General features: G+C 40.9%; 1 protein-coding gene across 1 annotated transcript; it reads left to right on the top strand.

Annotated features, from left to right (window-relative positions):
* The first annotated feature begins 26,783 nt into the window (after positions 1-26,783).
* On the top strand, positions 26,784-43,644 carry LOC124278078 (protein rogdi-like). The gene is made up of 12 exons (XM_046713829.1): positions 26,784-26,849; positions 28,075-28,123; positions 30,931-30,982; positions 31,243-31,300; positions 35,734-35,740; positions 35,773-35,851; positions 36,590-36,684; positions 37,074-37,195; positions 37,438-37,536; positions 38,180-38,305; positions 40,792-40,878; positions 43,014-43,644. The coding sequence occupies exons 1-12, from the start codon at positions 26,784-26,786 to the stop codon at positions 43,047-43,049; spliced, it is 876 nt and encodes a 291-aa protein (XP_046569785.1). The 3' UTR covers positions 43,050-43,644.
* Positions 43,645-72,089: the final 28,445 nt, after the last annotated feature.

Below are 72,089 nucleotides of genomic sequence, written 5' to 3'. Positions count from 1 at the left end.
AAAGTACTGTTATCTGAAAATTACATCCTGGTCGATGGCACGTTCAACAATAGTTTTAACTCACTACAGCATCAAAGATCACAATTCCTCATTAATAATTACCAGAATTATTTCTTGACAAATGCTTCCTTCATGGCAGATCTCGCGTGTTGCGTGTGCTCATGTCAGTTCACCTGTCAGTTTGACAGCCAGAAAATGCGTGATAGGCCAAGCCTACATAGGCCGGACGTCGCCTTGCCGCCTTTGATCTCAATAAACCGTTATGATACAGGTGACATATCGAGATGTACAGATTAAGAATTGATATCAGGTTATATATAACGCTACAGTTCCCCAGTTGCTACACAAACAAACCCAAGGCTAGGTATGAAATATATATATATCTTCTCTTCTGTTTGGGAGTCTATAGATATCTTGTTTATTTTCCATGGACATATAGCAATATTAAGGAAAATAATTAAAGTTTATAAATAAAATCGACAAAAACGTTTTCTTTATCGTAAGAAATATCTGCTAACGCAGAGGCGGTGGTAAGATCCCAACAGTATCAAGAGCATGTGTTCAGGAATCAGTATCCTGTGAGGCCAACAGGTATTTGTTTCCTGTTTCACCGGTAGCAAGTGTTGCAAACACAATATTTAGACATTTTCATATACTGTAGCTTTCACCATTCCTCGTCCTTCGTCAGCGAGCCATTGAACCGGGGCTTCGAAACTCATACAACCGTGTGGTGGAACTACCACAGCCTGTAGTATATAGAGTAATAATCGTTCTTAACGCCGCACTCAGCAATATTCCAGCTATATGGCGGCGGTTTGTAAATAATCTGGACCAGACAATCCAGTGACCAATAGCATGAGCATGATCTACACATTTGGCATACGATGCCATGTGTCAACCCCATCCCGTTAGTCACCTCTTACGTCATGCATGGGTTGCTGAAGGTGAATTCTAACCCGGATCTTCACGGGTCAATAATCGTTGGTTGTTGTATATATACTGGGTTAAGAAATAGGTGAACACGTTTTCACTGCAGTGTACCTGTTTTTTCACATTTTTCACCCACAGCCCAATACAAATTAAGCTTGTGAAGAAACCTGGAACAGAATAAAGGAACACTTATACTTTCATATGTTCCCTTATTTGTTTCCCTCAGTATATTCCAAGAGACGCGTAGCAGTTTTGAATCTGGACCAGGCAAACCGGTGAGTGGAAGCATGAGCAACCGCCCACGTTTAGCCAGATGAAAGCACCTGACCAAGTCTGCTGTGTTATAATGACATGCCTGCGGCGCTGGAGGTGTATCGATAATATCCTCCCGAGTTTAGGTGAACCATTTGACCATAACAAAAGCAGGTGTTACAATATTTTATATACTATTTAATTGCTATGAAAGTATCCATCCATAGCATGACCACGAATGTCCCACCATGCATCTTTTTCGTACAGTGTAACATTGCTGGGTATAGAACTGGGATATTCAGTGTGATGAGCAAACACTGTTACCGCCCACTTACCCATGCATTCTGCGCCATGTGAGGCTGAGCGTGAATGAATACTCGGTAAAATACAATATCTTATACAATCGATACATACCTGGCTTCGTGGAAGGATGATTATCTGTTGAGCTAAGGTGTGTGTTTTTCGCAAACATTTGCCTGAGATGGTCTTTTTTTACACTTTACATCACATGTATTTTAATCGATATAATTGAAAAACAAACTAGTAAAGCTCAGTTTTAAGAAAATTATAAATCACTTTATTTTTCAAATGTCTGGATATTGATCATTACAATAAGAATGAGATAATAACTCGTTCATCACACGTGTTCATTTTAGATGGAAATGGCGATTGAACCGTCGATGGCGAACCTGCCTGTCATGACCCGTGACCTCTGTTACCTTTGACCTAACACGACGAGCTATCATGGCGGACGTGGACTCAGAGTTGGAAAGTCTGGTAAGATATATGAGTGCTTTCACCAGTAACACGTATTCGTTCCCTTCGAAATTTCATGTATGTACTCATGACATATTCATTTATTTACATGGTGAATATCAGATTCGGATCTTCTACAATGACTGAGTTACCGTGATTTGTTTACACCTCGAAGGGTATATACCATTAAGACCTGACTCGAATACTAACTAACACGACTCACCGGATCTTTCGCTAAAAGAACCTTGTTTGTTTTGAGTCGGAGTGAGATTTGAGAATGTGGACCACTTCTTACCAAACACCGCTGATACAGTATACTAAGTTCGCATGAACGATTTCAATAAGTAGTCAATCGGGCTAATGACTCTTGCCTAAAAATGTGATTTGTCAGTAGCCTGTATCAACACAGTCCTTAACTGTCAAAACAGTTCAACAAAACTAAATCTCAGTGACTGCTCGGTATCTATCACTGTAACAGCTGGCTGTGGGTTTATATGGAATTATTATTCGTGTCATGGTTATCTATCATTACTGTATGTATTTAATCACATTATTACAAACTCGTTTATCTTCCTGCTCCCAACTCTTGCGTGGTCACTCATGTGCTAGGAAGTAACAAATCACTGACTCACAGTTTTGCAGAAAAGTGTGCTTTTTTCACCTTTATAGCCATTTAGTTAGTGTGTTTTCACTGATGTCAATTGCCTAAATACACACTTAGAAAAAGCTGCTAAATTTGATCGTATTTCGGTCTTTGATTTGATGTATATTAATTATTTTTCCTCTTTCCCAATATCAAGAACCATTAATGCAACGCATGAGAAATTAGAAATTGTTAGAAAATTCTCAGATGTGTGCATGTGAACATAATGAGTGAATTATATTCTTTGTTGATCTCTACACTTATCTTATAACTAGGCTTCAATATGTATGTTAATTTCCTGTTGACTTTTGAAAACTCATCCCTTTTTACTTATTTTGACCATGCTTATGTACTTCGAGGGGTGGTGGGGTAGCCTTGTGGTTAAAGCGTTCACTCGTCACACCAAAGACCCGGGTTCGATTCCCCACATGGGTACAATGTGTGAAGCCTATTTCTGGTGTCCCTCACCGTGATATTGCTAAAACTAAACTCACTCACTCATGTTGAAGAACCCGGTTCGATTCCCCGCATGAAATTGTCATGACTCCTCTAGTCCTCGCCAAACTGCCTAGAAGTTAAAGGGTCATAAGGACAAGTTGAAATGGACATATTTCAAGGCTTTGGTGGAAAGATTATTAAATGATTGCCAGCACCATATCCATGACCAGGTTTGTGAACGTCTACAACCAATGCATTCTCTTCCAACATTATATACTGACTGTGGCACTGGAATACTTTCCTCAGCTGATGGCCAGTTGTGGTTTGACAGTTTTAGTTGCATCCACTGGATACACTGGTACTGTAGAAGTCTGGGTTTGAATCCCATCACCCTGTATCTTGGTATGTCAGCCCTGTAGTGGCTGCCGTGCTCGTAGTGCCCGGATTAAACCAGATAAAACACAACACAACACTATGGAAGGTCGACCATGCTGTTGTTTATTCCACACAAATACAGGAAGTCAGAGGGAATGGTTACTGAACCTCTGTATGTTAATGTAGGGAGCAGTCAATGCAACTGATAGACATTACAACCATCTCATAGCTTTAGGCTTAGTTTCTGTAGTGGACAGAGTGACTGCCTAGAGAGTGGAAGTTTGGTTGTTTAATCCACAACGTCTTTCCAAACAACATAAAAGGATTGTACTTGATACCCAGGCCCAGCACTGAGGGAATAAAACTGGGGCTGGAAGACTCGGAGAATCCTGTGTATGTGTGGGGCATCTGTGTTAAAAAGTACCTGTGAAGATCCGGGTTAGAACTGGTCTTCAGTTCCCCATGCTTGCCTCCCTTGAAGATCTGGGTTAGAAATGGGCTTCAGTAACACATGCTTGTCTCCCAGGGCTGGTATGATACATTGAACTATCGATGGATTGCAATTGTTGAGTCTCCGATAGCAATTAATTGATGCTAGAAACGAAAAACTATCGAAGAATTGACAGTATGTGTGACTAATGATAGTTTAATAATTGACTTCCGTTGACAAATATTTATGTTGTTTTGTATTTTCATATTGTTTGGGTGCAGACTTGCAGCTTCATTGAGTTTGTGTCTTAACTGTTTACTTGATTACAAGTTTCTTGTCGGTTATTAAAAGAAACTGGAACTACTTCAACTAGTTTTTATTTCATATAAACTATACATTCATTTGGGAAGACTTCAAGTGAGACAATTCAAGGAAAAAAAAAGTAGACTGTCGCTATCGCAATAGTTGTTTCTAGTGTTGGGAATTGGTTAAAATCTCATATTTGATGATTGGTTCATTACAACCGATCAATCATTGAAAATTATTGGTTAGCATCATTTATCAAATGTTCCTGTTATCTTTGTTAATGCACACACAAAAAATAAAGAAAAAACATGTAGTAATTTGGGTTTTTGCAAATTGCACAAAATCCATTCACAAATTTCGCATATTTAAAGGATGATTAGTATGTAAGGAACACAGATTTCCTGGATTTTTTAAGATAAATTCAATCATGACTTGGAACGAGCTTGTAGTGCTTATGAAATGTAAATTTAATGACACAGAAAAAACAACCTGGTGTAAAGTATTGTTGATGCAAACAAGTGTTCCAAAATTTGTTGTGATCGATTATGAGAAAACACAATCGATTGCTTGGTCGTTTAGGCACTGCGACCAATCTTTGATTATTTCAATTAATCAGACCACCACTAGTTGTTTCCCCCTCAATAGTGATCCCTAGTGTCTCCCATGAAGATCTGGGTTAGAACTGGGCTTCAGTAACCCGTGCTTGTCTCCCATGAAGATCTGGGTTAGAACTGGGCTTCAGTTACCCATGCTTGTCCCCCATGAAGATCTGGGTTAGAACTGGGCTTCAGTAACCCGTGCTTGTCTGCCATGAAGATCTGGGTTAGAACTGGGCTTCAGTAACCCGTGCTTGTCTCCCATGAAGATCCGGGTGAGAACTGGTCACAAGAGGTGACTAATGAAATTGGGTGGTTATGCTTGCTGACATGATGCATGTCATTGGATTGTCTGGTCCAGACTCGTTTTTTTACATAATGCCATCATATAGCTAGAATATTACTGAGTGAGGCATTTACAACATGGCCAAAAATATAAATACATTACACATGTGTGCATGCATGTTGCTTTAAGTGAACTAATATTAAGCCCAACTACACGTTACCTTTATTGCCTCGTAGAGTAGGCAGCATCCAACACCTGACAGATGTCCTAGTCATTTCCCTCCCTCACTTACCAAACTCACAAGCCCTTACTAACACTGACGTTAAGGAGAACTGCAGCTTCGTGAAATATGTCACTGTCATCATTGTCTACCTGTTAACGAGAAACACCTGGTCCACGACACAGTATGCTGCTCAGGTAGCTGACTGCAGTGTGTGGAAATGAATGTAATTATTAACATGATGAATGCATCACGCTGTGCTTGTAAATTATGAATATTGATATTGTGGGTTTTTTACATTTCAAGAGCCTTTGTTTGAATATATGTGATTTCCTTCATTAAATACATGGACTGTGAATAATACTGAGGACATGGTTACATGCAGGATCTCGATTGGAGAAACATGGAGTAGGTTTTTTCTGAAGGATTCTCTCAATTATAAGATTGTTATCTTTGTGGGTTAAAACTAGGGTTAAGAATGTCTTTCAGAAATATACCCATGGGTGTTTATTAGTGGAAGTATGATACTCTCAAGTTAATAACAACCATATTCACATGCTTTCGGAACAGCTGATTGGTTGTCATGGTGAGCCTGGATCAAGGCAATCAACCAGCTGACAGGGGGGGACAGTCTGATCAACCAGCTGACAGGGGGGACAATCTGATCAACCAGCTGACAGAGGAGGACAGTCTGATCAACCAGCTGACAGAGGGGGACAGTCTGATCAACCAGCTGACAGAGGGGGACAGTCTGATCAACCAGCTGACAGAGGGGGACAGTCTGATCAACCAGCTGACAGAGGAGGACAGTCTGATCAACCAGCTGACAGATCAACCAGCTGACAGGGGGACAGTCTGATCAACCAGCTGACAGAGGGGACAGTCTGATCAACCAGCTGACAGAGGGGACAGTCTGATCAACCAGCTGACAGAGGGGGACAGTCCTGATCAACCAGCTGACAGAGGGGGACAGTCTGATCATCTGATCAACCAGCTTACAGAATGTGACAATCTGATCAACCAGCTGACAGAGAGGGGACAGCCTGATCAACCAGCTGACAGAGGACAGTCTGATCAACCAGCTGACAGAGGACAGTCTGATCAACCAGCTGACAGAGGGGGACAGTCCGATCAACAAGCTGACAGAGAGGGGACAGTCTGATCAACCAGCTTACAGAATGTGACAATCAGATCAACCAGCTGACAGAGGGACAGTCTGATCAACCAGCTGACAGAGGGGGACAGTCTGATCAACCAGCTGACAGAGAGGAGGACAGTCTGATCAGCCAGCTGACAGAGGAGGGACAGTCTGATCAACCAGCTGACAGAGGGACAGTCTGATCAACCAGCTGACAGAGAGGGACAATCTGATCAACCAGCTGACAGAGGGGGACAATCTGATCAACCAGCTTACAGAATATGACAATCTGATCAACCAGCTGACAGAGGGTAACAGTCTGATCAACCAGCTGACAGAGATCAACCAGCTGACAGAATATGACAATCTGATCAACCAGCTGACAGAGGGGACAGTCTGATCAACCAGCTGACAGAGGGGGACAGTCTGATCAACCAGCTGACAGAGGAGGACAGTCTGATCAACCAGCTGACAGAGGGGACAGTCTGATCAACCAGCTGACAGAGGGGGGACAAGCTGATCAACCAGCTGACAGAGGGACAGTCTGATCAACCAGCTGACAGAGGGGACAATCTGATCAACCAGCTGACAGAGGGGGACAGTCTGATCAACCAGCTGACAGAGGGGGACAATCTGATCAACCAGCTGACAGAGGGGGACAGTCTGATCAACCAGCTGACAGAGGGGGACAGTCTGATCAACCAGCTGACAGAGGGGGACAATCTGATCAACCAGCTGACAGAGGGGGACAGTCTGATCAACCAGCTGACAGAGGGGGACAGTCTGATCAACCAGCTGACAGAGGGGGACAGTCTGATCAACCAGCTGACAGAGGGGGACAATATGATCCATCTGACTGCTGGGGACCTCACTCAAATTATCAACAGTGTTGATCTGTTTGGAGATACTCATGATGCCTCACTCACTCACTGTCAGCTGCGTGGTGGGTAGCTTATCATCACCATGCCTACCCTCCTGGGTTTCACCACGTCTATCCTCCTGGGTTTCACCATGCCTATCCTCCTGGGTTTCACCATGCCTATCCTCCTGGGTTTCACCATGCCTATCCTCCTGGGTTTCACCATGCCTTCCCTCCTTGGTTTCACCACGTCTATCCTCCTGGGTTTCACCATGCCTATCCTCCTGGGTTTCACCATGTCTATCCTCCTGGGTTTCACCATGCCTATCCTCCTGGGTTTCACCATGCCTTCCCCCCTGGGTTTCACCACGTCTATCCTCTTGGGTTTCACCATGCCTTTCCTCCTGGGTTTCCACTATGCCTATCCTGGGTTTCACCATGTCTATCCTCTTGGGTTTCACCGTGCCTATCCTCCTGGGTTTCACCATGCCTACCCTCCTGGGTTTCACCACGTCTATCCTCCTGGGTTTCACCATGCCTATCCTCCTGGGTTTCACCATGCCTATCCTCCTGGGTTTCACCATGTCTATCCTCCTGGGTTTCACCATGCCTATCCTCCTGGGTTTCACCATGCCTATCCTCCTGGGTTTCACCATGCCTATCCTCCTGGGTTTCACCATGCCTATCCTCCTGGGTTTCACCATGCCTATCCTCCTGGGTTTCACCATGCCTACCCTCCTGGGTTTCACCACGTCTATCCTCCTGGGTTTCACCATGCCTATCCTCCTGGGTTTCACCACGTCTATCCTCCTGGGTTTCACCATGCCTATCCTCCTGGGTTTCACCATGCCTATCCTCCTGGTTTCAGCAAATGGCATATGTGTTAAACCTTCAAAGCTTAGGGCTTTCCTCCCACATTAGGGGTGGTGGCCGGGGGGGTGGCCTGGGGTGCCCTGCCCCGGGTGGGGTGGCCTGGTGGTGCCCGGGTGGGGTAGCCTGGTGGTGCCCGGTGGGGGGTAGCCTGGTGGTGCCCGGGTGGGGCAGTAGCCTGGTGGTGCCCGGTGGGGTAGCCTGTGGTGCCCGGGTGGGGTAGCCTGGTGGTGCCCGGGTGGTGCCCGGTGGGTGGGTAGCCTTGTGGTGCCCGGGTGGGGTAGCCTGGTGGTGCCCGGGTGGGGTAGCCTGGTGGTGCCCGGGTGGGGTAGCCTGGTGGTGCCCGGGTGGGAGTAGCCTGGTGGTGCCCGGGTGGGGTAGCCTGGTGGTGCCCGGGTGGGGTAGCCTGGTGGTGCCCGGGTGGGGTAGCCTGGTGGTGCCCGGGTGGGGTGGCCTGGTGGTGCCGGGTGGGGTAGCCTGGTGGTGCCCGGGTGGGGTAGCCTGGTGGTGCCCGGTGTGGGGCCTGGTGGTGCCCGGGTGGGGTAGCCTGGTGGTGCCCGGGTGGGGTAGCCTGGTGGTGCCCGGGTGGGGGTAGCCTGGTGGTGCCCGGGGGGTAGCCTGGTGGTGCCCGGGTGGGGTAGCCGGGTGGTGCCCGGGTGGGGTAGCCTGGTGGTGCCCGGGGGTGGGGTAGCCTGGTGGTGCCCGGGTGGGGTAGCCTGGTGGTGCCCGGGTGGGGCCCGGTGCCTGGTGGTGCCCGGGTGGGGTAGCCTGGTGGTGCCCGGGTGGGGTAGCCTGGTGGTGCCCGGGTGGGGTAGCCTGGTGGTGCCCGGGTGGGGTAGCCTGGTGGTGCCCGGGTGGGGTAGCCTGGTGGTGCCCGGGTGGGGTAGCCTTGTGGTGCCCGGGTGGGGTAGCCTGGTGGTGCCCGGGTGGGGTAGCCGGGTGGTGTGCCCGGTTGGGGTAGCCTGGTGGTGCCCGGGTGGGGTAGCCGGATGGTTAAAGCGTTCGCCTGTCATGCTGAAGACACTGGTTTGATTCGCCACATAGGTACAATGTCTGAAGACCATTTCTGGTGTTTCCTGCTGTGATCTTGCTGGAATGTTGCTTGAATATTGCTAAAAGCAGTGTAAAACAACTCACTCACTCTACCTCAGCTTAGCACAACCTGTCAACCTGAAACAACCGCTGCAAACTACACTTCTCTGAAAACAACACTTCTCTGAAAACAACACATATTTTGTGGCCTCAGATGAGTAACAAAGAAGTTTGTATTTTCAGGGGCGAATCCAGAGGTGGGTGTGGGGTGCGCACACCCGTCTCTCCCAAAAAATTCTTCACTGGGGGCAATTCCCCCTAGCCTTTGGCCTTCATGATTTATGTGCAAATCGCCCAATTCGTGGATCTGCCCCTGATTTTGATTCCACAATGTCAGTGCCCCCTCTACTGATCTAATTTGCTGCTCAAGATTGTGAAGCTGTGGAGTGATGAAGTGGCAATATTCTGTCTGCAGTGAAGGGTTGTCGTGGATACAGGAGATTGTGCCTGGGAACATGCTGATATACCTTTGAAATTTGTTTAAATAAATAACCCCAAAAGGTTGACTTGTAACAAAACGGATGACAAATTGATACAAGACTGCCTGTCTTACAAGCAAAGAGCCAACTCTCTAAGAACCGTTGTTGTTCGTGTGGAAGCCATGATGTTGATGGGTAACTTCGCATGAGATTTAGCTGTATAGCGTCTTCGAGAACCTTGAGAGGTATAGACCAGCGCCCTCTAGTGGCTGTGCTGTGTATTTGGAGCTCCTAACAGTGATGGCCCATTCATGGAGCTCTCTATACTATCAATGTAAACCATCAAAACTCCCCACAGTGCCAGGTAGGCTGCCACCTTGTGTCTGACCATTATGTTGGCTAAGATACAATGACTGTCAAATATTTTATCTATTGCTATTTTTTTGCCCAGTCTAAGTAAACTCAGTATTATTCGTTACACTGCTATACTGAGTCTAACAAAACCTTGTGGAAGGTCGCGTCAGGTAACCAATCAAACACGAGACGACAGAACGGATTTAACCAATCAGACAACGGCTACTATTTAGGGTTCGACGGGACTTACAAAATGGATTTACTCTTCCCCGGTCGCCAAAACTGATCTCACAACAAATGAAAACCCCACATAAAACACAGATATATTACCTGCAGAATATACGCTTTTGGTTTTCTGCTGACATGGTGATCATTAGCTAATATTTCCGCAAGCTTACATCCTTGAATACTGACAAAACGCTATTTTCAGCGACTGTTTACTCCAGGTTGTGGTGTGCTCCATGTGCATGACTCGGAAGCGATTGTATGGAAAATAGCATTCGGAATCCTTCGGGTACAAAACTTTTTGGAGGTAAAAGTTCAAAGATATGTGCAAATGTCAACTTTCGGGATTTGGTAAGCTGTGTTGTGATTGGTCAATTGATAAGGTTACCTGACGCGACCTTCCACAAGGTTTTGTTAGACTCAGTATATCAGTGTAACGAATAATACTGAGCCTAAGTGTACTTAGACTGTTTTTCTGCCAGGTCACAACGATTATACCAGAAGTTTAACAAAGGTGTCATTCATTGGGAAGGATCTTATGGGTATACGTGAATGTTGGAATACAATATATTTTTCAAAACTGTTCCTCGAGGGACTTGGATTATCTCAGTAAGGTCCAGTCTTTTACTATGATATGACATGTCTCTGTGATCATCAACCAATCACTGCAAGCCTTCAGCTTGAAAACGTATGAACCTACACTGAAATGTTGCTCTGTGTAATAAATAAGAAGTTGTCATCTATAACTTCTTATGCTTCATTATTGACTTACCAACTTCAAGACAACCTGCAAAGGAGGTCTGGCCATGTGAATTTTCTAATCAGCCAGTCAGTATTGAGGCTTCTAAATTATCATTGCAATTAAAGCATTCAGAGCAGCGTATCTGACTTCTGTAGTTTGAAACTGAGCACACATCTGTAGTGCCAAACGGAAATAATAAAAGTGAAACAACTGTCTCAATTTGTGTTCTTTCGTAGTTTTCATTTAAAAGGGTGTAATTTCTGAAAAGCAGCTTAAAACATGTAAACTGATTCATTTCAAAAGTTGACACATGATTGGTTTGTGAACCAATACATCAATTATTTAGACTGAATTGTCAGTGTTCAATTATTATTCACTTTTCACCACCTTCCATGATGGGTTTATTGGATCTTTGAAACATATCGGAGTTGAAGATCTGTTTTTAGTGAGATGAGGAACTCCTTAATCTGTTCAGGTGTGTTGTTGTGAGTTGGAGTTCAGAAACAACCTGAATCCTTCAGATCCATCTTCATCGTCTGTCAATAACATTTCACCAAGAGCAAGCTGATAAACACTTTTATTCTGTTTGCCTTCTAGTTATTCATCAGTGTGATAGCATCCAATTCTTAATGCCCAGGTTTATTTTGGAATCAAATTGTGCATTAAGCATATTTGCTTGTTCATTTCGCATGTTTGTCCGTATCGCTTTAACGAATGAACTTTTATCCCAAACTTTGTGTAGTATCTCTCATGGACATGGACATGAACATAACCTGATTTCTGACACATGCAAGGCAGCTAAGTTGGCACCAAAGGTGCCCTGAATTTGCTTTGGCTGTTTTGAAGACCTTAACCATATGAACAGTGCCACTGATGACCACAGTGTACATTTCCGAGGGCTGCTTTGCTGTTTCCTTCCAGTGATGATAGAAAACTAATGACCCACTTGTAGGAGTCGGGTGCATGGTTGCTAAGATACAGGAATTTCATGCTCCACAACATGCAGATTTCATGGCATTTACATTTGTACGTGAGCCTCATTTGCGGGTGCTCACAAACACCTTCATTACACTCCCATATTGTGTTTTGGAATGAAACAGCAGTGTAAGGAGACTTGTTGCAGGATCTGGGTCATAAACTGGTTAATTGATTGGCTCTTGTCATTTATAAACGATCTTACAATTGACTAATTCCAACATGGGCAGGTATTGCTATCAGCATGTGGTAGAATCAACAGCATAGCAGTGGCGTCAGGTGTTTCAAACTGTGTTACAGATGCAAGCAGAAGGCCAACTGTCCCATTCGTAAAACATTTACCAGTGTTACAGATGCAAGCTGGAGGCCAACTGTCCCATTCTTAAAACATTTATGCAGTGTTACAGATTCAAGTTGAAGGCCAACTGTCCCATTCGTAAAACATTTACCAGTGTTACAGATTGAAGTTGAAGGCCAACTGTCCCATTCGTAAAACATTTACCAGTGTTACAGATTCAAGTGAAAGGCCATCTGTCCCATTCGTAAAACATTTACCAGTGTTACAGATTCAAGTGAAAGGCCATCTGTCCCATTCGTAAAACATTTACGCAGTGTTACAGATGCAAGCTGAAGGCCAACTGTCCCATTCGTAAAACATTTACGCAGTGTTACAGATACAAGTGAAGGCCATCTGTCCCATTCGTAAAACATTTACGCAGTGTTACAGATGCAAGTGAAGGCCAACTGTCCCATTCGTAAAACATTTACGCAGTGTTACAGATGCAAGCTGAAGGCCATCTGTCCCATTCGTAAAACATTTACGCAGTGTTACAGATGCAAGTTGAAGGCCATCTGTCCCATTCGTAAAACATTTACCAGCGTTACCAGATGCATTTAGTTGAAGGCCAACTGTCCCATTCAGTAAAACATTTACCAGCGTTACAGATGCAGATTGAAGGCCATCTGTCCCATTCAATAAAACATTTACGCATTGTTACAGATGCAAATTGTAGGCCATCTGTCCCATTCGTAAAACATTTACCAGTGTTACAGATGCAAGTGAAAGGCCATCTGTCCCATTCGTAAAACATTTACGCATTGTTACAGATGCAAGCTGAAGGCCAACTGTCCCATTCGTAAAACATTTACCAGCGTTACAGATGCAAGTGAAAGGCCATCTGTCCCATTCGTAAAACATTTACGCAGTGTTACAGATGCAAGCTGAAGGCCAACTGTCCCATTCGTAAAACATTTACCAGCGTTACAGATGCAAGTTGAAAGGCCATCTGTCCCATTCGTAAAACATTTACCAGTGTTACAGATGCAAGCTGAAGGCCAACTGTCCCATTCGTCATTTATTTACAGATGCAAGTGAAAGGCCATTGTCCCATTCTGAAACATTTACGAGTGTTACAGATGCAAGAAAGGCCAACTGTCCCATTTGTAAAACATTTACCAGTGTTACAGATGCAAGCTGAAAGGCCAACTGTCCCATTCAGTAAAACATTTCATTAAAGATGCAAGCTGAAGGCCAACTGTCCCATTAACCAGTGTTACAGATGCAAGTGAAAGGCCATCTGTCCCATTCGTAAAACATTTACCAGTGTTACAGATGCAAGCTGAAGGCCAACTGTCCCATTCGTAAAACATTTACGCAGTGTTACAGATGCAAGCTGAAGGCCATCTGTCCCATTCGTAAAACATATAACCAGTGTTACAGATGCAAGTTGAAGGCCATCTATCCCATTCGTAAAACATATAACCAGTGTTACAGATGCAAGTTGAAGGCCAACTGTCCCATTCGTAAAACATATAACCAGTGTTACAGATGCAAGTGAAAGGCCATCTGTTCCATTCGTAAAACATTTACGCAGTGTTACAGATGAAAGCTGAAGGCCATCTGTCCCATTCGTAAAACATATAACCAGTGTTACAGATGCAAGTTGAAGGCCATCTGTCCCATTCGTAAAACATTTACCAGTGTTACAGATGCAAGCTGAAGGCCATCTGTCCCATTCGTAAAACATTTACGCAGTGTTACAGATGCAAGCTGAAGGCCAACTGTCCCATTCGTAAAACATTTACGCAGTGTTACAGATGCAAGCTGAAGGCCATCTGTCCCATTCGTAAAACATTTACGCAGTGTTACAGATGCAAGTTGAAGGCCAACTGTCCCATTCGTAAAACATTTACGCAGTGTTACAGATGATAACACAGTGCCATTTAGAAAGTGGTCAAATGTAACATATCTTATATTTTGGATCACACGAAATTTACAATGCCAACATTGTCCCAGACTGATCACAAAATATAAAACTGCATAATTAGTGAACGTTTCCGACCAAGCAGCCTCAGAGCCATGTTGAGAGTGAGGATCATCGGATGGTTTGTAGCTCTGCTGAAAACTACTCTACCCCAATCTCTTTTTGAAAATGACCCCACTTCTTTTCTCAAGTGGCCCATAAATCCCTTGATTTTATCAGCTTGATTGAAAACTGGACTTTTACAAGGAACTTGAACCCTGGTGTATGTCTGTATATTGATTTTAAGTTCGAGATGTGTTCAGCTTCATCCTCTTCTTCACAAGGAGTCAACTCGTGATGGAATGGTACACCTGCAGACTTTAGGCGCTTGGAGGACCCATCTTCTTCACCATGGGAATTCCTTTGGCATTTTCCCCCATTAGACATAAACAATAGAACATTCTGAGTCATATCATTCATCCATGTCACCAAGACCCTTAAGAAAAAAATGACAAGAGGGTAAATATCTATTACCATTTTTTAAAGAGGCGTTGACACAGATGCTTGCTATTAATTTGAGTGAGTGAGTGAGTTTAGTTTTATGCCACACTCAGCAATATCCCAGCTATATGGCGGCGGTCTGTAAATAATCGAGTCTGGACCAGACAATCCAGTGATCAACAGCATGAGCATCGATCTGCGCAATTGGGAACCGATGACATGTGTCAACCAAGTCAGCGAAACTGACCACCCGATCCTGTTAGTCGCCTCTTACGACAAGCATAGTCGCCTTTTATGGCAAGCACATGGGTTGCTGAAGACCTACTCTACCCCGGATCTTCACGGGTCGCTATTAATTTGAACAAAATGGTAATAGAACCTGTCTGTTGTCAGCGGACAATGGGTGCATTCCTTACTCAACAAGTATTGACTCAGAACTTATCTGCTGTTGGAACCAATGAAACGTTTTAAAAACTAAAAAGCTGTATTAATTTTTAAAAACCCTAAGAAACAAGTAATGGCTTATGGTGCTTGAAATAAAAATATTGTTCACTTTGATGGCCCTTTCCCTAGACTAACGCTGAATCTCTGAATATTACATAACTGTGATTGAAAGAGGAGCCCCAGTGAGATAGGAGGACTTTAGCATTGCAGAAAGGGCAGAGCGGAAGGGTGAATAATGCGGTTCAGGGTCTGTGAGACAGACCAACCCTTTCCCTGTCATTAGTATTTTTAAAAGCATCCTTTTATTTATTATTAATTAAGAACCTAAATTTTGTTTTCTTTTGGTGATTTCTTTATGGAATTGATGTTTACATGAGTAAAATGTAGAAAAATTGATAAACTGGTCATCGTGGCACTTTGAAGTTGGTTTTGATAACACTGAGTTAAACGTCGTACTTGAGAATATTTCGCTCATTTGACGACATGCATGCGTGTGTATGTGTGGCTGCATGTACTAGCCCAGATATAAGCTGGTTTTATAGTGCTAGCTCACTGAGATACCATGCCGCAGTTAAGCATGAATACCCCACTCAGACACATTATACTGACTCCGAGCCGACCAGTCCTTGTACCAATTAATGCCGAACGCCAGGCAGGGACCAACAAGTACCATATTTTAACGTCTTTTGGTATGACGCGGCTGGGGAAGTTAAATGAAGGAGTTGGAAATGTGAGTGTTAGTTTCTAATATGGCTGTTTATAACTGTTCTGCTGGTGTTACATGTTGCAGCGTCGTGAGAGAGAGTGGCTGGTTGGTGTGGAAGTACACAGCGTCCTTGACGACATCCGACACACACTCAGACATCCGGCGGTGAGTATACGTAGAGTAGCACGTAGACAAAACTCAGGGACACTGACGTCTGCAACTGGCAGTCCCCGTTTTTTGAGGATAATATAAACATGAACCCCTCACCCCAGAAGTATTGAGGCCAGGGGACAAAGAGATTCTATGAGCGTAAAAGTCAAAATGGTCATGACAACTACGAGTACTGATTCTGTAAAATTCAGTGAACTCCATGTGTGTCTTGACAAGTGTCAGCATGCCCAGTTGTATTAGTATGCTTGAAAATGGTATAAGAATCTATGCCAAAACGTCGCCTTTGTTAAAATATAGAAGTTGGTCATCCATGAAGTTGTGTAACATCTCTATTGGTAGCCTCCCCACTCCAACAATTTACATAAAACGTAGTATCAATTCTCTGGCTATCATACTGCCTGGTTGTTATCAGCTATGTGTTCTGAGGTAAGTTATGTGCATATCGACCACATACATCGGTATATATACATGCAAATATGGACGCAGGTCAACCAATCAACCAGCTGTAATCTCCGCAGTGTGTGTTCAGGCTGTGAGGCTAGATTACCTGGGTTTTGTTCCCTCACTCAGAATCATACTGAATTTTGTAACTATTAATCTCTTTGGTCGTAAGAAGAATTATAGTAATAATTAAAAATTACCCTAACCCTGGTCACTTATGTAGAGCTGAACTGCACGCCGCAGGGACATGCTCTAAGCACATACAACATGATGGACATTATTACACTGGACAACCCAAGCTGCCTGTGAGGCGCTAGAAGTATAATAGTCATATGAATTATACCACCGGGTACCCATTTTCTGCTTGGTGAACAGAGGCAATTTTGAACAATTGTGGATTAGTTTAAGCTTATGTGAAGATGGTGAATGGTAACTCCTGTGCCACAAGTGAATTTAAGCTTTTCTATTTCACTGTTTGAGGGTGAAATTTGTTGGTGTTGTAAAAAAGTATCATGTATGTTCTCCCTTCTCACTATCCCCCAATAAAAGACTTTAAAAATTGATTTAATTAACTTTAACTTTAATAATTAATCATAACTTTTACCATATTTATTGTGAAAATTTCTAAATATATCAATTGAACATTTGCTGAAAAGGAATACAATTTTTGTATGGTTAACAGTAGGAGGTATGAAATATTTTTGACGTTTCTATTATATGTAAGCTTATACAACATACATGTAATATTTAGCAAAACATAAACAATCAGCTGACTGATGTTGATGGTAGACAATCAATGAGATTTGTGATATGAATTTCTTTGATGTTTTATCCAGCTGTTGCTACAAGGGAACACATAAATATCAATATTAAACAGCAATATATTAGAACCGTGATATTGATCAAGTGGAGCTGTTATATAATGGCTGGTTGTTTATGTAACTGTAAGGAAACAAAGTGGTTCGTTATCCAGTTAACAGGGTTAGGTAATACGAAACGTTGGTCATTGTTAGCAAAGGAAGTTAGGAACTATGTTCAGTATAATAATCTAATCCATCTGTAATGTAGCATATTTCCTTTGTGTTGAAAGTCTAAATTTCAAGGATTTAGTATGAAGTTTGTTTCTTGGGAAGCAAATTATACTTCTAGTGTCTGTTGCAAGTACTTTTTTGAGTATTCTGTTTATTGTCCAGCCTTGTTGAAGAAAATTATCAGATGTATTGAATGTCATATTTCTTCTTGATTCCTGCTAGTATGTCAGACATCTTGTTCCTGGTGGAACAGTCTCGCAGTAAATCAGCCCTGAATCAGCCAGTCAGAATGCAGCAAAAGTTGTAATTATAAAAAAAAAAAAATGGATGGCAAATCATGAAAACATATATCACCAAGGACATACAAGGAAGTAATACTTTTAGTTTGGGACATTTGTCTTTGAAATGACATGTTATGCCAGTTGCTAAGATATCTGAACAGTGTTGCTATGGTGATCAGGTTACAAGACTGATAAAAGAATAACTTTTTAAATTGACTTGTCTTCAAAGAAACACATTTGTTACATTGAACATGTTAAACAATAGCAGTTCACAAAATAATAACTTTAATTTTTTATGGCCAACCAAAAAGCTTTCAGTGGATTTATTATCATTAGATTTGCAAAATTGAACCTGTACATTGTCTGCTGAAGGAAGAAGCATGTTTGTGGATGCTGATGTGATTCTTGTGGAATAGAACTCCAGAAATTTACCCTTCAACCTAGTTAGATATTCCTGACACTTTTACCTGGGGTGATTCTGTGGCAGAGAAGCTTCTCCAGGGTTCGCATGGGTTTAAAAAACATGAAATTTTGACATTTTACCCCCAAAAAACTTAAATTCATTTTGGACTAGAAAAGGCCCCAATTGCCAGTGATTAGTCCTCAAAAGGCTCTATATTTAGCAAAACTTGTCAAGTTACAATTTTATAGGAAGCTAATATGTAATAACAATATCTTGTAATGACAGTGGGTCATGAAGCCAAACTCTCCGATGCAGCGATGTAGCTGAGAGTTATTTCCCTGATGGTCATACCACATTTGACCAGCCGTGTATGTATTCAACTACTAATGTTTTATATGTGTTTCTCACAGTGAAGGTCCGGGTATGAATTGATCTTCAGTAACCCGTGCTTGTCGTAAGAGACGACTAACGGGATCGGGTGGTCAGGCTCGCTGGCTTCATGTCATCGGTTACCAATTGTGCAGATCGATGCTCATGTTGTTGATCACTGGATTGTCTGGTCCAGATTGATTATTTACAGACCGCCTCCATATACCTGGAATATTGCTGGGTGCTGTGTAAAACTAAACTCACTCACTCACTTTATGTGTTTCTATAGTTCCTTAAAAAGGCCTGATAGATCAATGTGCATGCATGTTGTAATGATAGGGGCGGTAGGGTAGCCTAGTGGTTAAAGCGTTCGCTCATCATGGTGAAGGCCCAGGTTCGATTCCCCACATGGGTACAATGTGTGAGGCCCATTTCTGGTGTCATGTCGTCGTGATATTGCTGGAATGTTGCTGAAAGTGGCGTAAAGCCGAACTCAGTCAGTGTTGTAATGATGATGGTTGCACTGCGTTTGTCTGCTCCAGGCTTGATCATGTTCAGACTGGCTTACTATAGCAAGTTCAATATTGACTAAGGTACCTAATCACATTCTACTTAAACCCACATACTTGTATTCTTGTATGAACATCGTGTTCGATTTGTCAAATGTCAGGCGCAGTTCTGTAAATACCCTAAAGATGTGATGCAAGATCGTTGATATCAGTTGAAGGACAAATGAAATACACCACCCTTGGTTATCCAGGATCATTATGATAGAGAATCTAAATATTACAACTCTGCAGGCATGCTGGGTTTGATGTCAACAACACCAAACACAAGGGTGGAATCCAGAATCATTCCCTTTACCTTTTCACTTTGTGAAATATACAATGTTTTAGGAGCACAGTAGTGGTTAGCATGCTGGCCTCTCATGCCAAAGGCAAGGCACTTCGTCGACATTGCACTCAGTCCACCCAGCTGTTTAAAATGGGTACCTGGGAAGTGGATGTAGGGACCTATATGGTCGCGCGAAGTGGTTAGTAGTGGCTTTGAAAGTACAATTCCATCAGGGTAATAAGGTAACGCCAGAGAACAGCATTGGGTTGGATCCTAGGCACAAATGTTAGCATTATTATTACCCAGTAGTCGCCAGTAGGTAACCACCGTTGATCTTTCTTATAAATAATATACAGAATTTCTGTCAAGCTCAACATCACGCAATTGGAACTTTCTTGACTTGAGGATATGGCAGTAAGTATTTCTGGAAGTTTCGTGTGATGGAGATATCACACACTGGGTGATGCAGATAAGGCCAAATTTAAAAAATGTTGTGGTTCCGATTACATCTCTTTACAATTTAGGGTAGGTGGGTAGGATTTTTCTTTTTTACATTGATTTTAGAAGTAAAATACAAACTAATAACTAGAGCTGTGACGATATATCGTAGTGTCGATAATTGTGATACTTTATCTGATGATAAATATATCGATACTTTTTTCGTATCGTGATATGTATAGTTGACGTTAGAATTATTACTTTTCACTCAAAATTGTCGATTATGTCCAAATTTACACTGTTACTTGCTATCAAGTTTTTTTAAAGGAAAGAACTAAAGATAGCATATCGTGATATGCATCGAGTCGAATCGAATCGTATCGTTTTAAAATGTCGTCCCAAGATATTTCTATATCGTCACACCTCTGCTAAAAACGCATTTGTCAATGTGTAATTGTTTATTCAATCAATCTTGCAGCCATCATGTCAACTTTCTCTATCAGAATGACTGATGTCTGTCCGTTCCGCGAAAAAACAATGGTATCTGAATGCTTATTTTATTCATACCACTTAAAAAAAATAGGGTCGGCACCAGAATTCAAATGTTGGTCGGGTTATCGGAACCACAGCATTTTTTTTTCAGGCCTAACTGCTCACCGATATTGCTGGTGTTTAGTTTTTTCTTTCCCTTATAAGTGTCGGTTACATGTACTGTAACTATATATATCTTAGTAAGTAGGCAGTTAGTCATTACTCCTGTTTCCATGGCAACGTGTTCTTGGTGCCTAGCTGGTTGAGGATATATAATCTGACACATTCAGTTATGCCCCTATCATATATAACAGTATAGCTATCATATGTCTCATTTCCTTTTAAGGAATTCTGACCTTATCAAAGATACTTGGCGCCAGGCAAATGGTTGCAAAATGTCTCAAATGGCTATTCTTATATTACATCTATTTATTGCTAGGTTTATCATTATAGTCCACTTCTCAGTGTGATAAGTGATTTTATTACTCTGCTCTTGGTTTTGGTTTTGTTCAACAAACTCAGTTCCAAAAACTCATCTCATTTTTCATGAAAATCAGTTAGTGTTAGTTATACAATCCAGACCTAATTTGTTAGCTTTCAAGTCTCCAAAAACAATTATTAGAATGATAACTTTTATGTGTTGAAGATTTGCTAGTCTGCCCCCACACCATGATTTCAACATGTGCATTATGAATCACTCTCAACTTGTGAAGCAGAAGAAATCAATTTATTGACTGAGGGATGAAGTAGAGAAAGATGTGGTTGGCATAAGTCGTAACAGCAGGTGCTTGGTGGAGGACATGACATATTGCTTTGTGGTCAAGTGAAAGTGATTTTATTTGCATTCCTGATTTTATGTTTAGTTTCTTAAACAGTCTGTAAAAACTGTGTGGAGGCTCTGTTATGGACTCTTGTTCAGGACTCTCCATGTGTTCTTGCAATATGGACTCTTAGTGTGAACTCACCATGTTGCCTTTTGTTCTGGACTTGTTATATGGACTATGGAGTCCACAAGGAGAGTCCAGATCAAGTCCACATTGAGAGTCCTGATCAAGAGTCCACATAGAGAGTCCAGATCAAGGCCACATAGAGAGTCCAGATCAAGTCCACATAGAGAGTCCAGATCAAGTCCACATGAGAGTCCAGATCAAGTCCACATGAGAGTCCAGATCAAGTCCACATGAGAGTCCTGATTAAGAGTCCACAGAGAGTCCAGATCAAGTCCACATAGAGAGTCCAGATCAAGTCCACATAGAGAGTCCAGATCAAGTCCACATGAGAGTCCAGATCAAGTCCACATAGAGAGTCCTGATCAAGAGTCCACATAGAGAGTCCTGATCAAGAGTCCACATAGAGTCCAGATCAAGTCCACATAGAGAGTCCAGATCAGAGTCCACATCAAGTCCCACAGAGAGAGAGTCCAGATCAAGTCCACATAGAGTCCAGATCAAGTCCACATGATCAAGTCCACATGAGAGTCCTGATCAAGTCCACATAGAGAGTCCTGATCAAGAGTCCACATAGAGAGTCCAGATCAAGTCCACATAGAGTCCAGATCAAGTCCACATAGAGAGTCCAGATCAAGTCCACATAGAGAGTCCAGATCAAGTCCACATAGAGAGTCCAGATCAAGTCCACATAGAGAGTCCAGATCAAGTCCACATAGAGAGTCCAGATCAAGTCCACATGAGAGTCCAGATCAAGTCCACATGAGAGTCCTGATTAAGAGTCCACATGAGAGTCCAGATCAAGTCCACATGAGAGTCCAGATCAAGTCCACATGAGAGTCCTGATTAAGAGTCCACAGAGAGTCCAGATCAAGTCCACATAGAGAGTCCAGATCAAGTCCACATGAGAGTCCTGATTAAGAGCCCACATAGCAATACCACATGGATGGCCAAGATCTAAAGCCCACATTGAGAATCCACAATTAGAGTCCACAATTAGAGTCCAAACCAAGAGCCAACATGGAGAGTCCAGATTAAGAATCCATGTAGCAAGTCCAGATCAACAGCCCATATAGAGAGCCCACAAGGAGAGCGGGCTATATGGACTCTCCATGTGGCCTGTTGAGGTAGGCTCTATACACAGAGCAGTTGGTACTATATGGACTCTCCATGTGGCCTGTCGTATTAGGCTCTATACACAGAGTTGTTGGTACTATACGGACTCTCCATGTGGCCTGTTGAGGTAAGCTCTATACACAGAGCTGTTGGTACTATATGGATTCTCCATGTGGCCTGTTGAGGTAGACTCTATACACAGAGTTGTTGGTACTATATGGACTCTCCATGTGGCCTGTTGAGGTAGGCTCTATACACAGAGCTGTTGGTACTATACAGACTCTCCATGTGGCATGTTGAGGTAGGCTCTATTCACAGAGTTGTTGGTACTATATGGACTCTCCATGTGGCCTGTTGAGGTAGGCTCTATACACAGAGTTGTTGGTACTATATGGACTCTCCATGTGGCCTGTTGAGGTAGGCTCTATACACAATGGTGTTGGTACTATATGGACTCTCCATGTGGCCTGTTGAGGTAGGCTCTATACACAGAGTTGTTGGTACTATATGGACTCTCCATGTGGCCTGTTGAGGTAGGCTCTATACACAGAGCTGTTGGTACTATACGGACTCTCCATGTGGCCTGTTGAGGTAGGCTCTATACACAGAGTTGTTGGTACTATATGGACTCTCCATGTGGCCTGTTGAGATAGGCTCTATACACAATGGTGTTGGTACTATATGGACTCTCCATGTGGCCTGTTGAGGTAGGCTCTATACAATGTTGTTGGTACTATATGGACTCTCCATGTGGCCTGTTGAGGTAGGCTCTATACACAGAGCTGTTGGTACTATACGGACTCTCCATGTGGCCTGTTGAGGTAGGCTCTATACACAGAGTTGGTGGTACTATATGGACTCTCCATGTGGCCTGTTGAGGTAGGCTCTATACACAATGGTGTTGGTACTATATGGACTCTCCATGTGGCCTGTTGAGGTAGGCTCTATACACAGAGTTGTTGGTACTATACGGACTCTCCATGTGGCCTGTTGAGGTAGGCTCTATACACAGAGCTGTTGGTATTTTTATGGACTCTCCATGTGGCCTGTTGAGGTAGGCTCTATACACAGAGTTGTTGGTACTATAGGGACTCTCTATGTGGCCTGTTGAGGTAGGCTCTATACACAGAGTTGTTGATACTATATGGACTCTCCATATGGCCTGTTGAGGTAGGCTCTATACACAGAGTTGTTGGTACTATATGGACTCTCCATGTGGCCTGTTGAGGTAGGCTCTATACACAATGGTGTTGGTACTATATGGAATCTCCATGTGGCCTGTTGAGGTAGGCTCTATACACAATGGTGTTGGTACTATATGGATTCTCCATGTGGCCTGTCGAGGTAGGCTCTAAACACAATCGTGTTGGTACTATATGGACTCTCCATATGGCCTGTCGTATTAGGCTCTATACACAGAGTTGTTGGTACTATATGGACTCTCCATGTGGCCTGTTGAGGTAGGCTCTATACACAGAGTTGTTGGTACTATATGGACTCTCCATGTGGCCTGTGGAGGTAGGCTCTATACACAGAGCTGTTGGTACTATACGGACTTTCCAAGTGGCCTGTTGAGGTAGGCTCTATACACAGAGTTGTTGGTACTATATGGACTCTCCATGTGGCCTGTTGAGGTAGGCTCTATACACAGAGTTGTTGGTACTATATGGACTCTCTATGTGGCCTGTTGAGGTAGGCTCTATACACAGAGTTGTTGATTTTATATGGACTCTCCATCTGGCCCGTTGAGGTAGGCTCTATACACAGAGTTGTTGGTACTATATGGACTCTCCATGTGGCCTGTTGAGGTAAGCTCTATACAGAATGGTGTTGGTACTATATGGACTCTCCATGTGGCCTGTTGAGGTAGGCTCTAAACACAATGGTGTTGGTACTATATGGACTCTCCATGTGGCCTGTCGTATTAGGCTCTATACACAGAGTTGTTGGTACTATATGGACTCTCCATGTGGCCTGTTGAGGTAGGCTCTATACACAATGTTGTTGGTACTATATAGACTCTCCATGTGGCCTGTTGAGGTAGGCTCTATACACAGAGTTGTTGGTACTTTATGGACTCTCCATGTGGCCTGTTGAGGTAAGCTCTATACACAGAGTTGTTGGTACTATATGGACTCTCTATGTGGCCTGTTGAGGTAGGCTCTATACACAGAGTTGTTGGTACTATATGGACTCTCCATGTGGCCTGTGGAGGTCGGCTCTATACACGGGGTTTTTGATACTATATGGACTCTCCATGTGGCCTGTTGAGATACGCTCTATACAATGTTGTTGGTACTATACGGACTGTCGATGTGGCCTGTTGAGGTAGGCTCTATACACAATGGTGTTGGTACTATATGGACTCTCCATGTGGCCTGTTGAGGTAGGCTCTATACACAATGGTGTTGGTACTATATGGACTCTCCATGTGGCCTGTTGAGGTAGGCTCTATACACAATGGTGTTGGTACTATATGGACTCTCCATGTGGCCTGTTGAGGTAGGCTCTATACACAATGGTGTTTGTTCTATATGGACTCTCCATGTGGCCTGTTGAGGTAGGCTCTATACACAGAGCTGTTGGTACTATATGGACTTTCCATGTGGCCTATTGAGGTAGGCTCTATACACAGAGTTGTTGGTACTATATGGACTCTCCATGTGGCCTGTTGAGGTAAGCTCTATACACAGAGCTGTTGGTACTATATGGACTCTCCATGTGACCTGTTGAGGTAGGCTCTATACAATGTTGGTGGTTCTATATGGACTCTCCATGTGGCCTGTTGAGGTAGGCTCTATACACAATGTTGTTGGTTCTATATAGACTCTCCATGTGACCTGTTGAGGTAGGCTCTATACAATGTTGGTGGTTCTATATGGACTCTCCATGTGGCCTGTTGAGGTAGGCTCTATACAATGTTGTTGGTTCTATATAGACTTTCAATAAGACCCCCAGATGGGCTGTGATGATGTCATTGTGTGGTGCATCGTGGATAGATCCTACTGTTAATCCCGGTACATCATGGCTGTCATTAAATATAGTAAACAAGCCGTCAGTGAGAGATTATACTCATGGACAAATGAAAGGGAACAGATACATTGATTCTGAGTGTCTTGTACTTCAGTATCCGACCTGTCAACACATGCATTTCAGCTCAACTTGTTCAGCCTGCATCAGTCATATTTTGATCATTCACTTATTGACCATAGTTCCACTTTTCCTTTTCTCTCCTCTGTGTGTTGACCTTTTTAACAAAGAGACGTGTCAGTAGGAAAGAAATCTCATCCAGCTGTTATAAATTTGTAGTTTTCAATATATGCTTCAATTATTAACTATTACCGATTCGATGACTGTTAGTGAGTGATTAATGATCATCATGTTTGGATTATTGATAACGGATCTGTCAAATGTGAAATGGGCTGAAGAGGCAGTTTACTTCTGAAAAACAGAGATTGTGCAAGAAAGCACTGGAAATAAATTTGATTGTGTGATAGATTTCCTGACATTAATGACTTCTCCGTCCCCTCCATTTATTCCCTAGTATTCCTGTAATAACAAAATATTGTAAGAGGCTCAATTTTATATGATTGTATTGAAAGCAATGTTAAAAGGCAATGTTCAAATGCCCCTAAAAAAGAGAGCTTTAAAAATCCCATTATTGAACACATTTACATTTCTCCCAATTTACCTGCCATTGGAAGTTAGTTTCGAATCAAAGATAAATTCCTGACAATTCCATTGTCCATTAATGCAGTTGCAATGGTGTTCTCTCACGAGTCAGAATAGGCGCCCAGCAACCATGCTTTTGTATGAGGTGGCGAAATGGACCAGGTGAACAGAATGAGTGACATGCAGTTGTTCATAACATTGACCACTGGTTTGTGTAGCCCAGGCTCCATTACATAACGGCTGTTATCAATCAGCTTAAATGTTGCACGTGATCACCCAAAACATGTTAAACAACATCAACAAACAGTTAAACAGTCCTCATGAAGAGTCCATGTTGCAATGTCCACATAAAGAGTCCAGGTCAAAAGCCTACATGGATAGTCAAGGTCAAAAGCCTACACGGATAGTCCAAGTCAAAAGCCTACATGGATAGTCCACATCAGTTCGGTGGTCACTTGCATAATATTGTACCCTGATGATGTGGGTAGCTGCTTGTCCTGTCAATCACTGGTTTGTGTGGTCTAGAACTGGTGATGTGTATGTCAGTCCCACCATTTCAATACTACTGTGCTGGTCAAAATGCAGCTATGGTCAGTACACCTACAAGGCTTGTGTTATGTGACAGTTAATGCAGTAATAACACTCACATCTTTAAGAGTTCATCTTAAAGAGAATCTTCGTCTGAAAATACTTATTTTAAACTGTATAGAAGTCTAGCTCGACCTATTCACGCAAAGGCTGTATTATTGATGGCCTCTCCATCAGCAGCTGTGTTACTGGGGCAGCAGAGTTGTGGCGGTATAGATCTGTTGGATGTAGGTGAATCAATAGCACCTCTATACACAGAGCTGGCCAGTCTATTTTGAGTGGTCCAGGATTTAACATGGAAATCACCACAAACAGGTTCCTGTGTTCAAGTGAATTTTTATTACGACTGAATTAAACGAGGCTGTCATGCATTTAGACATGGTTTTTACAATGTTGTTGGTACTCACAAGGCATCTCAAGTTGTTAATCATGGGATTTATATGGAAAAAGTTGCAAGGATATCAGAAAAAGTAGTGAAAGTACATGTATGCTCTTTTAATCATGAAAACTTGAGTTAAATATCGCTGGTGAGACATTAAGAACTGGTCCCTGAGCGCTGGTGGTGACTGTGATGGTGTAGTGAGATATTCCTGACAAAGCTCGTTATCTTAGGGGTAGTTATTGATGATGGTGTAGTGAGATATGACTGTCTGGATGTTCCTGACAAAGCTCGTTATCTTAGTGGAAGTTATTGATGATGGTGTAGATGAAGATGGTGATGAAGAGACTATGTCAGGTCTTCAGTTTATTGGAAAAAAACAAATCATGAATTAAAATAGTGAAAAGACTTATGTGATAGGATGACCATATGTAAAACGTGACAGCAACATGGTTTGGTGGTCACTGCATCAACCTCTGGTTTGTTGGGATGAGTGAGTGAGTTTAGTTTTACCCCTCTTTTAGCAATATTCCAGCAATATCATGACGAGAACACCAGAAATGGGCTTCACACATTGTACCACTGTGGGGAATCGAACCCGTGTCTTTGGCGTGGCGAGCAAACGCTTTAACCACTAGGCTACCCCACTGCCCTTTGTTGGGATGACAAGATGTGGGTACATGTATCTGAACATACCTGGAAGCATGGATGTCATTGTACCCTCGGCACATGTGAGTGTACCAAGGAAATTAAAATGACCTAGATAATGCACTCACTCATGATACCATGTGGGATCTATAAAAATACTTCACAAATTACCCTCTCCATACAAACGTATTTGTATTTATGTTCTAGTATTGAAATATGTTTTGATTAGTTTTCTTGCTATTTGCAGACACATTATAGATTTTCAAGATTTCTAATCATGCTAATTTAATAGTGGTTTGGATTGTAGGATACTTGTCCAGGACCCGTTGACGTCATCAGCCTTCGTTGCATGTGTTGATCTGATTAATTAGTCTGTAACGGTTCCTGATAATGAGTTTGGTTAACCATTACTTGTCTATTTCCAGGAATGCAGTAAGAGGTTCCCAATTCAGACACTACCAGGCGGAGATAATGGTGAGTTTCCATGGTTACAAGATGTTTATTGTGGAAATTGCAATTAGATTCATAAAACAGTAACAGAATTCAGAGCAAAAAATGTTCCTGATTTCAGGAACTACAGGAATGAATTATCTGGCCGCAGTTTTCTAATAAACTACAAGGTGCCTTGAAAAAAAACGTTGTGGGTGAAAAAGAATTGTTCAGCTCTTTTTTGAAGAAATTGATTAAAAATGAATTTTGTTTCTTGCCATGCTCCCAGTCCATCCCCAAGAATAGGAAATGTAAGGGGGTCTGAAGGGTCAGTCTCCATATTTTACCTACATACGATTTGTTGTCATGTAAGCGGCTATCACGGTGCCCACTTCAAGCTGTATCAATACTACCAGGATTAAAGAAACCAGTACCTGATATACTACTCAGAAAAAATTAAGGAACCCCCTGTTTGTCTTTACATAGCAGCTAATCTGTCTTGCCATCACAGATATACTATATTCATATGAAAACATGGTCAATAACGTTTCGAGCTGTATATGTAATTGAAGCAGACGGCATATATTCATGGTATATATGTTTTATTGACCATCAGAGTTATTTAAATCATTCGGTGTCAGTATGACTGTTCCATGTCCAGATTTCTGTGTTCGGAAGATGAAGAAAGTCCTTCCTCGTAATGTAATCTGTGGCTAGGTTTTCATGACGTTCTGAATTAAACTTTTTGTTGAAATCATGATTAAATTAGGGTCACGAGGCTTCAGAACACTTCACACCAGAAATATGAAAAAGTCTTAATTGCCCAAGAGATATATTTTGTTCACATCAGATTTGACTGCTGTGGAAAGAAATCCTGAAAGAAATGTATCATCCTCACATGAATACATACGTATACATGCTCTGACAGTCTGTACTGATGGCTTTTGCTCCATCCTACTGTGGCCTCAGATAGTTTGATCTAATTTAATCAATTTAACGATAGTCTCTTGGTAGCACTTTGATGAACACATGGAAATAGGATGAGGTAGCGCATGTGTTTCTTTGTTGGTCCACAGAATATATGGCCAAGATATATTTCAACTTGTCCCTTTGGGTATTCCACGTAAGACATTCCCAGAATACCAATGTTTGGCAGAGTCGGGGCAATCTGACTTTGTTGGAAAACAGCTCTGTGATGAATAATATCTGTCATTTCACCTTGACCTTGTCGGTGTTGTGGGTACTTTGCTTTGTCCGTCTGTCCACACAGAAATTTGGATATTTTACCAAATTTACTGAACGTATCAAAATCGTTTTTCCACAACATTTCAGCATCTCCATTTTTCTTATCACAAACTTCTCACAGAATAAGTCCCACCATCTCTGTTAGGGAGCTTTTTGAACTGAGCTCAACGTGAAAGTATGCTAGTGAGCAGTAGTGACATACAGCAATACTGTACCGGGAAACGAAGCTCATTATACAGCAATACTGTACCGGGAAACGAAGCTCATTATACAGCAATACTGTATCGGGATACAAAGCTCATTATACAGCAATTTACAAGTCCTGTCTTGCAATACATAAAATGCATTACATTAGGCCAGACCAACTTTATTTCTTGTCTTACAGATTTTTGTCCACAGAAAACCTAAAGGCAGGATGTAAAACATGTGAAAAATAACAGAAAATATTCAAGAACCAGTTTTTGCAGTCTCTAGCATTTTCAGATTGACTACAAATAGCAGAATCTTCATAGTGTCTCCATGCTTATATGTTTTTGCCCTTCTAACCCCATCTTCGCTGTCTGAAACTTAAAAGCAAATGACTCAGGGTTGTTATTTACTTGCAGAAAGGGAAAGAATCTGAACATCTGAAATGAAAGTACTGTACTGAGTAGTATCGCCCCCTATCATCAGGATATGTATTATGTAAAGGATCGAAACTGACTCTGAGAAAAATAAGTCCGCGGCAGAGGGAAATTGGGGAGGGTTGACAGGCCGATAGGCCCGACCCGATTTCCGGAGGCCAAGGGCTTACTTTTTCAAACAAACCCGAGGAGGGGTTTTCGATCCAACTTATGAACCGACCGAAGATATACTGTAGATATAATTTCAATATTTGGTATTTACTGTTAAACTCAAGTGGGATGCGACTGGCAGCTGACGCCTTGCCCTTCACGTGCTACCCGTGTCCTGCATGAGCACTGTCCGCACTACCTGTCTTGTGACGAACATATGGTTCATACTGACGAACAATCACAGTCTTCACAGCGATCCTTCGTAGCCTAGTGGATAAAACTGCCAAGCTAGAAAGTGAAGGGTTGCGGGTTCGAAACCAGGTATCGGCACTCTGTATTGGAAGTTTTCAATAATGTGATGTTTTACGATCGTATTCAGTGATAGCAAGACAAAGTTATATGTATCTTTGAAACAAGTAATAATTCAAAGACAAGGGCTATTCCTCTGAAAATCCCTGGGATGCTGGCAATTCTGCAGAAGATCCACGGGATTTCATGGAGAATACCCCTCAGTAAAATGAGAACGTGGCGAGACAATAGAGTGACGTCACTGGAGGTTTATAAATCTCAGTTCACTGTTACACCTCTAGTGACAGTGTCAAGGTTATATGCCCCAAACCTTTGTTTTGTGTTTATAGGAAAGCATACAGGTTGGTAGGTTGAAAGAACAATTTACAAAATTTCAAATATGCTTATATATGTATATACTGCAATATGCAGGTTTTTAGTTATGGTATTTAAAACTATGTGCTTGTGTGTACTTGTGCATGTGTGTATATGATGCGACAAAGTATATGGGGAACTTAATCATTGTCTCATCACGTGTTTCCCCAGCTCAAGACCTGAGACAGATCAAGGCACAGCGGATACTTATGAACAGTCCCAAGTAAGTAAAACAAAGGACATCATTGGCTGGACTGTACCTTACTCCAGGGAGTCGATCAAGTCATATACTGACATCATGTCTATCTCGTACGGGTGGATATTGACGTCTATCTCCTCCATCAGCAGTAAACCAGCTGGGTCAATTGATGCAAACAGTGAATAGGTGTTTTATTGTGAGCTGATGGAAGACAATAATTGATTGTATTGATTGTTTTACCTGTGTTTTACCTGTGTTTTACCTGTGTCCTACCTGTTTTGCAGTGGCACGGGGCACATCAAGTGTATGGTCACATTGAAAGGAGATTCTATATTTGAAGCAGTGAGTATCTGTAAATATGATGTATAGTACCCCCTGGATATGTTATATATAGTACCCTGAGGATATGTTATAAATAGTACCCATCTGGATATGTTATATGTAGTACCCTGAGGATATGTTATATATAGTACCCATCTGGATATGTTATATATAGTACCCTGAGGATATGTTATATATAGTACCCATCTGGATATGTTATATGTAGTACCCTGAGGATATGTTATATATAGTACCCATCTGGATATGTTATATATAGTACCCCGAGGATATGTTATATATAGTACCCATCTGGATATGTTATATATAGTACCCTGGGAAAATGTTATATATAGTACCCATCTGGATATGTTGTATATAGTACCCACATGGGAATGTTATATATAATACCCCCTGGATATGTTATATATAGTACCCCGGGGTATGTTATATATAGTACCCTGAGGATATGTTATATATAGTACCCTGAGGATATGTTATCAATAGTACCCATCTGGATATGTTATATATAGTAATAATAATAATAATGTCTATTTATATTACGCTGGGTTCCATCCACAAAGGTGCATGCTCAAGGCGCTACAATAGTCACAGATGAGAAGTTCACGGGAGGAGATAGTTCATGGGGATAGAACTTTCTAAAGAGAAAGGTTTTTAGGTTGGTTTTGAATGTCTCAAGGGTGGGGGATTCTTTAATGTTCTGAGGTAGTGGGTTCCATAACTGAGGTGCTGCTACTTGAAACGATCTGTTGCCGTAGGATTTTAGTCTTGAGTTTGGTACTGCAAGTAGGCATTGGTTTTCAGATCTTAGGCGTCGTGAAGGCTGGTATGGTGAGATCAGTTCTGATAGATAACTTCGGTGCTGTACCATTCAAACAGTGGTAGGCAAAACACAAGATCTTGAAGTGGATCCGGGCTTCTATTGGTAGCCAGTGTAGGGACATCAATACCGGTGTTATGTGGCATCTTTTTGGTGCACGACTCACAATACGAGCTGCCCTATTTTGTACCTTCTGGAGTTTGTTCAGCAGATCCTGACTCAAACCATACAACAGACTGTTGCTGTAGTCAATGCGGGACATCACAAGTTGTTGGACTAGTGTTTTTGTTACGTCCTTGGTAATAAGATGGCGGATATTACCAATACTTCTTAGATGGAAGTAGCAGGTCTGGCACACTTGATTAACTTGGGCTTCCATTGACAAGGGAGAATCAAAGATGACACCCAGGTTCTTTGCTTTGTCGGCGAATGGTATGAAAGAGTCTCCCACAGCCACTGACGTGATAGTACCCATCTGGATATGTTATATATAATACCCCCTGGATATGTTATATATAGTACCCTGAGGATATGTTATATATAGTACCCCTAGATATGTTATTTATAGTACCCATCTGGATATGTTATATATAATACCCCTGGATATGTTATATATAGTACCCATCTGGATATGTTATATATAGTACCGATCTGGATATGTTATATATAGTACCTGAGGATATGTTATATATAGTACCCATATGGATAGGTTATATATAATACCCATCTGGATATGTTATATATAGTACCCTGAGGATATGGTTTATATAGTACCCATTTGGATATGTTATATATAGTACCCTGGGAATATGTTATATATAGTACCCATCTGGATATGTTGTATATAGTACCCATATGGGAATGTTATATATAATACCTCCTTGGATATGTTATATATAGTACCCCCTGGGTATGTTATATATAGTACCCTGAGGATATGTTATTTCTAGTACCCTGAGGATATGTTATTTATAGTACCCTGAGGATATGTTATATATAGTACCCCTGGATATGTTGTATATAGTACCCCTAGATATGTTATATATAGTACCCATCTGGATATGTTATATATAATACCCATCTGGATATGTTATATATAGTACCCTGGAAATATGTTATATATAGTACCCTGAGGATATGTTATCAATAGTACCCATCTGGATATGTTATATATAGTAATAATAATAATAATGTCTATTTATATTGCGCTGGGTTCCATCCACAAAGGTGCATGCTCAAGGCGCTACAATAGTCACAGATGAGAAGTTCACGGGAGGAGATAGTTCATGGGGATAGAACTTTCTAAAGAGAAAGGTTTTTAGGTTGGTTTTGAATGTCTCAAGGGTGGGGGATTCTTTAATGTTCTGAGGTAGTGGGTTCCATAACTGAGGTGCTGCTACTTGAAACGATCTGTTGCCGTAGGATTTTAGTCTTGAGTTTGGTACTGCAAGTAGGCATTGGTTTTCAGATCTTAGACGTCGTGGAAGGCTGGTATGGTGAGATCAGTTCTGATAGATAACTCGGTGCTGTACCATTCAAACAGTGGTAGGCAAAACACAAGATCTTGAAGTGGATCCGGCTTCTATTGGTAGCCAGTGTAGGGACATCAATACCGGTGTTATGTGGCATCTTTTGGTGCACGACTCTACAATACGAGCTGCCCTATTTTGTACCTTCTGGAGTTTGTTCAGCAGATCCTGACTCAAACCATACAACAGACTGTTGCTGTAGTCAATGCGGGACATCACAAGTTGTTGGACTAGTGTTTTTGTTACGTCCTTGGTAATAAGATGGCGGATATTACCAATACTTCTTAGATGGAAGTAGCAGGTCTGGCACACTTGATTAACTTGGGCTTCCATTGACAAGGGAGAATCAAAGATGACACCCAGGTTCTTTGCTTTGTCGGCGAATGGTATGAAAGAGTCTCCCACAGCCACTGACGTGATAGTACCCATCTGGATATGTTATATATAATAACCCCTGGATATGTTATATATAGTACCCTGAGGATATGTTATATATAGTACCCCTAGATATGTTATTTATAGTACCCATCTGGATATGTTATATATAATACCCCTGGATATGTTATATATAGTACCCATCTGGATATGTTATATATAGTACCGATCTGGATATGTTATATATAGTACCTGAGGATATGTTATATATAGTACCCATATGGATAGGTTATATATAATACCCATCTGGATATGTTATATATAGTACCCATGAGGGATATGGTTTATATAGTACCCATTTGGATATGTTATATATAGTACCCCTGAATATGTTATATATAGTACCCATCTGGATATGTTGTATATAGTACCCATATGGGAATGTTATATATAATACCTCCTTGGATATGTTATATATAGTACCCCTGGGTATGTTATATATAGTACCCTGAGGATATGTTATTTCTAGTACCCTGAGGATATGTTATTTATAGTACCCTGAGGATATGTTATATATAGTACCCCTGGATATGTTGTATATAGTACCCCTAGATATGTTATATATAGTACCCATCTGGATATGTTATATATAATACCCATCTGGATATGTTATATATAGTACCCTGGAAATATGTTATATATAGTACCCATATGGGAATGTTATATATAATACCCCCTGGATATGTTATATATAGTACCCTGAGGATATGTTACATATAGTACCCTGAGGATATGTTATATATTGTACCCCTGGATATGTGATATATAGTACCCCCTAGATATGTTATATATAGTACCCATCTGGATATGTTATATATAATACCCCCGGATATGTTATATGTAGCACCCATCTGGATATGTTATATATAGTACCCTGAGGATATGTTATATTTAGTACCTGAGGATATGTTATATATAGTACCCATCTGGATATGTTGTATAAAGTACCCATATGGGAATGTTATATATAATACCCCCTGGATATGTTGTATATAGTACCCCTGGGTATGTTATGAATAGTACCCATCTGGATATGTTATATATAGTACCCCCTAGATATGTTATATGTAGTACCCCTGGATATGTTATATATAGTACCCCTAGATATGTTATATATAGTACCCATCTGGATATGTTATATATAGTACCCGAGGATATGTTATATATAGTACCCATCTGGACATGTTATATATAGGACCCGGAGGATATGTTATATATAGTACCCATCTGGATATGTTATATATAGTACCCATCTGGATATGTTATATATAGTACCCATCAGGATATGTTATATATAGTACCCATCAGGATATGTTATATATAGTACCCATCTGGATATGTTATATATAGTACCTGAGGATATGTTATATATAGTACCCTGAGGATATGTTATATATAGTACCCTGAGGACATGTTATATATAGTACCCCTGGATATGTTATATATAATACCCATCAGAATATGTAATACATAGTACCCACCTGTGTATGTTGTATATAGTACCCCCTTGGTATGTTGTATATAGTACCCCCTGGGTATGTTTATATAGTACCCCCTGTGTATGTTATATATAGTACCCCCGGGTATGTTTTATCTATATTACCCGGAGATACCCACTGTACTGGTAGATGGTTACTGATGCACCTTACCAGGACATCAACTAAACATGTTCTACAGGACCATCCTGGAGGACTTCAAACATAAACAGGGTAGAGCTAGGGTAGATGGGGGTATGGGTAGAGCACCACATCTACAAGACCAGCATCCTGGGTTAGAGGGGTATGGGTAGAGCTAGGGGAGATGGAAGTAGGGTACAACTGGGGTAGATGGTGGTATGGGTGGGAGAGCTGGGGTAGATGGTGGTATGGGTGAAAGCTACTAGGGTAGATGGTGGTATGGGTAGTAGAGCTAGGGTATGGGTAGATGGGGGATGGGGGTATGGGTAGAGCTAGGGTAGATGGTGGTATGGGTAGAGCTAGGATAGATGGGTGGTATGGGTAAAGCTAGGGTATGGGGGTATAGGAGTGAGATGGGTAGAGCTAGGGTAGATGGTGGTATGGGTAGAGCTAGGGTAGATGGGGGTATGGGTAGAGCTGGGGGTATGGGTAGAGGCTAGGGTAGATGGTGGTATGGGTGGTAGAGCTAGGGGTGAGGGAAAGATGATGGAGATGGGTAGAGCTGGGGTAGATGGTGGTATGGGTAGAGCTAGGGTAGATGGTGGTATGGGTAGAGCTAGGGTAGATGGGGGTATGGGTAGAGCTAGGGTAGATGGTGGTATGGGTAGAGCTAGGGTAGATGGGGGTATGGGTATGGGTAGATGAGAGAAGCTAGGGTAGATGGTGGTATGGGTGAGAGCTAGGGTGATGGGGGTATGGGTAGAGCTAGGGTGATGGGGTATGGGTAGAGCTGGGAGGAGTGGTGGTATGGGTAGAGGTAGATGGTAGATGGGGGTATGGGTAGGCTAAGATGGGGGTATGGGTAGAGCTAGGGTAGATGGGATATGGGTAGAGCTGGGGAGATGGGGGTTATGGTAGCTGGGGAGGAAGGGGTATGGGTAGACCTAGGAGAGGAAGGGGTATTTATAGAGCTGGGGAGAGGAAGGGGTATGGGTAGACCTAGGGGAGAGGAAGGGGTGTATGGTAGAGCTGGGGGAGAGGAAGGGTATGGGTAAAGCTGGGGTAGATGGCTGTTTGGGTAGAGCTAGGGGAGAGGAAGGGGTGTGGATGGGAATACAAGTAAAGCCATGATGTGACTTTTGATTGATCGATCTATGATGAATGAGGGAGTTTAGTTTTACGCCGCACTCAGCAATTTTCCAGCAATATGGCGCTGGTGTGTAAGTGATCAAGTCTGGACCAGAAAATCCAGTGATCAACAACATGAGTATCATTCTATGCAGCTGGGATACGATGACATGTGTCAACTCAGTCAGCTTGCCTGACCACCTGATCTTACGACAAGCGTGGGTTGCTGAAGACCATAACTTACCCAGATCTTCACGGGTTTGTGATGTTACAGATTCAGGATGCTGGGAACCACCTATGCAGGGCAATGATGACACTGAACAGTCACGATGGCAGCTACAAGTTCAAGTCAGGGACGGAGGTTATACTGGTAAGTTGAAGTAGCTGTTAGTGTTTGAGATATGGTGGGTTTTGGTGTAGATCTTGTGTTGGTGTAGATGTTGGTGTAGGGGTTTGTGTAGATGTTGGCATAGATGTTGGCGAAGATGTTGCAGTAGACATTGGAGTTAAAGAAAACGTTGATTTCACTGTATGTACAGTAAGTCTGGATGACAGAGGTTCCAGTATATGTAGAGTGAGTTCACTGGGTGAATGTTATCATCTTGTCAACAGCTGCTCGATGACATCATGAAGAGCTTGCTGAAGGGCCGAGGAAGTCTTACATTGCCAAAACGGAAATCATTACAAGAGCTTGTCAATAACAGAAATATGGTAAGCTTATTCCACTGGTAGGTTGAACTGCATCATACCACCAGACATGGTCCCGTTGGCCATTTTCTTCATTCTGGAGCACCAGTGTGATTGGTGATATACCTTAACACAGTGTCTGACCCTTGATATGATGCGTGTCACAACATCTTACCTTCGATATGACTCATATCAGAATGTGTGACCCTTGATATGTGTGTGACAACATCTTACCTTCGATATGATGCATATCAGAATGTGTGACCCTTGATATGTGTGTGACAACATCTTACCTTCGACATGACGCATATCAGAATGTGTGACCCTTGATATGTGTGTGACAACATGTTACCTTCGACATGACGCATATCAGAATGTGTGACCCTTAATATGTGTGTGACAACATGTTACCTTCGACATGACGCATATCAGAATGTGTGATCCTTGATATGATATAAGTCACAACATCTTACCTTCGATATCATGTTGTCTCCCCCTTGATATAATGAATATCACGATATCTGACCTTCAGTATGATGTATATCACAACGTTTGATAGAGTTTATATGCTGTTGTCAAGCTGTGCATGGTCACATACATGATATCACAATGTATGGTACAATGGCTAATCCTGCGATGACACAAGATCTATGTTTTGTATTTCCAGCATGTTTTGTACCCTCCTGTGCCAAGTGACATCGCCCTCTCCTTCTACATCCATGCATCCAAGTTGATCCTGGCGCTCTACCATGTTCACATCACCGGCCAGAAGATCGAAGTCACAGCCCGCTACCAGCTGAGCAACAACATCCGTCACCAGCGGTACACTGAGGTCAGACTGAAGCCAGATGAAGGCCAGACTGAGGTCAGACTAAGACCAGAGGCCAGACTTAGGCCAGAATGAGGCCAGACTGAGACCAGACGAAGGCCAGACTGAGGCCAGAATGAGGCCAGAATGAGGCCAGATGACGGCCAGACTGAGGCCAGAATGAGGCCAGAATGAGGCCAGACTGAGGCCAGACTGAGGCCAAACGAAGGCCAGATGATGAAGGCCAGATGATGAAGGCCAGACTGAGACCAGACGAAGACCAGACTGAGGCCAGATGACAGCCAGACTGAGGCCAGATGACGGCCAGACTGAGGCCAGAATGAGGCCATACTGAGGCCAGACTGAGGCCAGAATGAGGTCAGACTGAGGCCAGATGACGACCAGACTGAGGCCAGAATGAGGCCAAACGAAGGCCAGATGATGAAGGCCAGATGATGAAGACCAGAATGAGGCCAGAATGAGGCCAGACTGAGGCCAGAATGAGGCCAGACAGGCCAGAATGAGGCCAGACTGAGGCCAGACTGAGGCCCAATGAGGTCCAATGAGGTCAGACTGAGGCCAGAATGAGGTCAGATGACGGCCAGAATGAGGCCAGACTGAGGCCAGACTGAGGTCAGAATGAGGCCAGAATGAGGCCAGAATGAGGCCAGAATGAGGTCAGACTGAGGCCAGAATGAGGCCAGAATGAGGCCAGACTGAGGCCAGAATGAGGCCAGAATGAGGTCAGACTGAGGCCAGATGACGACCAGACTGAGGCCAGAATGAGGCCAGACGATGGCCAAACGAAGGCCAGATGATGAAGGCCAGATGATGAAGACCAGAATGAGGCCAGAATGAGGCCAGACTGAGGCCAGAATGAGGCCAGACAGGCCAGAATGAGGCCAGACTGAGGCCAGACTGAGGCCCAATGAGGTCCAATGAGGTCAGACTGAGGCCAGAATGAGGTCAGATGACGGCCTGAATGAGGCCAGAATGAGGCCAGAATGAGGTCAGAATGAGGCCAGAATGAGGCCAGACTGAGGCCAGAATGAGGCCAGACAGGCCAGAATGAGGCCAGACTGAGGCCCAATGAGGTCCAATGAGGTCAGACTGAGGCCAGAATGAGGTCAGATGACGGCCAGAATGAGGCCAGACTGAGGCCAGACTGAGGTCAGAATGAGGCCAGAATGAGGCCAGAATGGGGCCAGAATGAGGTCAGACTGAGGCCAGAATGAGGCCAGAATGAGGCCAGACTTAGGCCAGAATGAGGCCAGACTGAGACCAGACGAAGGCCAGACTGAGGCCAGAATGAGGCCAGAATGAGGCCAGATGACGGCCAGACTGAGGCCAGAATGAGGCCAGAATGAGGCCAGACTGAGGCCAGACTGAGGCCAAACGAAGGCCAGATGATGAAGGCCAGATGATGAAGGCCAGACTGAGACCAGACGAAGACCAGACTGAGGCCAGATGACAGCCAGACTGAGGCCAGATGACGGCCAGACTGAGGCCAGAATGAGGCCATACTGAGGCCAGACTGAGGCCAGAATGAGGTCAGACTGAGGCCAGATGACGACCAGACTGAGGCCAGAATGAGGCCAAACGAAGGCCAGATGATGAAGGCCAGATGATGAAGACCAGAATGAGGCCAGAATGAGGCCAGACTGAGGCCAGAATGAGGCCAGACAGGCCAGAATGAGGCCAGACTGAGGCCCAATGAGGTCCAATGAGGTCAGACTGAGGCCAGAATGAGGTCAGATGACGGCCAGAATGAGGCCAGACTGAGGCCAGACTGAGGTCAGAATGAGGCCAGAATGAGGCCAGAATGGGGCCAGAATGAGGTCAGACTGAGGCCAGAATGAGGCCAGAATGAGGCCAGACTGAGGCCAGAATGAGGCCATACTGAGGCCAGAATGAGGCCAGAATGAGGTCAGACTGAGGCCAGATGACGACCAGACTGAGGCCAGAATGAGGCCAGACGATGGCCAAACGAAGGCCAGATGATGAAGGCCAGATGATGAAGACCAGAATGAGGCCAGAATGAGGCCAGACTGAGGCCAGAATGAGGCCAGACAGGCCAGAATGAGGCCAGAATGAGGCCAGACTGAGGCCCAATGAGGTCCAATGAGGTCAGACTGAGGCCAGAATGAGGTCAGATGACGGCCAGAATGAGGCCAGAATGAGGTCAGAATGAGGCCAGAATGGGGCCAGAATGAGGTCAGACTGAGGTCAAACTGAGGCCAGAATGAGGCCAGATGAGGCCAGAATGAGGCCAGAATGAGGCCAGACTGAGGCCAGTATGAGGCCAGAATGAGGCCAGACTGAGGCCAGAATGAGGCCAGACTGAGGCCAGAATGAGGTCAGACTGAGGCCAGACGACGGCCAGATGATGAGGCCAGACATCTGTTTAAACTTGTTTACACATACATTACATTGGATATATTAATGATATCATGTTTATTTTATCCCCTGTGCAGGTGGAAACTGTTGTACAGTGGCTCAATGATGCCATCATGCTCTTCACACTGGCTCTGCAGCAGTGTCAGCAACTCAAGGACAAGGTAAGGAGCTTGATAATGTGTCAGAATCCTATTCCACCAGACATAAGAACAGCTATTTTCAATATCTCTTTCAATATGCAGATTTTCAATTTGGGAGGAAAATAAATCATAAGTGACATTGGCACTGAACTAGCGGGATCTGTGGGCATGCACCCTATAAAATTTGCAAATATTACAATGAATTTGGTACATTTTCCTGCAATCTTAGATGAAAATGACACTTCCAAATTCACCTTGATTGACATTTTATCAGCATGTTCTTCAAGAGATGATGTCCCTTTCAATCCATATTTTATCAATTTGTCACACATGATACATAGTTTGTCAGTCTAAGTAAACTTAAGCTAACAAAACCAAGTAGAAGGTCGCGTCAGCTAACCTTTGAGCGACCTATGACTTTCCAATCAAACGCAAGATGGCCAAACGGATTTATCCAATCAGACAACAACTACATGTTAGGGTTCGGCAGGACTCTCAAAACGGTTTTTGGATTTTCTCTTCCCTGGTCGCTGACACTGATCTATCAACAAATGAAAATCCGCATAAAACACAGATACTTGACCTGCAGTATATAAACTTATGGGTTTCTAATGACATGGGCACTATTTGCTTATATTTCCGCAAGATGACATCTTTGAATATTGACAAAAACGCTATTTTCAGCAACTGTTTACTCATTGCATGTATCACTCAGAAGCAATCGTGCGGAAAATAGTATTTGGAATCGTTCGAGTTTTTTAGGTAAAGGTTCAAAAGCTTGTTTGAGTGGCATTTTAGAAGTTGAGACGTACAGTATGGAACAAGTTTTTATGGATAACAACTTCTTTATTTTGTGAGTGCGACGTTTCAATACAGATTCTTGTACCGTTGTCAAGCAAGAGTGATACTCTTGCTTGACAACGGTACAAGAATCTGTATCGAAACTCTTGCTTGACAACGGTACAAGAATCTGTATCGAAACGTCGCACTCACGAAATAAAGAAGTTGTTATTCATAAAAACTTGTTCCATAAGGTTCAAAAGGTATGTGCGAATGTTAGCTTTTGCGATTTGGTAAGCTGCATTCTGATTGGTCAGTCCAAAAGGTTAGCTGACGCGACCTTCTACTAGGATTTGTTAGTGTAAGGAATAATACTGAGCCTAAGTTTACTTAGACTGCATAGTTTGTCAACTTTCCGAACGAACTAGTCAATTGTACCCTCATGGTTTCAATACGTTATTTTAACTGATCTCTCCAGGCAGTTCCATTAAAGCTTTTTCTTCACTGACTGGTCAGTTTCTTTAGTTGTTCATTCGAATCATGTCGCTCAATAATTCTCACCATTTTTCCTGCGGGCATCGCTGATACTACGTTCTTTACTATATGGCTATCATTTACATAGCTTAATCGTATTACCCAGCTCACACCTCATATGTCAGTCCATATCAAGACCTCACCCCTCTAATAATTTTAATGTAGATTCATGCTTATCTAAAAAAATACCCTGACTGATATGTAAATCCCGGAAATCGACGATTTCGGTGGAAAATACTCATGCCTGATTCCACACGAACAGTGTTCAGTTGTTTCCATGACAGCTGTTGTTTTGGGAACAATAGGGGAGATATGGATTGTCCTTTGAGAAATACCAAGAAAATGCTGGAAAAACATGAATCGAGAACGCTAGTTGTCCAAGGAATCCCCCACAGTGTTGAATGAGGGGTTCCTTGGTTCCAAAGAGCATTTCTTTCATAATATTGTTTCAATGTTCGGTTAGAACAAGCACCATCTTTTTGTTGTCTTTGGGTGTGCCATCACAAGGAATCGAACCCTTAACATTCCTCTCAGAGGAACAGATGCTCTAGGAACTAGACCATTATGATAGTCTGAAACTATCGAAACATTAGTTAGAAACGTTAACTAGAATATAAATATACAGTGTATTCAGGTGTTTGGAACTAAATGTGCAGTTCTTAACTTTCACATGTTTAAACCACATCTGGGGACAGTGGGGTAGTCTAGTGGTTAAAGTGTTCCCTCACCACACAGAAGACCCCGGGTTTGATTCCCCACATTCCTCCAATGTGTGAAGCTTAGTTCTGGTGTCCCCCTCTGTGATATTGCTGCAGTATAGTTGACCTGTCCGTGTGTTTCAGCTGACCGTGCTACTCCAGTACAAGGGAATATCGTAAGTGACGAGATCCTAGCAGCCTGACCACCGGACATCACAGACGATGTCCTTGCAGCTGTCTCATAGACACACTGTGTTTTAAAACGATATCACCTTAGAGAGATATCCATTGCTGAGACAGGAACAGCGGTGGATAACAGATAAATATGTCATAAAAAATGATATCATCTCGCTAAAGTATGAATACTGTGAGATAAGTAATGTTATCAATAGAGTGATATGTCACTTAACACAGATATCAAGAGGACTGACAAGAAAAGTGTTATCAACAGGATAAGTATGTGATAACAGAATGATATCACTTTACTGATATGTTATACACAGTGTGACATCAATAGATATAGTGACATAGTGATATGATGGAAGTGATATCACCTTGCACAATCATAATGAATACTGACATGTTAGGGTCGTCGTCAGAATACTTTTGTTTAGAAACATCACAATATAACAGACACATAAAATCTGTTCAGGCTACCTATTCACCTTACCATGAATTCCACATTTCCTCTATAAGATACCTGGATCTCCTGTGATGTCATGCAAGAAGTTGATAGATATTATACAATTATAGACTCTTGTAGAGGTCGATTTCGGTGTTTATTGACCTGAGTAAAACAATATCGACCGAGCTTGCGAGAGAAACGGGTTTTAACATAAACTTTTAATGCAAACACTGTGCCATCTATCCGAGTGATCTGATTGGCTGAAAAGCGGGGGAAGCCCCTTCGTACGGGATTCCTTGTCTATTTTTAGTAACCCAAGTCAATATCGTAATTTATCAGAAAACTCAAGTCAATATCGTGTTTTGTAGTCAATCATGTGACTGTCTTTTGACCAATCGTGGTACAGGAAAAATACTACCTCTTTAATAATATATTTTCAGGCTGGTGCCTGTTCTGTTTAATGGTGGTACAGGAGAACTACCTGACCAAATACAAGTTGTCTAGTGATACGAAGGGTAATAGGTTTCTCTTATACATCGCCATATTGGAGACTTCTGGGGTAACAGGGCTGTATTTGTGAGTGTAGGACCAGGGTGCCATTGTACAAAGCAATCTTAGTGCTAAGGTGACTGTAACTCCCATACCTTAACATAGACTTAAGGTAATCAGCAGCACTATGGTGACCGTAACTCCCATACCTTAACATAGACTTAAGGTAATCACTAAGCCGTAACTCCCATACCTAAGGTGACCTAAGGTGACCGTCTCCCATACCTTAACATAGACTTAAGGTAATCGTAGCACTAAGGTGACCGTAACTCCCATACCTTAACATAGACTTAAGGTAATCGTAGCACTAAGGTGACCGTAACTCCCATACCTTAACATAGACTTAAGGTAATCGTAGCACTAAGGTGACCGTAACTCCCATACCTTAACATAGACTTAAGGTAATCGTAGCACTAAGGTGACCGTAACTCCCATACCTTAACATAGACTTAAGGTAATCGTAGCACTAAGGTGACCACTAAGGTGAGCGTAACTCCCATACCTTAACATAGACTTAAGGTAATCGTAGCACTAAGGTGACCGTAACTCCCATACCTTAACATAGACTTAAGGTAATCTTAGCTCTAAGGTTGTTTTGTCCAATAGCACCCTGGCATCAACTTGAGTCCAGTGTGTATTGGATGTCTGTCTTCTTATAGAGGAAATACTGTACCGTAGTTAGAGTAATAAGTGCATCACCTCAGCAAGTCATTAAGTTTTTGGATCCCTGGAAAATCAATTGCAAGATGCGTGAAAACATTGTGGGGATTGTTTTCTTTTTTGTGAAATATCTATTTTGATCAAATGCAAGAAAAATGTCTACAAATGATCAGTGATTTTTTTCCTACTTTAAATGATAACTTGTGGAAATAATATTGATGACACTACCGTATACTTTCTTATGTACCTGAGTATATATTTCAATGAGGAGCTACATGGCATCAAGGAGAAAGTCGCAACTTTCAGGGATGTAATAGTTGATATTCTACTGTGGTACTGTGTTGAACTCTGCATGCTTTTATAATTCCAATATTGTAAATAGTCACTATCTAGATGTGCCATAGTACAAGATGCACACAGACCACTATTGGACGATCAACCACCCAACAGAGTATTACTGCATGTTACGAGGTCGCTGACTGTACAGACCACTGGATCTGTAAACGTAATGTAGCTGAATGGGTCGTTGTCGGCACAGGTACGACAGATATGTACTATATCTACTGATTGCGAGTCAGGTATTGTGCACCGCGAAATATTTGTTACTGTGTATGGTAATTTCTTACATAACAATCAAATACATTAATACAATACTATGAAAGTTCCGATCAAGAAAACAACACAGTGCGGAATGGCATCGTCCTACGGTACATCTCTGTATTCTGGTTTTGGCTAGGATACGTTTCTGTATACAGAAACATACCTGGGGTACACATCTGTAGTATCCGTGACAACAACGACCCCTTCAGCCGTACTGTGTATTATAGCAGTGCGGTCGCTGACTGTGTGCAGAGAGATGTAACTGCTGTATGTCGGAGGTTCTTGTCAGCCCGCACTCAGCAATATTCCACCTATATGGCGGTGGTTTGATACAAATTCACATGTTGTGTATTAAGGACAACTTGGGAAGATTTCTAATGAAATCTGTGAAAACCATCCTTGAACAGGTATGTTACTGACATTGTGGAAAATGCCAGGCTTGCAAGAGACCATGCAGAGGAATGGCCTGTTGCTGTTTGATTAAAGGGACTTAACTCTGGGGATTACCTCCCTTGCTCAGAAGACACCGAGCTGGTTTCCAGATCAAGTGAGATATATATGTACACAGTTAACTGACGGAGGTTGAAATGATGAATTCTCCAGCTCTAAGTGATGCAATAAGCTACTTGTTAGTAGTGTATGAAGTTGGTTCATGCCAGGGTGAACTGGCTGTCCATAGATGAGCATCGAAATGTTTTGAAAGGCAAGATGAACTTAAACAGTACATTAACTTGTTATGTCACTATGAATTCCCTCAGTGCATGCTTATGATCATGATGATTGGTGTACCAAGAACCTAATAGAATTGTACATAATTGCGACATGTAAGAGCACAGAGGAATCGTGGAATCTTCAATGAAATTTCAGCATTCCCTATTCTTTAAGTGACTGAGGTTTGAGAAATATATGTGTGAAAGGTCTTTTAACAATCACATTTTCCCTTGAAGATGGGAGAGTGTACATACTGTTTTATGCAAGGTCTATTAATAGCCATGTGATTAAAGATCTGTCATTAGTTTGGGAAGCAGCAATTTTTAAGTCATAAATGTAAAAAAGAACCCTGACAGTTTATTTTCACGCCCCTTCCAATCTTGCAAAATCCCCCATGTATTTTGATCAAATGGAAATTGCACAAATATAAATATTCATTTTAGTGGTTGTTCATTTGTTTTATTGTACTGAATTCACCCCAAGAACTTGCATTGTCTTTTGGTGACAGACCTTATTTTCTCCACTCAGAACTGCCCATTATTGTTTATTTTCCAGATACAAAAATCAGATGTGTAGCTCTGATTCCTGTGGGTTGCAAACAAAATAAATAAGCCACATTATGTGAATGCACTGTAGAGTTTCTCAGCAATGTATCAAAGTTCGGTACAAAAGATCTGATGTTGATATCTCCGAAGATTGAGTTTGGTGTTGTCTCATTATAGTCTGACAATGAATGTCTGTTCTACGGTGAGTGTTTGGAATGATGGCTATGTAATATATCTCTGTATAAATGTAGAAGTTTTCCTCACTCAGTATTGACAATACAGTTCCACATCAATGCTTTCCGACCTCGTACCTGTCCATATGGATTAGACTTTAGACTTATAATATTTATTTTAGACATAGTTGTATCATTATTTGTTAAAAAACAATGTTAAACATGGCTGAAATACTGTTTATGCAATGTTATATATTATGTTTGAGTGAAATGGCTCCAATATGGCCATGGACAATTTGTTTCTCGTCATGCTATACCTATGAAACATGCTGTCAGCAATTTTTCAGGATGAGCAATATTTTTTGTTTTTTGTTTCGTAATGGTCTTTCAATGGTCATTCAAATTTATGATTGTCTGAATTTTGACAAGAAATTATCTACCCTTCACTAAACTCTCCGTAGTTGCTAAGCATTTTTTATATACTTTCTTCTTGCTGAGAAACGTTGTAAAAATATAAAGCAGTAAATGGGTCAATATAAAGCGTATTTTAACTGGGTCAATATTAAGAAATAGCTTTTGTGTGTATTTTCATGGCCATGTTGTGACTTGCAGTCAATAAGAGTGCAGAGACATGGACCACCAAAAGTTGGGTTACCTGTAACAGCATGTCGGGATTCATGACTTGTTCCATGGTCGTGTTGGAGACTGGAAATCCATTTGGTTGGTGAGTCAGTAATCAAGCATACAATAATATGGATAACTACTTCTTGTTATTACAAAAAGTGATGTTTCGTGTAGGTTCTTACACCGGTTTCAGCTTTAAGTGTAGGAAATGGTGTAAGAAACGTCACTCTATGTAATATACAAGAAGCTGTTATCCAGGAAGTCGTATGCTTTATTACGGAAATCCATTGTTTGTGCCGGTTGGAACCATGATGACTGTGTACGTCTTGCAGCTGATATTTGTATATAGACACGCAGCCTTGACCGATTCTGTCTCATGGTGACTCTCACTCACTTGGTCCCAGATAGCAATCAGACGTTGGCCCAACGTTGGGAATGGCCCAACGCCAGAATGCTATCTCGGGTACAGGTGCACTGAAGTGCTGATGCAGCAGATTTGAAGGAGTGGGTGTATTTTATGATATACGTTGCACATAGAATCCACTGAACTGTTTGCATTTCATTGTTATGTTTGTTGAATACATATCACACGATGAGGAGATGGTGTAACTGATTTCTTGTAGACCTTATCCACCTGTAAAAAATTACATGTTTATACACGAATCCTTAAAAAGGTGTGTGTTCGCTTCTGAGTTTTAAGTCCCGATCATGTTCATTTGTGTCATAACATCCCAGAAGGGAGGTGAACATTATATTGCTGAAACGACAACACAGTAGATGACACTGGACATACAGAAGGAAGTAGTGTTATTTTTTTAATTTTCTGATGAGTTCATCTCTAAACTGGTTGATGCCAAGATCCACTTGATTTATTCCCCGCATGTCCTAGAATCCATGGCTGTCAGGTACAGAGTGTGAAGGTGTACAGATGTAGTACAGTTCTGTCACCGACATCACTTCAGGCAGTTTCCATGGTAACCTGACACAATGTGCCTGTTTACAACTGTTTACTACCTTCTCAGAAATACAGGTAGACATGTCCAGCCGAGTGAACTGATGGTTGAATCAAACCTGATGCATCTAGCGCATGGTCCCTGTCTCCAGAACCACTCTCCAACATATGTCCAGTGTATGAAATAAGGCCTGTCTGAATGCCCGAGACGGGCAGGATTTCTGAAATTTACAGCTAGCCAGCCCGATGGTCTGGTACAAATTTTAGATAACATGTCCATACATCTGAGAAAGTTCAAAATATCTTTCAAATATTTTCAAATTGAGCATTACATTTAGACTTGACAGAATACTGTTTGAACATTGAACATTGTAACTAAAAATTGAATTATACTCTTTGGATTTTCTGGTCTGGTTAAATCCATTTTGGGCTGGTAAAGTTTACAAGTTACCGGCCCTGATGTCTGGCTGGTGTTTTGGCTTATCATACACTGCCATGTCTCAAGGACGTTTACAGAAATAACACATAGGGACTGGTCAGTTATAATAGATGAATATGTCAACAAATCTTTTACAGGAAATAATATTTACTGGTTATATTTTTAGATTTACAGGACTTTATTTACCCCTGAAACTTGCCGATCCGCACAGAATATTTAGTCAACTCATGTTTTGTCTCTTTTATTGATTTTATTTGTTTAACATTTAAACCTGAATGTTGAAATCTGCTTTTGTCTGTCTCAGTGCAAATGAAACCACCTTGACATATCGGAAACATTTATATCCTGTTTAGCTGGATCAATGAAGAACAAACCATTGATGACGCACGACCTTGAACAACAGCTTCTAATCCATGGCAGCCATATTGAAAAAAAGCTATTTGTGATCATGAAATTTAGTATGTATACATCATGAAATTTAGTATGTGTAGATCATGAAATTTAGTATGTGCGCATCATGAAATTTAGTGTGTGTAGTTAGGAAGCTCTCACAAATTTTAGCAGAAACCTTATTACAGCTGTTACTCAGTCTGTTCAAAATGGGAAGAAATTTAGTAAGTACACTTGGGAGGCTCACCCAAGTTTGAAGAAACATCTATTTACAGCCATTACTCAGTTTGTTCAAAATATTAATGTTATGAAATTTAGTGTATTTGTCGTTCATACATACCTTCTGCTTTTCGCAATATTCAAAACTTTGCCCTTGATTGGATGTGTATGTGATGGATATATAAGTAACCAAGATTGTATTGAAGCTGACAAGTACTGCTCCATACAAGATGTATGTATCATGTCAAGCCAATATGACTGTTTTGTATCACAACATACTGCACAAAGAACGTTCAATCCTGCAGCTTTATGGACACTGTGGACATGTAGTTATTTGCTTAGTATATATTCGAAGTATTGACCTCCCATTTATGAAGAAAATATTTGAATATCAGTGCTGAAACCAACTTAGGTTTTGAATCTGCCTTTGTTGACCTTTGTTGACTACATATACAGGTGAGCTTCAGTCCTGTGGCACTATCACCATTACAGCCAGAATTAGGAAAATATATCTTCAGATTTAGGATTCTGTAGCAGCTTTTGCTGTACACCTTGCTAAATCCTAAGTACGTTTCATTGTTGAAATCCCAGAGTTTCAAATTTACCCCATATTTGGAAAGTGAAGTCTCATCTGTGATGATGTCACCATGACTTGTCTGTAGCTGACTGGAGAGGATGAGGTGGCGAGGACTGGTGTTGGGGAGACTGGGATGTCAGCCTACCCAGTAGGCTTCTAGCGTGGCTTAGTCCAGCTCATCATTTGGTTGAGATGATCCTTCTTTTCCTTTGTTAAGCTAATCCTTGGTTAAGCTGATCCTTTGTTAAGCTAATCCTTCGTTTGAACGGTTCATGTTTGAGCTCATCCTTTCTTTAGGACCAATCCTTTTCTTGAGCTGATCTTTCAGTTGAACTGATCCTTTAGTTGTACCAATCTGTCACTGAAGCTGATCCTTCAGTCAAACTGATGTTTTAGTTGAACCACACCATCATCCCAGTAACACAGGCATCTCAGGCGAAACACACACTGACCACTTCCACAACTCGTCTATAACCTAAAGCCAAACCTCACTGTACTTAGGGTATGGTTTTTGCAGATGTGTATGTCAGTACATTTGTGCCAAAATGACCTAGCATAATACAAAAGATATATAAATACCCTACCTCAATTTTAAACAGAATAGCTGGACATTAATCTCATTATACATACAAGATAATATATGACATAGTTTATGTCATAGGCTTCTTTGTTGAGCATTCAGTAGAGAGACCATGTTTCATGCATTCCTGTGTGATGAGATGAAGGATGATGCTTTAGGGTATTGTTACATTCACAGTTGCCAGGTAACCTAAGAGTAACTGAGTTGCTAGGTAAGCACAATGCATCTTGTTCAAGGCACTGTTTGACTAGGACAGATACCTGCTAAGTATGTTGCCTTAGTTTGGGCTGTGTGTATATGTGTATAGTTTGTGACCTTGCAGAGAGGTATGTTATGAATAGAGTGTTTGTTATGATATTGCCATATTTGTACAAACAGTTTGTATAGATGATTAAAATAATAAAGATTTGATTGGATTCTTTGTTTTGATCGATTTTTTCTCAGTTATATCTTTTGACTTGGGGCCTGCTTGCCGATGGGGTTAACTTCTTTGGTCATGTGGACAAAGGCGCCTGACCTTGGTTGAATCCCCTCACAGGACTTGGAAATTTTACTGTCACTACATATCAAGCAATGAAAGACTGAAAATACTGGTATGTATGCTTTGTGCCACAAGCATACACATGGAAAAAGGTTTTGCAACACCTCACGTGTTTCATAGTATCAATAACCATAAACCATTAACCAATATAGCAAACGAACGTATCCAAACCTTAGTTTAACTTAATCTTGATACATTTATCCTCACAAAGGATTAATTAAATGACAAATCTAAACGCCAAATATCGGATAAACAGTAGTTTATTCAGAGAAGCAAACACAGCACAAAATTGACTCTTTTTGTAGTGCTTGTATCTATGCTCGTATGTCCTAAATAAATCACATAGGTATCAATAACCGAGAACAATGTCAATATTTGGTGTCGCCTCCCACAACTGACTCCGACATCTCTGACCCTCATCCTCATTGACTTTATCAGAAGTTGAAATTGACGTTGAGGTGTTGCCTTTCATTCCTGTTTTTAAGTATTTTTATTTCCCAAAGTACATTTAGTGCTTTCATAATACATTGTACAAAACATCGTACACAACAACCTCATCATCAATTTGTTGTCATAATACATTGTACAAAACATCGTACACAACAACCTCGTCATCAATTTGTTGTTGTCATAATACATTGTACAAAACATCGTACACAACATCCTCGTGATCAATTTGTTGTTGTCATAATACATTGTACAAAACATCGTTCACAACATTCTCGTTATCAATTTGTTGTTGTCATAATACATTGTACAAAACATCGTACACAACATTCTCGTTATCAATTTGTTGTTGTCATAATACATTGTACAAAACATCGTACACAACATCCTCGATATCAATTTGTTGTTGTCATAATACATTGTACAAAACGTCGTACACAACATCCTCGTCATCAGTTTGTTGTTGTCATAATACATTGTACAAAACATCGTACACAACATCCTCGTCATCAGTTTGTTGTTTTCATAATACATTGTACAAAACATCGTACACAACATCCTCGTCATCAATTTATTGTTGTCATAGTACATTGTACAAAACATCATACGCAACATCCTCGTCATCAATTTATTGTTGTCATAATACATTGTACAAAACATCGTACACAACAACCTCGTCATCAATTTGTTGTTGTCATAATACATTGTACAAAACATCGTACACAACATCCTCGTCATCAATTTATTGTTGTCATAGTACATTGTACAAAACATCATACGCAACATCCTCGTCATCAATTTATTGTTGTCATAATACATTGTACAAAACATCGTACACAACAACCTCGTCATCAATTTGTTGTTTTCATAATACATTGTACAAAACATCGTACACAACATCCTCGTCATCAATTTATTGTTGTCATAGTACATTGTACAAAACATCATACGCAACATCCTCGTCATCAATTTATTGTTGTCATAATACATTGTACAAAACATCGTACACAACATCCTCGTCATCAGTTTGTTGTTTTCATAATACATTGTACAAAACATCGTACACAACATCCTCGTCATCAATTTATTGTTGTCATAGTACATTGTACAAAACATCATACGCAACATCCTCGTCATCAATTTATTGTTGTCATAATACATTGTACAAAACATCGTACACAACAACCTCGTCATCAATTTGTTGTTGTCATAATACATTGTACAAAACATCGTACACAACATCCTCGATATCAATTTGTTGTTGTCATAATACATTGTACAAAACGTCGTACACAACATCCTCGTCATCAGTTTGTTGTTGTCATAATACATTGTACAAAACATCGTACACAACATCCTCGTCATCAGTTTGTTGTTTTCATAATACATTGTACAAAACATCGTACACAACATCCTCGTCATCAATTTATTGTTGTCATAGTACATTGTACAAAACATCATACGCAACATCCTCGTCATCAATTTGTTGTTGTCATAATACATTGTACAAAACATCGTACACAACAACCTCATCATCAATTTGTTGTCATAATACATTGTACAAAACATCGTACACAACAACCTCGTCATCAATTTGTTGTTGTCATAATACATTGTACAAAACATCGTACACAACATCCTCGTGATCAATTTGTTGTTGTCATAATACATTGTACAAAACATCGTACACAACATTCTCGTTATCAATTTGTTGTTGTCATAATACATTGTACAAAACATCGTACACAACATTCTCGTTATCAATTTGTTGTTGTCATAATACATTGTACAAAACATCGTACACAACATCCTCGATATCAATTTGTTGTTGTCATAATACATTGTACAAAACGTCGTACACAACATCCTCGTCATCAGTTTGTTGTTGTCATAATACATTGTACAAAACATCGTACACAACATCCTCGTCATCAGTTTGTTGTTTTCATAATACATTGTACAAAACATCGTACACAACATCCTCGTCATCAATTTATTGTTGTCATAGTACATTGTACAAAACATCATACGCAACATCCTCGTCATCAATTTATTGTTGTCATAATACATTGCAGCCTGTTACGACGTAAATTGTAATAAAAACGGAAATTGTAATAAAAATTGACGTAAATTGTAATAATTTTCGTTGCGGTAAAATGTAATAAATATTTACGTAAATTGTAATAACAGTTTTAATCACTCGTTAATACGCGGGTGTTTGTTTTTTCGTTGGATTTCATACATCAAATAAGCTTGTTAGGGCGATAACTCAAGAAAGAAATGATGGATTTTGTTCAAATTTGGTACCAAGGTATATTGGCGAGATTCACCGACACAAGTGAAATGGAGTAACCTTGAGATAATTTTAAGGTCACAGAAAAAATCGGAGGGTTTTGCCAATATAAAGATTGTCAGCGCGATAACCCAAGAATGAATTAACAAATCTTAGCCAAATGACGAAAATGATATTCGTCCTGATATATGATCGATATAAACTGTCCTCTGTATCATGTCTTTTCGCAAATATCTTGCGAGGTTTTGATATGTATAAATATAAAGTGGGGATGGGGTAGGGGTGGGTTTCTAACGGGTATATCTAACACACTTGCATGCATGTAGAGTCGGAGAGGTGGGTGGGTATTCTAACGGGTATAACTACGAGGGACGTTCAAATAGTAGTCAGCCTCATCTAGAATATGATTCAAATGCAGCTGTTTTTATGTTTTATTTTTCTACATATTATCTGTCAGCCTCAAGCAAATTGGTTTTGCTATGTTGTAGCCTCACGATCCCCATTTTGTGAGACTGATTATCTTGGCTTGGTACTCCCAAAAAACGTAAAATCTGCAATAAAATGCATCACAAACTTCAGGAAACAAAATATGCTATGTTTGAGATTGGTAGAAGTCGGCTAGAATCAAACTTAGATATTAAACTGCACAAAAAAGCAATTTCAAAACTACAATCGCTTGTTCAAATGAATCCCCCTTCGGTTTACTGAAAGAACTCGAGAAAGAAATGATGGATTTTGTTCAAATTTGGTACCAAGGTTTATTGACTGGAGATTGGAGATTTACCGACACCACTTGAATTTAGTGACCTTTAGGTCATTTTAAAGGTCACAGCGAAGTAACAGTTTTGCACATGCCAAGCTTGGTAGCGCGAACTCAGGAAAGTATTAATAGATTTTGATCCAATTTTATATCAAGGTGCATTGGCGGGATTCCCCCAACACCAATTGATTGGGAAACTTGTGCTCATTCTAAGTTCACAGTGAAAAGTGTTTTGCACATGTCTAACTTTTTAGTGCGAAAATACAAGACAGAATTAATATGTTTTGCTTAAAGGTAGTACCAAGATGCGTTGGGAGTATCGTCTAACGCCAGTCGAATTCAGGGACCTTCGGATTATTTTCAAGGTCACAGCGAGTATTCTTGCGATATCTCCAAACCTAATGGATGGAATTTGTTCGCATTTTGCATCAAGGCATCAGATGACAGTTTCCGTAACGTTTACATAATTTTCAGGGTCAGACAGAGGATAATTGCGACATTCAGATATCGACATGTGGCGGGGGTAATAGCTATGTTTGTGACAAACGCTTTGTCATAACTAATTTTCAAATTTTTGTTAGCATATGGTTTCTATAATTTCATGTTAATTCTACCAACTGAAGCGGGCTGTCTGGTGAATACTCGGTGAAGGCTTTGGTGTGAGCTATTTTCATAATGTTTTGTTGATAGCTCACAGGCGCGAGCTTTTTATATGTTATGACAGTAAAAAGACTGTTTATATAATTTCATTTGTCTATTTCACCACACGTTCTTCTTACCGAGTCACTTTCTCAGTTCGATACTTAAAAGCAATGTCATTATTTAGCGTTGACAGAATTTCTAACTGTGATATAGATATGTCGTTGTCACAGACAAAACTCAATGTCTTGTTTTATTGACACCTGTGTGTCTGCCTGCCTGTATGCTAATGACAATATTCAATACACAGCTGCTATCACTGACCACATGCAATTTGAACTTAACACCAATCAGGCTATACACCATAAACAAAATGCATTGATTTATGGCCCAAGTTCGGTCTCTGTCACCATTATGTAATTACACAGACAGGCAGGTGTGATACTTGAACACATGACATGTTATGATGTCTGTTGATTGCAAAATGTTATACACAAAAAAGTAGCATGTATTTACAAAACCCAACATCTCTATATATACACACACAATGAGCCGTGGGGGCGGCATCTGCAATGAACCAGCCGTTACACTTGAGTGCACACCCACCCGCTCTGACTGGGTTCGGTATCCCGGCTGCTTCGTTTCGAGGGAGGTAAACCCAAGTACAAAATATTGCACTTTTGATTTGCGATTATACGCTTAAAATTTTGTTTATATGTTTTTTTCATAATCAGCAATGCATATTATATGTCATGAATAAGTGATAATTGTGTTTTAATTATGTTTGATTTTTTGGTTGCATGTGACCTTTAATGTTTTTATTATTTATTATTCCGCCGTATTTTGTGCCAGTCCTACAAAAGGCACCTCTGGACAGAATCGCTTGAAAAAAATCACCAAGGTGCCGACAGTGCTGAAGTTGTTTCTGCGAAAATCTGAATAGCAAAGGGGAGATAATTCAAAATAAATTCAAAATTTTCAATTTCCAAAGCAATAATCTCCGAAACTACAAGTCCGATGACTACCAAATTTCTGGAGCAGGTCATGTGTGTGTGCATCTGATAGCTGAAGTCCTGGCGATTCCAGAACACTAATTGTTTTAACTGTAGACCGAAGGAGCTACAGCCTGCCAAAGAGGGAACTCTTTCTTCTCCGGAACTTCTTACATGACCCTGCGACATCGGCTGTATTTGGAAGATGCGCTCGCCTGTCAAAAACGTGTTCTGGCTCTGTTTTGGACGATTTAAAGCCCTCAAAATACGTTTCAAACACCCCTCACTCTGAAACCAGCAGTCCGATTTCGACTAAAATTTACCTGTACATGTAGGCTGTTAGTTCTGATCATATCTGCTGATTTCAGTTATGTATCTCCAAACACAACAGAGGGACAAATGATCATATTTTCCACACTACAGTTGCTATCGCTGCACGATGAAAGTTAGCAGTATGTGTCCCAAACGTTTGCTGATGTTCTATGGTGCATGTGGATAGTAACACCGTATGGTACATATGTTGTTCATGCTTGTTCGAGGTAAATGAAATAGCATGTATCAAATGTACAGTAAATAATAACAAGAACAATAAGTTAATTGGAAAGTACAGAAACAATGTGATGATAAAGGCTTACATGTAGAAGCCAGTGACAATGGATTACATTTAAAAGCCAGTGGGATGTACAGAGCAGGAGAGGTTTGACATGTTTATACAAGTTATCCAGGCAGTTAGGGTTGGTTGATGAGTTCGTCATATGCTGAGGGATGAAATAATCTTGATCTTTGTTGATCAGGGGTCGGTGTCGTTTGATGTGGATGGCATAAGTTAATATCCGTTTGGTAAAGTCAGATTGTTTGCCAGGATTGTGTATTCTGTCCAGTTGATTTGGTGATTGAGGTTGGTCTGAATGTCTTCTGAGATAGCTGATTTGTTGTCGAATTTCTTTGTTGATGCCTGGTGCTCTTTCACTCTGGTGTTTACTGGCCTAGATGTTTTGCCAATGTAAGAATCTACATCGAAAGTGTCATAATCCACACCATACTACACAATCCTTTGAATCCAACCCATCTAACCCTGGCCCATATGAATTCAAAGTTAACGAATGACGAATTTCCCATTACTGGCAGTGATATGATCCCTATTAACAGTAGCCATTACTACTTTAAACATCTACATTCTACATCACATGTACAAGTGGCTTGGTTGTATCAAACCCAAGGAGCCCTAAATTGCTGCTCGCAACTATACTATATTATTTGTTTCTTGTCCCATATTTGTCCAAATCGTTATCTTTACATATACCTTTAAGGAATATGTCGTGATTGACAAGTGAATCTTGCAATTTCGGAAGGATAATGCGATCGCTCATTTAAAATGTCGATTGAAGCTGTTGGAACTGACGGTTAGCATAAAGGTATCCCACGAGTGTTGCAAGTTAGCTTAACCTTAGGATATGGCACCAATCCCTGGAAATGCTCAAATAAATTCTACTCTGTCAGGATACCCACCTCCACATAGAGGCGTACACCATCACAGTTATGTTATTACATAATTATTAAGATAAAATGTAGCAGAGAGAGTTCGTATGGTCCTGACACAGCCTGGCTCATCATCAGCTCAGCTCAGGGCCCTTGCCCTCTACACGCAGCCCAGACAGCGAATGTGACTTTTTTTAGTTGAATCCACAAAGTACTTTAAGGAGAATATGAAGGCTCCCCAACAGTGAAGCCTTCTGCAATACCCAGAGTGTCAGAAGGGCTGTGCCCCCGGTGGAGAACTTGGGCACTCTCCTGATCTGCGCCAAGAGATCAGGAGGTACCAAACCAAGGGCAGCGAGAACAACGAGGAGCCCTACGACAGTGTATTTGGGATGCAAGCGAGAGATCTCAAAGGCTAGGTCCGCATATATAGCATGCTTTTCCTGAATCTTGCCAATCACTTTGCTGTCAAAGGGGACAGAAAATTCCCGATCCTAGTGACCAGCATACATAAATGTATTAACGATTAGTGTTGAGCCGCCACTATCAAATCATCATATTGTCAATTGTGTAAACAGCGTCGAAAATAGATTAAACCTCGCTGATCACATGTCATGTTTGTCAGTGAGTCACGATCCGCTTTGGACTTCCTTGTTGGGCTTTTTCGTGTCTGGCGACGTCGAAACGAACGGCAAGCAATCGTGAACCTGGCACCTCATGGCAGATTTGACGGTTGATAAATGTATGCCTTCCAAACAAGGAAGCGGGGGAAAGGAAGGAATGGGATCCTATTGTTCGGTATTGAGATAAAAGGGTGTTAACTTCAGACCTTCCACTTAGAGAAGGCGGTGGTCGCACTGACCCGTCTAGTTTAATGTTATTTCTATTACATTTTGAAGTTCTTCAGAGCATATCCCAAAATAACAAGATATTGTTTGTTTACGCTTTGAAATGTACGTTTCTTTTTCTTCATTTTCGAATTATTTCAATGTTGACGCAATGACATATTTGAAGTTATTGCGACATATTGCGTTGTCATAGTTTAACCTGGTTCGCATTATTTTCTTCATCATATTACTACATATTATTGTATTTTTATGAGAGGGAATTTTAAGTTACATTTGCTAAGGATATCATAAATCGCTGGTAATTCCTTGCCACATAGCAGTCAATCTGTCTACTCATTTGTTGTATTTGATTGCTGCATTTAAAATAAAATGTAGAAATGATATTGAATTGCATCATTTGCTTCAAGGAATTGTTCAGATGTGCTCGTTATCAAAGTAAAGTCAAAACTTCTTTCTGTAAGGTATACAGTGGAAGTTGACACCTTAATTGTTATGGGTAGACTAAAGAAATCATTTATTTAGTTTCACCGCTCAAAATACAACAAAGAATTCAACGGGTGGCCTCAAAGAATGATCATAGCAATGCTGATAACCTATAGCTACGAGGGCAAACATACCAGGGATAATTTGTTTTAATGCGATATGCACCGGGTAAAATATCACTTTGTCATGGTGACATGACATCATGAACAAAGTTATGACGTCACGTTGCTTCTAAGAAGCCGCCTTCTAAATACAACGATGACGGGGAGCCTGCCTTTGTTGAAAAGTAGATTATCGCGTAATTTCCGCAATTAAAGACTTCGGTAATAAATAGAAAATTATATTCGTGACCATAATATGCTAGGTTAACGACCTAAATATCGGCATATCCCTTCTCTGGTTCCGAAAATACCAAGATTTAGGCAGTTGTGTTGTAAACTGATATTTATCTTCTATAAAGTCGGCTATATTCAAACCATGGGAAAGGTCGTCAAATAATGTCTGATGACAGTTACCAACATCCCAATAGTGTCCATATATTTTAGAAATCTATAACAATAAAGCACAACCTCACTACTTTTTTTTATAAATGACAAAGGATTAATCAACCATATTAAAAGGTTTTCAGGCTTGGGGGACGAAGCTCATTAAAATCTATTGCCAGCTCCCTTTTAGAGACTGATAAAAGGTTCGAAAATGTGGGTCATAAATGCATGAAAGTTTTTATTGTTGTTCATACCCGTTAGGCCTCCCGCCTCTACATGTATTTGAGATATAACCGTTAGAACCACCACCACCCCCTCTATGTCTTAAAGTATGCTAGATATAACCGTTAGAACACACCACACCACTTTTCTGCCCATTTATTCAATTGGGCTAAATCATAGTTGAGAGTTGCTTCTATGGATTCAACATATTTTCCCTCAACACCGATTGATGTGTCCTCGGCCAACATTATTGTGATATTTTGTACATTTCCAGGTAAATCATTGATATATACAAGGAAAACAAATTAACCAAGGGCAGATCCTTGAGGAACCCCTGCAGTAACATTTAGTTTTTTTGTTCCATTAACAGAGACACACTAACCAGCCGTTAAGTACATTTAACCGACTGTTACCTAATAACAGTGGGTTATCTTGTTGTTCAAAAACTCTGTTAACTTTTAACAGGCTGTTAACGTGACGTTAAGTTAACACACCTAAGGACCGCCGCTAACTTTTTAACAGTGTGGTTAACTCGCAAATGGCGTTCATGGCTAACACTGCTTTCATGATGCCAGTTCAGCAAAGAAAGGATAGGGTGTATCGTGGACTGGACTTCGATATTGGAAATTATTCTGACGAAAAGTTACATACGAAACCGTATCTATGCACATCAAAGGAACTAAAATACATGTTGTACAAGTACATGATGCCTACGTTTCATCTTTTAACACTTGTGGAAAGGTTTATATATGCTTTACTACACTAAATGTGTGAATTCCTTCTGTAAATATTATTCAAACAAACACTTTCAATGAATATAACACGTACACCCTATACCAACGTATGATATGATATTGATCAAGGCTAAATGTAGATAATTAAATTAGTTTCATGAAAAAATATCCGAACGATTACATTATGATAGTGAAAGTGTAATCGGCGGGATATGGTGATTGTGTATACTCTTATTCTACCGACCTTCACCTCAGAGAAATTGCCAAATACACTCCATTTTAAGAAAGAGAAGAAGCCAGAAATGCCGATTATTACCGTTGTCGTTCTGCGTGATTTTGCGTCAGTCATGGCGTCACGCAGCACAGAAACTTGACAGTTTCGTGTAAACACATCACATTCCTGTATTGTATCTATTTTGAATTTCCCATTTCTTGCTACTATGCTCTTTCCATGAAAATCGGTGTCTGAAAATTTGAGAAAATGCTACACAGTGTAAAGTCTGAAATTTTCTTTGTTTACATTTCAAACAGGTGTTGTCTTTCGAGCACAGCAGTTTTTCCACCCCAATATCTTTCGTTTCACTTTATCTAGACGCTTGATATTGGTGCCAAAAAGACCAGTTGCAATTAGATTCTAAAATGTATCAGGAATGCAGTAGGGTTGGGACGAGTAGGAAACAATGGAATCGAGTACCCGCATGTACGTACCCGAATCGGAATCGAGTACCCGGAAATGTAAGAAATACATTCGGGTCAACTTTCTGAATATTCAATCACGATTTGACAGACATTATTGTAGAAAACTTGAACAGTTGGTAGTAAGACATTAAAACTGACCTCAAGCTATTTAATTTAGGTCTGTTTAACCAATATAGAGAGTAACACCATTACTTACATTCCTCGTTTTAACAACGAACGTTTTGTTCCTGCTGCTACTGTAACTTAACTACTCACTGCTCATGCACAGATAAATTACAGTCATTAAAACTATGCTTCATTAATCGGACCATACCAAAGATGTAAAAACCCGTGAATTTCCGGGTTAGAATATGGATCTTAAGTATCCCATGCTTGTCGTAAGAGGCGACTAACGGGATCGGGTGGTCAGACTCGCTGACTTGGTTGACATATGTCATCGGCTCCCAATTGCGCACATCTATGCTCATGTTGTTGATCACTGGATTGTCTGGTCCAGACTCGATTATTTACAGACCTCCGCCATATAGCCGGAATATTGCTGAGTGCGGCGTAAAACTAAACTCACTCACTCACTCAATGATGTAAATGTGTGTTACGTCAAAAATGAAAAAGACAAGCTATTGTCTGCCCTTGTCATTACAGAGCTCTCTCCCTTTCCGGATAATCGATTCCTAGAAATAGGACTCGATTCCAGCTGTACCCGACCCGGATTCGAGTACCCGAGTACCCGTCCCAGCCTTAGAATTCAGTGATTCATTTGTCGCCGCCGAATATGAAATACAAGTGATGTAATTGGCGTTTCAATACCGGCCTTCGCGAAACGTAATTTTGTAAACACTATCCAATAGGGCGTAAAGTGCACTAGGGCGTTTGTGTGAGTGTATTTATGAAAACATCTGAACACGATTCCAGGCTTATCGGCAACGTTTCAGAATTATTAGTGATTTTAATAAAAACTGATATCATTGTTAATTAATATACTATTTTTGAAAGTCTATACTGCAAGTAATTATCCGATTTTGTTTGGATATGTCCGTCTGGCATCCCTTCCCATAGATGGATTTTAATTATATTTTTAGTAATCATTTCAGCAATAGGCCTAATTTCTTTTTCATTCTTCGAATGTTTTAATTGAAGCAAATCATCTTTTAAAAATGCTGTATTAATTGATGAAAACTTAGCATAAATTGCTCTCGCAACTGATGTGTAGGAAAATAAACATAACATTATTATGTATCTATTTCTGTTGTGAGTGATATGCAGGCCTACTTCGTAGTCACTTTGATTAAATGTTATATTTGAATATCGAAACCTTCTTGTCACAGCGAACACAACACTATCTCTTGTCATATTACACGATAATATTTGGAATTTTTAACTTATTTAAAAAAAATATCTGAATGCTAATGTTATACACTGATAGGTTCATATAAGGAATACTATGGCACAATAGTATTTCTCTGCCGAATCGTTGCAGCGCTCTATAATACACTTATGAAATAAACTCTGTCAAAAAAGAAACGCAACCCCTGTATTTTAGAGATTTTGATCTGAAGTTTTAAGACGACACAGCATTTTTATTATTTAAGACAGAAGTCTGAAATTTGGCAGAATAATAACCAAGATGGGCATGTTTAAAATTGTCATTTCAAAAGTCATCTCACAGACACCAGTTTGTCACCAGGGGGGCGTCTTTCTCAGTATCTCGTATGAGCACCACGAGCTGCAATCACTGCACGGCATCTCCTTGGACAAGAACGGATAAGACGCCGGATTCTTTCCTGGGGAATGGCTCTCCACTCCTCCTGCAGTGCAACGCCGAGCTGTTGCAGCGTCTGTGGCGGCGGCTGACGTTGACGTACGCGTCGACCCAGAGTATCCCACAGGTGTTCAATAGGGTTGAGGTCTGGTGATTTAGAGGGCTATGGCAAGACATTGACGTTGGAATTCTGCAGAAAGTTCATTGTTGCACGTGCAGTATGAGGCCGGGCGTTGTCTGGTTGAAAAATCTGTGTTTGTTGGTCAATAATCGGGAGAAGGTGAGGCTGTAATACGTGGTTGATGTAACGTTGGGCTGTCAGGTTCCTTCAACGATCACCAAGTCTGATTTCTGGTTGTATGAGATGGATCCCCAAACCATAACGCTTTCTCCGCCAAATCTGTCCCCTGTCGGACGCAGATGGGCGCAAAACGTTCATGACGTCTCCTATACACACGTTTTCTTCCGTCGTGATGTTGCAAAAGAAAACGGGATTCATCAGAAAACCAGATGCGCCTCCAGTTTTGTAAAGTCCATATCCTTACGTTGTTGCACCACCTGAGTCGTCGGCGGAGATGTAGGGGCGTAGTACAGGTCCAACAACTGGTCTACAGGCACGTAAACCCGCTTCTTTCAGACGGTTCCTAATCGTTTGAGCTGACACTCTCCTCAAACCTGGTATTTGTGTGGCAGTCACGGTTGGTAGGGCATGCCGATTACGCAGGTGATGGACCCGGATGTACCGATCTTGAAGGGGGGTCGTGATTCTTGGCCTTCCACTTCTCGGGCGATCGTTGGTCAAATTGAAGTTGTTGTAGCGGCTCCAAAGTCGGGATATCGTTGTTTTGTGAATATTTAGGTGCCGTGCAACAGTTCCAAAACTTTCTCCGGCTTGAACACGACCAATGGCGATATTTCGGTCGGCAGCACTCAATCGTGGCATTTTTAACACAGCTTTTCGGCGACAAATGAATGAATATAATACGAAAGCACATGGGCTTTTATACACCCCTACATTAACTGCCATTTTCATGATTTGCATGTGTTTTTTTTGTGCGAAGTCACCATGAGGGTCATTTCATGCGTTGTGACGGAATAAGCAATAAAATACACTTATGCGTACAAATGCAGTTGTTTGGATGGTAATCTTCATTAATTACGTGTATAATTTCAATACATTCGAATAAAATTTAGTTTGGAAGCAATAACTTCATTCAAACGAATTTTTCATATCTGAGGACAGGGGTTGCGTTTCTTTTTTTTGACAGAGTTTATAATACATGTTTTCCGTCCTTGAAGACATTGAAAAGAACTATCTACGCATTAAATGGAGGTTCACTTGATTAAAGAGTATCGAGGAAATTATGTTTATCTACTACAGCGTTCTATAATGCACTTCTGAAATATAATACATTGTATATGTTTTCCGACCGTGAAGTCGTTAACAAGAATTATGCATTTTCTGCAGTCACTTGTGAATTGAACTAAATGAAGGTTCGTCTGATTAATGAGTATCGAGGAAATTATGTTCATCTATAAATTAGACGCAGCTTCATGTTTTTCAAGACATCTTTTCGGAATATGCGTCTGTGAATGGCGTTCAGATAATGACGATATTGCACAGTATTATTCATGAGATTCTTGTCAAAAGTAAGGCCGGATAATAGATCGATTATATTCAGCAGTGTTGGCCCTGGGGCCTATAGTACGATTACAGTTTGATTACTTGCACGTGGTGCTAGTAACATATTAAGTTTCTATTGGTATTGAATGCATATTTCAGATAAAAGCTATGGTATTAATTACACAACATCTATATTGTTTGATGTTAAAAGATTTGGCAATGTGTGTGTTCATACATTACAGTTATTGACAGACTTGACAAATAATTAATAAATGATATTGATAGCATCTTCACGACTTGGCCATACAGTCATGACAATTTAAGGAGTGAAAAGTGAGCGATAGGTCTTGTGGGAATTCAAAGATTCATTAAGACTGTAGCCGTCTAAGCGTAACTCTGTGTAATATATTTACATTTTCTATCCACGGACAACATGCTTCTAATATTAATATTATTTTCATGGATTCATCATATTTTATCTATAGCTGTGCTATCGTTTTTCATTAAAATGTCTTTTCTGTTGCTGAAATTGAAGTAAGTCCTACACAGAGCTGGGATCATATGTCTTTGAAATATACATTATGCAAACGTCTGGATCCTTATTTTCCAATACAAAACGTTCAGTAGCGCTACGACATTCGCATGTCTATGATAAACTATAGAGTTGGCCTCGGCCATTGACTGGATTACATTCTCTTCGTCAGCAGAGAAATTTCGACTTCTCTTTTCCTTGGGGTGCAGGCGACATTTTGCGTTTCCATTTTTGGTAAACCGGAAGTAAACAGAAAACGGAACTACGGGATATATGGAAGCTAACCAGTGACGTTAACAACACTGTTAAACTTTGACGGCGACGTTAGCTAACGGCATGACTAACCATGTTTTGAACAACGCATATTTAACGTTCGGTTACCTAACGGCCGGTAAAGAATTTAACCGGTCGTTAGGAGTTCACCGGCGTTTAAGATAACCGAGTATTGAACAACCGGGCCCAGATAGATAGTTAGTTAGATAGATAGATAGATAGATAGATACGTCATTTTCTAATTTGTGCAATAAACCTTTATGCCATGCCCTGTAAAAAGCTTTTGAAATATCACAAAACAGCATACAGTAAAGGTGGTGATTATCTAGGACTGAGCATATATTATGATAAATGTCTATGTTGAGATGTAGTAGAATGACTAGCAGTAAAACCTGACTGGAATTTACTTAAAATGTTATGTTCATGGAAATGGTCGTGCACATGCTTTACCATTATTCTTTCAAGGATAGGTATTAAACTAATAGGTCTGTAATTAGTTGGGAGGGCTGCATCTCCTTCTTTCAAAATAGGAGTAACATTACCCGTTTTCCACAATGTAGGAAATACAGTCACTCAGTGATATATTATACAACAAACAAAGAGGTTCAGCTATAGATGTACAAATTCGTTTTAACACTCTCATGTTAATGCCATCAGGTCCACTAGATTTGTTTGCTGGTAAGGTCTTATCAGATACCTCCTATACGGTTACAATGACATTTGTTATACTGTTACCACAGCGATGGCTAACAGGTGGCAAAGTCTTGCCGCCATCAGTAACATTTGAAACATATACAAAATATTCATTTAATGTTTGAGCTTTATCCAAATCTGTAAAAACTGAAGGTATCCCATCATCAACATTCAAAGATTTGGATAGCTTGATTTACATTTAGACGGGGACTGTTTTTTTAAGGACACCGTCATTTTAAAGTTTAAAAAACATTGTGTCCAGATATACAACATATTGAGAGCTGACACTTGTGTGACCATTCAGTATTTAGTTTAAACCCTTGACACCATGTATGAATAAGTGAATACTTTAGGATGAGTTATATCCTCATGATGACGTCAACTAAAAGGGGGTGGGTAGTGTCTCCAAAACAAGCCCTTTCAGTAAACATGAAGGGGGAGTCACTTGAACAAGCGATTATAGTTTAAAATTGCTTTTTTTGTTTTTTTGTGCAGTTTAATATCTAAGTTTGACTTTTACCAACATACAACATGTTTTTGCATATTTTGTTTCAATTGGTGTAGGGGGATTCCCGCCAATACACCTTGATATAAAATTGGATCAAAATCTATTAATTCTTTCCTCAGTTCGCTACCAAGCTTGGCATGTGCAAAACTGTTACACCTTAGCTGTGACCTTTAAAATGACCTCAGGGTCACTAAATTCAAGTGGTGTCGGTAAATCTCGTCAATAAACCTTGGTACCAAATTTGAATAAAATCCATCATTTCTTTCTCGAGTTCTTTCAGTAAACCGAAGGGGGATTCATTTGAACAAGCGATTGTAGTTTTGAAATTGCTTTTTTGTGCAGTTTAATATCTAAGTTTGATTCTAGCCGACCTCTACCAATCTCAAACATACAAAAATGTTTCTTGCATATTTTGTTTCCTGAAGTTTAATTTGTGATGCATTTTATTGCTAGTCAGCTAGGCTATTCCATTTGTCCGAACCACAACATACAGAGACAGAGTATTTAGCAGACCGGGTGCTGTACTCTGGAATAGATTACCTGAAAATGTCAGAAAATCGGAAAATATCAACAGTTTCCGATCTTGTCTCAAAACCATCCTCTTCAAACGAGCATTCGACTAAGCGCACACGAGCAGGACTCTGGATATGCAGCGCTATACAAATGTCTAATTTGATTTGATTTGATATACCCGTTAGAAACCCACCCCACCCCACCCCACCCCACCCCACCCCACTTTATATTTATACATATCAAAACCTCAAAAGATATTTGCGAAAAGACATGATACAGAGGACAGTTTATATCGATTATATATCAGGACGAATATCATTTTCGTCATATGGCTAAGATTTGTCAATTCTTTCTTGGGTTATCGCGCTAACAATCTTTATATTTGCAAAACCCTCCGATTTTTTCTGTGACCTTGAAAATTATCTCAAGGTTACTCCATTTCACTTGTGTCGGTGAATCTCGCCAATATACCTTGGTACCAAATTTGAACAAAATCCATCATTTCTTTCTTGAGTTATCGCCCTAACAAGCTTATTTGATGTATGAAATGCAACGAAAAACAAACACCCGCGTATTTACGAGTGATTAAAACTGTTATTACAATTTTCGTAAATATTTATTACATTTTACCGCAACGAAAATTATTACAATTTACGTCAATTTTTATTACAATTTCCGTATTACAATTTACGTCAATTTTTATTACAATTTACGTTTTTATTACAATTTACGTCAAGTTTATTACAATTTGCTGCAAGTATTACAATTTGCGTTTTGATTACAATTTACGCCTTTCATTCTTGATCGGGGCTTATTGCAGTACATCAAGATGTCGTAATGGATGATGTGTTTAGCGTATTCTGCGACTTAAAGTGGAACAAACATGTCCTATGGTGTTTTGATCTGGACTCCTAGCGGGCCAAGCTGGAGTTACGCCTCTTGACGTAAGCAACGTACAGTAAGGCATAGCTTTGTCATCTATGAAGACTGGTCTTGTGTTCACTGTTCAGAGGATGGCCATCGAAATGTGGTACAACAACCCTGTTTAGGATGTCAGTGATATACCTTTGTCCATTCAGATTTTGTTTGATCGTCACAAGTAAGGTTACAGTCTTGTGAGATCCCTATGACACCAGAAGCAGTACACAGATTGGGGAGGTGAACCTAGACCTTCAACTAGAAGGGCGAACGCTTTTATAATCGGATCTCCACACGTTTTACAGTTAGGTGGGTAGCTTGGTGGTTAAGATTGTTCTCGTGTAGAGTGTGATATGTTTCCACTATCCTCTTGTTAACGGGTTTATCTGATGGTTTAACTGTTTTCATGTTGAGTCCGTTGCTCGCCTTCGATTCCCTATATCCGCAAAATGTCTTAAGCCCATTTCTGCATTCCCTTGCTCTGATATTGCTGAAATGTTCTGAAACTGAACTCGATATTATTGTGGCTGAAATATTGCCCTGAAAACTCACTATGTCATGCCCTTTTGTGTGGAAAACTACATAGTAAAGAGGATATCTGGCTATTTCACAATATAACCATATAACACCAATATTGATGAATCTCCATTGGCTCCCAGTACTAGCTGGAATCGAGTTCAAAGTGTTATCCCTGACCTACAGCTGTTACCATGATGTTGCACCAGCATATGTGAAAGAACTTCTCCAGAAATATACTTCAAACAAAAAACCTGAGATCCAATGATCAACTTCTATTTACCATCCCCAAAATTAGTCTCAAATCCTTCGGCCAGAGATCATTCTCACTCTGTGCTCCTTCTCTCTGGAACTGTCTTCCTTTTGGTATCAAAACCTCCCCCATCTTTAGCTGTCTTCAAGTCCAAACTTAAAAACCATCTCTTCTCCAAGTACTACCCTTGATACCTGCGCTTTGAGCAACCACAAAGGGTGGAAAATAATATAAATGCACTTATTATTATCATTATTATTTGGATCACATTTGGTCCTCTGGTTTGGGGAACTTCTCAGGATTATGGAAGAAGTTTATATTGTCGTATACTTTCCAGATACTTTGAGAAGGTTGCAACTGATTCGAAATGGGTAATGTTAATGGACTAAGCTCAAGACCACCCGTTGATGCTTGTTCAAACTGTGACGTAGTGAAAAAATCCATTTTGAAGGATTATGACTTGGTTACTGGAGTATATGTGGGCACTCAAAGAAAAGGGGTGATAGTATAATTTACGTAGAGTTGGCTTGGGAACAGGACCGTTTTTGATAGGTGTCGCGAGCTGATTGCCATCATATGATGAGATGAGGCATTATAATTTAGCTGGAAGACTTCATGTAGTGTGGGGGCGGTGGGGTAGCCTAGTGGTTAAAGCGTTAGCTCGTCACGCCGAAGATCCGGGTTCGAATCTCCACATGGGTACAATGTGTGAAGCCTATTTCTGGTGTCCCCCGCCGTGATATTGCTGGAATATTGCTAAAAGCGGCGTAAAACCAAACTCAGTCAGTCAGTCAGTCATGTAGTGTGTGCTTGCTGATGCAAAGACTTTGGATGGAGTAAAAGGCAAATCAGTAAACCCGGACTGTAACCTGGTTAGAGTAGTTTTCAGGCAGTAGTGTTACTTTGTTAGCAATAACTAGTGACGCTTCAGGTCAGGTCAGTTGAGTAATTCAAGTCTGGAAGAGTCAACTTCTTATGTTCCGACAGATTCGAATCCTCCCTAGTCAGGTCGTTCATCTAGCAGGACGTCATATGACCTCGAACCCCGGTTTGACGTCAGAGGATCTCGAACCCCGGTTTGACGTCAGAGGATCTCGAACCCTGGTTGGACGTCATATGACCTCGAACCCCGGTTGGACGTCAGAGGATCTCGAACCCCGGTTGGACGTCAGAGGAACTCGAACCCCGGTTGGACGTCAGAGGAGCTCGTAAGCTGGTTCCCTGCTCCCTTTGCGCGCGCTAACGTTCGATATTGCGATATGCGAGACGGGGCCCAGCTTAACCCCCTTGATGCCGATTTTTTTTTTCAGGCGCACATTTTCATACGGTTTGAAAAGTGAACGTTGTGCGAGATTGCGCTCGCGTGGTCCTGGATCTACCAGGGATACTCTACAACTATATAGTCTCCCTGGATCTACGTACGGCTACAAAATTACACAGAAATGTAGAATATTAAATTTCCTATCCGTTGGTATAAATATAAGTGCAACTACCTTGGCGGTTTGAGAAATAGACACTGCTAAATGTTGTCCAAAGTTTGTTATGCGTTAAAAAACAGTAAATTTATCCGCTTTTTATCGCGCACCGATAAAAGCACTGTGCTACGAATGTTTTAATGGGGCATCTTTACGGCAAGTGTCAGCGAAAAAAATACATCCTGATATCTGAACGACATAAGTGTATATGAATTGGGTTTTTGTGCTTGTGTATAACGTTATACGCCCAACATTAAAAATGACTCGCAATAAATGTTAAAAATGGATCCGGATTTCCTTCTATGACGTCAAACGACGACAGAGAGGTCATACACGTATATGCGTAACACTAGGTCAATGTAACTCCGATCACATGGAGAGAATTTGTTGTGGATACGGACGCTATATTTTCGTTATTTTATGTTCATGGTGAACCAAACTATTCCAATTCAAAGTTCCCCAATGTGAGCGGATGCAGTTTGATGCAGTTTTCACAATTTACAAGAAAAATGACATCGTATTACATGTGAAAGCACGTAATAGCGATTTGGATGGCCCTATCCGACATATAAGTTAGTTCTTAGATTCCCATATTGTCCTAACGCCCAGTTATAACGCCCAGTTTCTACAACTATTTTAAAATTACTACACCTAAATTGTGCTAAAACAGCTCTTAAATGTGTAGAAAGGTTAAACGATTAATAACATTCAACACTTAACGCTGATTTAAAATACTGATAATAGTTGCATTTGGAAGAATTACTCAGGGAAGAGTACCAGGACTGTTTTAAATTATCTGATAATCTTTGTTTAAATAAGCTTATAAACATCTTTACATCACCAACATCTTGGCTCAACCAAACATATCCAAAACTAAAATTAAACAGAAGATTTTTAACTTTTGATGCCCATGTAGTTCTACCACTATCATCTTAAGACTTGAGCATAGGAATACAAGCCCCTGTGAGGCGCGTAGCAAGCAAATGTTTTTCGTGTAAGCCCGATAGGTTGCAAAGCTTAATAATTTAGATAGTATTAGGGGCTTGTCCAACTTTCGTTTTGTAAAACATGTGTAAGCCCGGGCTTTTATTATAATGGTACCTACGCCCCTGTATACCGTAAAATCGCCTTAACAGACACTCCCAACATAAGTCGTCTGGAAAATCGAAAATGCGAATTAACGGGCTCCGAATGATTTACTTAATTTCTTCATTTCGCTTCATTTTCGTGAAACATCATTGAAGTTGTTAAATCGATCTCAGATACCAGTTCACTGTGCACAATAAAATGGTGTGACATAAATACGACACAGGTGCATATGTGGTTTATGCCCGGACTGTCGACAACACGAAATAATCCGTCCAGATTACTTGTCGACAGTCCGGGAAAAGGGAGGTGATGTTCTACATGAGTGACTTCACTCCCAGTGTCATCGAAATTAACAAACCAATTAAAACAGAGTGTAATATATATAGTAGACAAGATATTTATTCAGTCAATATAACAACATGCATGTATCATGCATGTATCATATGTCACACAATATAACATATTTGTATATATATTTCATAAAGCTCACACAATATATTTGTGTGTGTGTTTTATATAAATAAGTGATTTCTGCAGGTGTATAAGTAATAAATATATAAAAGATGAGTCCAGTTATTTCTACTTGCCAAAACTCCTTTATATGTGCACTAAAGTAATCTGAATGTTCAGCCAAGATGAAGCAACTCTGACACATGGTCTATGTAATGCAAGTCAGTAAGTCTGTCGGCAAGAAGGTCGGCCTTCAAGGATCGAGTCCTAGCGTCGATGATTCGGTAGCGACGTCTACGGACGGGATCTCTCTGCTGTCCTTGGATCAGCTGAATTTTTACTTCAGTAGTT

This window comes from Haliotis rubra, unplaced genomic scaffold (genome assembly GCF_003918875.1).
Source record: "Haliotis rubra isolate DU_JTF1 unplaced genomic scaffold, ASM391887v1 Scf230, whole genome shotgun sequence".
NCBI classification, from domain to species: Eukaryota; Metazoa; Mollusca; class Gastropoda; order Lepetellida; family Haliotidae; genus Haliotis; species Haliotis rubra.
Note: the sequence above shows the minus strand (reverse complement) of the source record. Positions and strands in the feature narration are given on the sequence as shown.

Excerpts from the sequence above, each read along its gene's own strand:
- LOC124278078 (XM_046713829.1), top strand. The coding sequence starts at position 26,784 with ATGGCCTCTCCATCAGCAGCTGTGTTACTGGGGCAGCAGAGTTGTGGC. Across the intron at positions 30,983-31,242 it reads ATACTTATGAACAGTCCCAA|TGGCACGGGGCACATCAAGT; the intron begins GTAAGTAAAACA and ends CCTGTTTTGCAG. Across the intron at positions 37,537-38,179 it reads TTGTCAATAACAGAAATATG|CATGTTTTGTACCCTCCTGT; the intron begins GTAAGCTTATTC and ends TTGTATTTCCAG.